The sequence below is a fragment of the Opisthocomus hoazin genome, unplaced genomic scaffold (assembly GCF_030867145.1).
Source record: "Opisthocomus hoazin isolate bOpiHoa1 unplaced genomic scaffold, bOpiHoa1.hap1 HAP1_SCAFFOLD_144, whole genome shotgun sequence".
Taxonomy (NCBI): Eukaryota; Metazoa; Chordata; class Aves; order Opisthocomiformes; family Opisthocomidae; genus Opisthocomus; species Opisthocomus hoazin.
Window position 1 is genome coordinate 1 of NW_027448923.1, and position 69,542 is coordinate 69,542.

Consider the following 69,542-nt stretch of genomic DNA (forward strand, 5'->3'; position numbering starts at 1 on the left):
TGGTTCTTCAAGGGGAGGCTGATTGTGGACGGGCAGGAGTTGCCGCAGTCGCTCTTTGAGAGCATCATGGGAACCCAGAAGTCCACCAACCCCAACAACATCATCAAGTTCTCTGACAACAGCAGGTGGGGCCCATGGGTGCCCCACGGCATCAAGGCCGGGGGTCCCCGGGGTGGCTGGTACCCAGGGGTGACCGTGGAATGGAGTTTGGGGGTCCCATCACCCACGGGTGATCAGAAAGTGATGGTTCAGCAGTTCCATCACCCATGGGTGAAGAGGACGTGGAGGTTGGGCAGTCCATCACCCATGGGTGATCATGGCATGGAGGTTGGGCAGTCCATCACCCATGGGTAATCATGGCATGGAGGTTGGGCAGTCCCATCACCCATGGGTGATCATGGCATGGAGGTTGGGCAGTTCCATCACCCATGGGTGATCATGGCATGGAGGTTGGGCAGTCCCATCACCCATGGGTGATCATGGCATGGAGGTTGGGCAGTCCCATCACCCATGGGTGATCATGGCATGGAGGTTGGGCGGTCCCATCACCCATGGGTGATGATGGCTTCAAGATTGGGGAGTCCCATCACCCATGGGTGACTATGACATAGATGTTGGACAGTTTCGTCACCCGTGGGTGATGATGGTATGGAGACTGGGGGAACCCATCATCCATGGGTGATGGCGGTGTGGAGACTGGAAGACCTCATCACCCATGGGTGATGATGATATGAAGGTTGGGCCAGTGTCATCACTCATGGGTGATGACGGCTTCAGGGTTGAGGAGTCCCATCACCCGTGCTGACCACGACATGGAGTTTGGACAGTTCCGTCACCCATGGTGATGATGGCGTGGAGACTGGAGGACCTCATCACCAGTGGGTGATGATGACATGGAAGCTGGGTGCTTCCATCACCCATGGATGATGATGGCGTGGAGGCTGAGCAGTCCCATCACCCATGGGTGACCATGACACGGAAGTTGGGTGGTTCTGTCACCCATGGATGATGATCACATGGAGTTTGGGTGGTCTCATCACCCATGGGTGATGATGACATGGAAGCTGGGCGGTTCCATCACCCATGGATGACGATGGCTTCAAGGTTGAGGATTCCCGTCACCCATGGATGATGATACCATGGAGGCTGGGTGATTCCATCACCCATGGGGTGAACATTGCATGGATCCTGGGTGGTTCCATCACCCATGGGTGATGATGACATGGAGATTGAAGGACCCTATCACCCATGGGTGATGATGATCACATGGAGGTTGGGTGGTTCCATCACCCATGGGTGATCATGACATAGAGATTGGGTGGTTCCATCAGCCATAGGTGATCATGGCATGGATCCTGGGTGGTTCCAACAACCATAGATGATGATAGCATGGAGGTTGGGTGGTTCCACCACCCATGGGTGACCATGACATGGAGGTTGGGCAGTTCATCACCCATGGGTGACCATGGCATGGATCCTGGTGGTTCCATCACCCATGAATGATGATAGCATGGAGGTTGGGTGGTTCCATCACCCATAAATGATGATAACATGGAGGTTGGGTGGTTCCATCACCCACGGGTGACCATAGCATGAATCCTGGATGTTTCCATCACCCATGGGTGACCATAGCATGGAGGCTGGGCGGTTCCATCACCCATGGGTGACCATGGCATGGATCCTGGGTGGTTCCATCACCCATGGATGATGATACCATGGAGGTTGGGCCGGTTCCATCACCCATGGATGACGATACCATGAAAGCTGGGTGGTTCCATCACCCACGGGTGACCATAACATGGATCCTGGGTGGTTCCATCACCCATAAATGATGATAACATGGAGGGTGGGTGGTTCCATCACCCATGGGTGACCATGGCATGGAGGCTGAAGCCCCCCCCACCCCTGGGTGCCCCCCCCCGCAGCGCCATCCGGGGCGTGCCGGTGACGGCGCTGTGGCCGCGGGACCCGGCCGAGCCCAGCCCCTTGGAGACGAGGACCACCATCCGCCACGTCATCTTCACCGCCGAGACCCACAACTTCCCCACCGGTCGGTGCGGGGGGCGGGGGCTGAGGGGGGTGTGGCTTGAGGAGTGGGCGGGTCCTAACCTGGCCCCGCCCCCCCGCAGCGGTGGCCCCCTTCAGCGGGGCCACGACGGGGACCGGGGGCCGCATCCGGGACGTCCAGTGCACCGGGCGCGGCGCCCACGTCATCGCCGGCACCGCCGGGTACAGCTTCGGCAACCTGCTCCTCCCGGTGAGGACCCCTGGGACCCCCCAGCCGCCCCGGGGACCCCCAGATCCCCCGGGGGCCCCCCACATCCCCCGGGACCCCCTGAGACCACTTGGGACCCCCCAGCACCCCTGGGACCCCCTCAAACCCCTCCCAGGACCCCCAATACCCCTGGGACCCCCTGAGACCACCTGGGACCCCCCAGCACCCCTGGGACCCCTCAAACCCCTCCCAGGACCCCCGATACCCCTGGGACCCCCTGAGACCACCTGGGACCACCCCAGCACCCTGGGACCCCCCCAAGCCCCTCCCAGGACCCCCGATACCCCTGGGACCCCCCCCAACACCCCTGGGACCCCCTGAGACCACCGGGGACCCCCCAACACCCCTGGGACCCCCTGAGACCACCTGGGACCCTCCAACACCCCTGGGACCCCCCAAACCCCTCCCAGGACCCCCAATACCCCTGGGACCCCCCCAGCACCCCCGGGACCCCCTGAGACCACCTGAGACCACCCAACACCTGTAGGACCCCCCCATTCCCCCGGGACCCCCTGAAACCACCTGGGACCCCCCCAACCCCTCCCAGGAACCCCCAATATCCTGGGACCACCTGGGAGCCCCCAATACCCCTGGGACCCCCAAACCCCTCCCAGGACCCCCAATATACCTGGGACCCCCCCAAACCCTGCCCAGGACCCCCCGATACCCTGGGACCCCCCAATACCCCAGGACCCCCAATAGCCCTGGGAGTGCCTGAAAAACCCTGGGACCCCCCAATACCCCTGGGACCCCCCAAACCCTGCCCAGCACCCCTGGGATCCCTTGAGACCACCTGGGACCCCCCCAACACCCCTGGGACCCCCTGAAACCTTCTGGGACCCCCCCAACGCCCCTGGGACCCCCCCCCAGCACCCCTGGGACCCCCAAACCCTGCCCAGGACCCCCAATACCCCTGGGACCCCCTGAGACCACCTGGGACCCCCCAACACCCCCGGGACCCCCCAAATACCCTGGGACCCCCTGAAACCACCTGGATCCCCCCCAACCCCCCCTGGACCCCCAGGACCCCTCCAGGACCCCCAGTACCCCTGGGAACCCCCCAATACCCCCGGGACCCCCCAGCGCCCCTGGGACCCCCCAAACCCTGCCCAGCACCCCTGGGAACCCCTAAGACCACCTGGGACCCCCCAAACCCTACCCAGGCCCCCCTAGCACCCCTGGGACCCCCAGTACCCCGGACCCCCCCAACCCCCGCGTGCCCCCCGACGCCCCCTGCAGGCTACGAGCTGCCATGGGAGGACGGGGCGCAGCCGTACCCCAACTCCTTCGCGCGCCCCCTGGAGGTCGCCCTCCGGGCCAGCGACGGCGCCAGCGACTACGGCAACAAATTCGGGGAGCCCCTGCTGGCCGGTGAGCGGGGGACCCCTGGGGACGGGTGGGACCCCCGGGGAGCCCCCACGGCCTTGGGGACACCTTGGGGACACTCAAAGATCTCCATGGTCTTGGGGACCCTTGGGGACACCGTAGGGCCTTGGGGACCCCAAGAACATTTGGGGACCTTCTGATGACACCCAAAGATCTCCATGGTCTTGGGGACCCCTGGGGTCACCCCATGGCCTTGGGGACCCTGGGACCCCTTGGGGACACCTTGGGGACACTCAAAGTCCTCCATGGCCTTGGGGACACCTGGGACACCGTAGGGCCTTGGGTACCCCAAGAACGTTTGGGGACCTTCTGATGACACCCAAAGATCTCCATGGTCTTGGGGACCCCTGGGGTCACCCCATGGCCTTGGGGACCCCCTGGGGACATTTGGGGACCCCTGAGGACACTCAAAGTTCTCCATGGTCTTGGGGAACCTTGGGGACACCCTATGGCCTTGTGGACTCCAAGAACATTTGGGGACCTTCCGATGACACCCAAAGATCTCCATGGTCTTGGGGACCCCCTGGGGTCACCCCATGGCCTTGGGGACCTGGGACCCCTTGGGGACACCTTGGGGACACTCAAAGTCCTCCATGGCCTTGGGGACACCTGGGGGACACCGTAGGGCCTTGGGTACCCCAAGAACGTTTGGGGACCTTCTGATGACACCCAAAGATCTCCACGGTCTTGGGGACCCCTGGGGTCACCCCATGGCCTTGGGGACCCCTCGGGGACATTTGGGGACCCCTGAGGACACTCAAAGTCCTCCATGGTCTTGGGACCCTTGGGGACACCCTATGGCCTTGTGGACCCCAAGAACATTTGGGGACCTCCGATGACACCCAAAGATCTCCATGGTCTTGGGGACCCCTGGGGTCACCCCATGGCCTTGGGACCCTGGGACCCCTTGGGGACACCTTGGGGACACTCAAAAGTCCTCCATGGCCTTGGGGACACCTGGGGACACCGTAGGGCCTTGGGTACCCCAAGAACGTTTGGGGACCTTCTGATGACACCCAAAGATCTCCACGGTCTTGGGGACCCCTGGGGTCACCCCATGGCCTTGGGGACCCCCTGGGGACATTTGGGGACCCCTGAGGGACACTCAAAGTTCTCCATGGTCTTGGGGACCCTTGGGGACACCCTATGCCTTGTGGACTCCAAGAACATTTGGGGACCTTCCGATGACACCCAAAGATCTCCATGGTCTTGGGACCCCCTGGGGTCACCCCATGGCCTTGGGGACCCTGGGACCCTTGGGGACACCTTGGGGACACTCAAAGTCCTCCATGGCCTTGGGGACACCTGGGACACCGTAGGGCCTTGGGCACCCCAATAACGTTTGGGGACCTTCTGATGACACCCAAAGATCTCCATGGTCTTGGGGACCCCTGGGGTCACCCCATGGCCTTGGGGACCCCTCGGGGACATTTGGGGACCCTGAGGACACTCAAAGTCCTCCATGGCCTTGGGGACCCTTGAGTACACCCTATGGCCTTGGGGACCCCAAGAACATTTGGGGACCTTCCGATGACACCCAAAGATCTCCATGGTCTTGGGGACCCCCTGGGTCACCCCATGGCCTTGGGGACCCTGGGACCCCTTGGGGACACCTTGGGGACACTCAAAGTCCTCCATGGCCTTGGGGACACCTGGGGACACCGTAGGGCCTTGGGCACCCCAATAACGTTTGGGGACCTTCTGATGACACCCAAAGATCTCCACGGTCTTGGGGACCCCTGGGGTCACCCCATGGCCTTGGGGACCCCTCGGGGACATTTGGGGACCCCTGAGGACACTCAAAGTCCTCCATGGTCTTGGGGACCCTTGGGGACACCCTATGGCCTTGTGGACCCCAAGAACATTTGGGGACCTTCCGATGACACCCAAGATCTCCATGGTCTTGGGGACCCCTGGGGTCACCCCATGGCCTTGGGGACCCTGGGACCCCTTGGGGACACCTTGGGGACACTCAAAGTCCTCCATGGCCTTGGGGACACCTGGGGACACCGTAGGGCCTTGGGTACCCCAAGAACGTTTGGGGACCTTCTGATGACACCCAAAGATCTCCACGGTCTTGGGGACCCCTGGGGTCACCCCATGGCCTTGGGGACCCCCTGGGGACATTTGGGGACCCCTGACTGAGGACACTCAAGTTCTCCATGGTCTTGGGGACCCTTGGGGACACCTATGGCCTTGTGGACTCCAAGAACATTTGGGGACCTTCCGATGACACCCAAAGATCTCCATGGTCTTGGGGACCCCCTGGGGTCACCCCATGGCCTTGGGGACCCTGGGACCCCTTGGGGACACCTTGGGGACACTCAAGTCCTCCATGGCCTTGGGGACACCTGGGGACACCGTAGGGCCTTGGGCACCCCAATAACGTTTGGGGACCTTCTGATGACACCCAAAGATCTCCATGGTCTTGGGGACCCCTGGGGTCACCCATGGCCTTGGGGACCCCTCGGGGACATTTGGGGACCCCTGAGGACACTCAAAGTCCTCCATGGCCTTGGGGACCCTTGAGTACACCCTATGGCCTTGGGGACCCCAAGAACATTTGGGGACCTTCCGATGACACCCAAAGATCTCCATGGTCTTGGGGACCCCCTGGGGTCACCCCATGGCCTTGGGGACCCTGGGACCCCTTGGGGACACCTTGGGGACACTCAAAGTCCTCCATGGCCTTGGGGACACCTGGGGACACCGTAGGGCCTTGGGCACCCCAATAACGTTTGGGGACCTTCTGATGACACCCAAAGATCTCCATGGTCTTGGGGACCCCTGGGGTCACCCCATGGCCTTGGGGACCCCTCGGGGACATTTGGGGACCCCTGAGGACACTCAAAGTCCTCCATGGCCTTGGGGACCCTTGAGTACACCCTATGGCCTTGGGGACCCCAAGAACATTTGGGGACCTTCCGATGACACCCAAAGATCTCCATGGTCTTGGGGACCCCTGGGGTCACCCCATGGTCTTGGGGAACCCTTGGGGACATTTGGGGACCTTCAAAGTCCTGCAAGGTCTTGGGGACACCCTACAGCCCTGGGCACCCCAAGAACATTTGGGTCCCTGATGACACCCGGGGCTCTGCATGGCCTCGGGGACCCCACCGGGGGGTGGCACTGCGGGGTGGCCACGGGGTGATGCCGTGGGGTGACCACGGGGTGGCGCTGTGAGGTGATGCCATGGGGTGACCACGGGGTGGCGCTGTGGGGTGGCCGCGGGGTGGCGCTGTGGGGTGATGCCATGGGGTGACCACGGGGTGGCGCTGTGGGGTGGTGCCATGGGGTGACCACGGGGTGGCGCTGTGGGGTGATGCCATGGGGTGACCACGGGGTGGCGCTGTGGGGTGGCGCTGTGAGGTGATGCCATGGGGTGACCACGGGGTGGCGCTGTGGGGTGGCGCTGTGGGGTGATGCCATGGGGTGGCCGCGGGGTGGCGCTGTGGGGTGATGCCATGGGGTGGCCGCGGGGTGCGCCGTGGGGTGATGCCATGGGGTGACCACGGGGTGGCGCTGTGGGGTGATGCCATGGGGTGGCCGCGGGGTGGCGCTGTGGGGTGATGCCATGGGGTGACCACGGGGTGGCGCTGTGGGGTGGTGCCATGGGGTGACCACGGGTGGCGCTGTGGGGTGATGCCATGGGGTGACCACGGGGTGGCGCTGTGGGGTGGCGCTGTGAGGTGATGCCATGGGGTGACCACGGGGTGGCGCTGTGGGGTGGCGCTGTGGGGTGATGCCATGGGGTGGCCGCGGGGTGGCGCTGTGGGGTGATGCCATGGGGTGACCACGGGGTGGCGCTGTGGGGTGATGCCGCGGGGTGGCGCTGTGGGGTGGCGCTGTGGGGTGATGCCATGGGGTGACCACGGGGTGGCGCTGTGGGGTGATGCCATGGGGTGGCCGCGGGGTGGCGCTGTGGGGTGACGCCCTGGGGTGCCCCCAGGCTTCGCCCGCTCCTTCGGGCAGGTGCTGCCGGGGGGCAGCGGCGCGAGTGGCTCAAACCCATCATGTTCAGCGGGGGCATCGGCGCCATCGAGGACGACCACGTCCGCAAGGAGCCCCCCGAGCCCGGTGAGACCCCCGGGACCCCACGTCCCCATGGGACCCCCGACCCCCCCCGGCACCACCCAAACCCACCCCAGCCCCCCCCAAATCCCCATGGGACCCCCCAAATCCCCATGGGAACCCCAACCCCCCCGGCACCCCCAAACCCACCACAGCCCCCCCAAATCCCCATGGGACCCCCAAAATCCCCGTGGGAACCCCAACCCCCCCTCGGGACCCCCAAACCCACCCCAGGCCCCCCAAATCCCCATGGGACCCCCCAAATCCCCATGGGACCCCCAAAGCCTCCCTGGGACTCCAAATCCCCATGGGACCCCCAACCCCCCCCCCCGGCACCCCCAAACCCACCCCAGCCCCCCCAGATCCCCATGGGACCACCCCAAATCCCCATGGGAACCCCAACCCCCCTCGGGACCCCCCAAACCCACCCCAGGCCCCCCAAATCCCCATGGACCCCCCAAATCCCCATGGGACCCCCAAAGCCTCCTGGGACTGCAAATCCCCATGGGACCCCCAACCCCCCCCCCCCGGGACCCCCAAACCCACCCCAGCCCCCCCAGATCCCCATGGGACCCCCAACAACCCCCCCGGGACCCCCAAACCCACCCCAGGCCGCCCAAGTCCCCATGGGACCCCCCAAATCCCCATGGGAACCCCAACCCCCCCGGGACCCCCAAACCCACCCCAGGCCCCCAAATCCCCATGGGACCCCCAAAATCCCCGTGGGAACCCCAACCCCCCCGGGACCCCCAAACCCACCCCAGGCCCCCAAATCCCCATGGGACCCCCCAAAGCCTCCTGGGACTGCAAATCCCCATGGGAACCCCCAACCCCCCCCCCCCGGGACCCCAAACCCACCCCAGGCCCCCAAATCCCCATGGGACCCCCAAAACCCCCCAGGACCCCCAAACGCACCCCAGGACCCCAAATCCCCATGGGACCCCCAGCCCCCCCCCAGGACCCCCAAACCCACCCCAACCCCCCCAAATACCCATGGGATCCCCAAAATCCCAGTGGGACCCCCAAATCCCCCCCCGGGACCCCCAAATCCCCCTGGAACCCCCAACCCCTCCCAGCCCCCCCCAAATCCCCCCCAGCCCCCTCTGTCCCCCCTGGGACCCCCAAATTCCCCTCCCAGCCCCCCCTACCCCCCCAAATCGCCCCCCATGCCCCTCCACCACCCTTGGGACCCCCAAATTCCCCTCCCAGCCCCCCCCCACCCCCCAATCCCCCCCCCAGCCCCCCTCTCTCCCTCCTGGGACCCCCAAATTCCCCTCCCAGCCCCCCCCAATCCCCCCAGCCCCCCCTCTATCACTCCTGGGACCCCCAAATTCCCCTCCAGCCCCCCCCAATCCCCCCCAGCCCCCCTCTATCACTCCTGGGACCCCAAATTCCCCTCCAGCCCCCCTACCCCCCCCAAATCCCCCCCCCCCAGCCCCCCTCTATCACTCCTGGGACCCCCAAATTCCCCTCCAGCCCCCCCCCAATCCCCCCCAGCCCCCCTCTATCACCCCTGGGACCCCAAATTCCCCCCAAGGGCCCCCCAAATCTCCCCCAAACCCCCCCCCCGGGCCCCGCTGTCACCCCAGCCCCCCCAATTCCCCCCTCCCCAAGACCCTCAGGCTCCCTGGGGGGGGGGTGTCTGGGGGGGGGTCTGACCCCATCTCCCCCCCTCCCCCCCCCAGGGATGCTGGTGGTGAAAGTGGGGGGCCCCGTGTACCGCATCGGCGTGGGGGGAGGGGCCGCCTCCTCCATCCAGGTACGGGCGGGGGGGGGGTTCTTTGGGGTGGGGGGTGCGCGGAGGGGGGGTCCCACGCTGTGCCCTCCCCCCCCCCCAGGTGCAGGGGGACAACGCGGAGGAGCGGGACGCGGGGGCGTGCAGCGGGGGGACCCCGAGATGGAGCAGAAGCTGAACCGGGTGCTGCGGGGGGTGCGTGGAGAGCGGGGGGGGGAACCCCGTCTGCAGCCTGCACGACCAGGGGGCCGGCGGCAACGGTGAGGGGGGGCCCGGGGGGGGCATGGGGGGGATGGGGGGGGATGGGGGGGATGGGGGATGGGGGGGGTGGGGGAGGGGGGGGGATGGGGGATATGGGGGGGGGGGGACACCCCGTCTGCAGCCTGCACGACCAGGGGGGCCGGCGGCAACGGTGAGGGGGGGCCCGGGGGGGGCATGGGGGGGGCGTGGGGGGATGGGGGGGATGGGGGGATGGGGGATATGGGGGGGGGGACACCCCATCTGCAGCCTGCACGACCGGGGGGCCAGCGGCAACGGTGAGGGGGGGGCCGGGGGGGGGGCATGGGGGGGATGGGGGGGATGGGGGGGGATGGGGGAGGGGGGGGGGATGTGGGGGGGTGAGGGGACAGGGGGACATGGGTGGGGATGGGACATGGGGGGGGGATGGGGGACATGGGGGGATGGGGGACATGGGGGGACGTGGGGGGGTGAGGGGATGGGGATATGGGGGGGGTGGGGGATATGGGGGGGAATGAGGGGACATGGGGATGGGGGGGACATGGGGGGACAGGGGGACATGGGGGGGGATGGGGGACACGGGGGGATGTGGGGGGGTGAGGGGACAGGGGATATGGGGGGGGACATGGGGGGGGACATGGGGGATGTGGGGGGACACGGGGGGACCTGGGGCCAATGGGGATGTGAGGAGGATGGGGGGGCTGTGGGGACACTGGGGGACGAGGGGATGTGGGGGGGGCAGGGGGGGACACGGGGGGATGTGGGGGGATATGGGGACGGGGGGACAAGGGGACAAGGGGGGGGACATGGGGGGGACATGGGGGGACGTGGGGACAGGGGGGGGACAGGGGGACATGGGAATGGGGGGGACATGGGGACAAGGGGGACATGGGGGGACATGGAGGGGGACAGGGGGACATGGGGATGGGGGGACACAGGGGGGACATGGGGACATGGGGGGGGACATGGGGGGGACGGGGGGACACGGGGGGATGTGGGGACATGGGGGGACACGGGGGGGGACACGGGGGGCCCATGGGGCTTTGGCGGGTCGGGGGGGGGGGGGGGCTCGGGGGGGTTTGGGGTTCCCTGGGGGTTTTGGGGGGTCCCAAAATGTCCCACGGGGGGGGACACGGAGGGGGGGAGGACACAGGGGGGGCAGGGGGCCGGGGGGGTCCCCAACGTCCCCCGTCCCCCCCCCCCCCTGTCCCCAGGGAACGTCCTGAAGGAGCTCAGCGAGCCGGCGGGGGGCCGTCATCTACGCCAGCCGCTTCCAGGTACCGGGACCCCCCACGGGACCCCCCCACGGGACCCCCCCCCCCCCCCACGGGACCCCCCCACGGGACCTCCCCACCCACGGGACCCCCCCCCAGCACCCCCCCCCCCACCCACGGGACCTCCCCACTGGACCCCCCCACGGGGACCCCCACCCACCCACGGGACCCCCCCACGGGACCCCCCCCCCACCCATGGGACCCCCCCCACCCACGGGACCCCCCCCCAGCACCCCCCACCCACCCACGGGACCCCCCCCACAGGACCCCCTTCCAGGAAAGCTGCCCTATGGGACCCCCCCCTCCCATGGGACCCCCCACCCATGCGACCCCCCCAGGACCTCCCCCCCATGAGAACCCCCCCCCCCCCCCATAAGACCCCCCTCCCACGGGACCCCCCCACCCATGTGACCCCCCCACCGGTCACCCACCCCCACGGTGCCCCCTATGTCCCTGATGTCCCCCAGTGCCCCAGCCCCCCGGTCCCCCCAGTGCCCCCAGTGCCCCCAGTGCTCCCAGTGCCCTCACTGTCCTCTACGCCCCCCCCCCTTTGCTGCCCCCGGTGTCCCCCCAGTGCCCCCCCAGTGTCCCCCCCCTGTGTCCCCCGTTGTCCCCTGTCCCCCCCTGGTGCCCCCCCCCTGTGTCCCCCCCCGTCCCCCCCCGGCGCCCCCCGGCGCCCCCTGGTGTCCCCTGTCCCCCCCCAGTGCCCCCTGGCGCCCCCTGGTGACGTGGGCGGGCGCAGCTGGGTGGTGTCCCCTGTCCCCCCCCGGTGCCCCCATGCCCCCCGTCCCCCCTGTGTCCCCCCCTGTCCCCCCCGAGCCCCCTGTGCCCCTGGCGCCACCTGCTGTCCCCTGTCCCCCCCCCGGTGCTCTCCGGCGCCCCCTGGTGACGCGGGCGGGCACAGCTGGGGGACCCGATGCTCAGCCTGCTGGAGCTGGGTGGTGTCCCCTGTCCCCACCGTCCCCCCCCTGGTGCCCCCTGTCCCCCTGTCCCCCTGTCCCCCCCCGTGCCCCCTGTCCCCCTGTCCCCCTGTCCCCCCCCTGTGCCCCCTGTCCCCCTGTCCCCCCCTGCTCTCCGGCGCCCCCCGGTGACGCGGGCGGGCCGCAGCTGGGGACCCGACGCTCAGCCTGCTGGAGCTGGGTGGTGTCCCCTGTCCCCCCCCGGTGCCCCCTGTCCCCCTGTCCCCCTGTCCCCCCCCGGTGCCCCCTGTCCCCCCTGTCCCCCCGGTGCCCCCTGGCACCCCCCCGGTGACGCGGGCGGGCGCAGCTGGGGGACCCGACGCTCAGCCTGCTGGAGCTGGGTGGTGCCCCCCTGTCCCCCTGTCCCCCCCCGGTGCCCCTGTCCCCCTGTCCCCCCGGCGCCCCCCGGCGCCCCCCGGTGACGCGGGCGGGCGCAGCTGGGGGACCCGACGCTCAGCCTGCTGGAGCTGGGTGGTGTCCCCTGTCCCCCTGTCCCCCCCCGGTGTCCCCTGTCCCCCTGTCCCCCCGGTGCCCCCCGGCGCCCCCCGGTGACGCGGGCGGGCGCAGCTGGGGGACCCGACGCTCAGCCTGCTGGAGCTGGGTGGTGTCCCCTGTCCCCCTGTCCCCCCCCCGGTGTCCCCTGTCCCCCTGTCCCCCGGTGCCCCCCGGCGCCCCCCGGTGACGCGGGCGGGCGCAGCTGGGGGACCCGATGCTCAGCCTGCTGGAGCTGGGTGGTGTCCCCTGTCCCCCTGTCCCCCCCCGGTGCCCCCTGTCCCCCTGTCCCCCCCCCGCTCTCCGGCGCCCCCTGGTGACGCGGGCGGCGCAGCTGGGGGACCCGACGCTCAGCCTGCTGGAGCTGGGTGGTGTCCCCTGTCCCCCCCGTCCCCCCCCTGGTGCCCCCTGTCCCCCTGTCCCCCTGTCCCCCCCGGTGTCCCCTGTCCCCCTGTCCCCCCCCGGTGCCCCCCCGGCGCCCCCCGGTGACGCGGGCGGGCGCAGCTGGGGGACCCGACGCTCAGCCTGCTGGAGCTGTGGGCGGCCGAGTACCAGGAGTCCAACGCCCTCCTGGTGCGGCGCCCCCTGCTGACGCTGCTGCGCCGCCTGGCCGCCCGCGAGCGCTGTCCCCCTCTGCGTGGTGGGGACCGTCACCGGCGACGGGCGGGTGAGGGGCGCCGCGGGGCAGGGGGGTGGGGCACGGGGGGGGCGGGGGACGGGGGATGGGGACAGGGGACATGGGGGGAGGTGGGACATGGGGACATGGTGGGGATGGGACATGGAGATGGGGACATGGGGACGTGGGGACGTGGGGAGATGGGATGTGGAGATGGGGACATGGGGACATGGGGACATGGGACATGGAGATGGGGACATGGGACGTGGAGATGGGACATGGGGAGATGGGACATGGAGATGGGGACATGGGGACATGGGGAGATGGGACATGGGACATGGGGACATGGGGACATGGGGACGTGGGGATGGGGGACGTGGGGACATGGAGATGGGGACATGGGGAGATGGGACATGGAAATGGGGACATGGGACGGGGGGACATGGGGGACGAGGGGACATAGGACATGGGAAGGTGGGGACATGGGGACGTGGGGACGTGGGGATGTGGGACATGGGGAGATGGGACGTGGGGACATGGGGATGGGGGACGTGGGACATGGGGACATGGGACATGGAGATGGGACATGGGGAGATGGGGACGTAGGCAGATGGTAGATGGGATGTAGGGACATGGGGACATGGGGACATGGGGATGGGGGACGTGGGGACATGGGGACATGGGACATGGAGATGGGGACATGGGACAGGGGGACATGGGGGACAGGGGGACGTAGGACATGGGGAGATGGGGACATGGGGTCATGGGGATGTGGGGAGATGGGGACGTGGGGAGATGGGACATGGAGATGGGGTCATGGGGACGTGGGACATGGGGAGATGATGGGGATGTGGGGACATGGGGACGTGGGACATGGTGATGGGGGGGACATGGTGACACACGGGGCCACGTGGGGACGCTGGGCCATGGGGCCACAAGGAGGTCCCGGAGGTGGCTTCTGGGGGTCCCTGGTGGCCAAGGGGAGATCTGGGGGGGTCCCTTTGGGGGTGCTCGGGGCCCAGGAAGGTTCCCGGTGGGGGTCGGGGGGTGCCCCGCCCCCCTGACCCCCCATCCCCCCCCAGATCGTGCTGGTGGATGACCGGAGGCGCCGGTGCCCGACGGGGGGTCCCACGAGGGGCTGCCCACCCCCGTCAACCTGGAGCTCAAGTGGGTGCTGGGCAAGATGCCCCGCAAGGTGAGGGCGGGGCCTGGGGGGGCGGGGCCCCTTGGAGGGGGGGGTGGACCTGAGGGACCACCCAATGGGGCTGGGGGCCCGCCAGTTGGGAATGGGGACACCCAATGGGGCTGAGGACCACCATGATGGTGGGGACCACCCAACGGGGACCACATGATGATGGAGACCACCCCATGGGGACACCCAATGGGTTTGGGGACCACCCAATGGGGCTGGGGACCCCCCAGTTGGGAAAGGGGACACCCAAGGGGGCTGAGGACCACCATGATGGTGGGGACCACCCAATGGGGACCCACCATGACGATGGGGACCCCCAGTGGGGACACCAATGGGGCTGGGGATCACCATGCTGGTGGGAACCACCCAATGGGGACCCACCATGACAATAGGGACCCCCAGTGGGGACACCCAATGGGGCTGGGGACCACCATGCTGGTGGGAACCACCCAATGGGGACCCACCATGACGATGGGGCCACCCAATGGTTTTGGGGACCACCCAGTGTGGCTGGGGACCTCCCAGTTGGGAAAGGGGACACCCAACGGGTCTGAGGACCAAACCATGATGGTGGGGACACCCAATGGGGACCCACCATGACGATGGGGCCACCCAATGGTTTTGGGGACCACCCAGTGTGGCTGGGGACCTCCCAGTTGGGAAAGGGGACACCCAACGGGTCTGAGGACCACCATGATGGTGGGGACACCCAACGGGGACACCCAATGGGGGTGGGGACCACCATGATGGTGGGGACCACCCAGTAGGGACCCACCATGATGATGGGGCCACCCAATGGTTTTGGGGACCACCCAGTGTGGCTGGGGACCTCCCAGTTGGGAAAGGGGACACCCAACGGGTCTGAGGACCACCATGATGGTGGGGACCACCCAGTAGGGACCCACCATGATGATGGGAACCCCCCAGTGAGGACACACAACGGGTTTGAGGAACCCCCAATGTGACTGGGGATCCTCCAGTTGGGAAAGGGGACACCCAACGGGTCTGAGGACCACCATGATGGTGGGGACCACCCAGTAGGGACCCACCATGATGATGGGGAGCCCCCAGTGGGGACACCCTACGTGTCTGAGGACCACCATGATGGTGGGGACCACCCAGTAGGGACCCACCATGATGATGGGGCCACCCAATGGTTTTGGGGACCACCCAGTGTGGCTGGGGACCTCCCAGTTGGGAAAGGGGACACTCAATGGGGATGATGACCACCGTGATGGTGGGGACCACCCAATGGGGACCCACCATGATGATGGGAACCCCCCAGTGGGGACACCCAACGGGTCTGAGGACCACCATGATGGTGGGGACCACCCAGTAGGGACCCACCATGATGATGGGAACCCCCCAGTGAGGACACACAACGGGTTTGAGGAACCCCCAATGTGACTGGGGACCCCCCAGTTGGGAAAGGGGACACCCAATGGGGCTGAGGACCACCGTGATGGTGGGGACCACCCAATGGGGACCCACCATGATGATGGGGACACCCAACGGGGACACCCAATGGGGGTGGGGACCACCATGATGGTGGGGACACCCAATGGGGACCCACCATGATGATGGGGACACCCAACGGGGACACCCAATGGGGGTGGGGACCACCATGCTGGTGGGAACCACCCAATGGGGACCCACCACGACGATGGGCACCCCCAATCGGGGACCCGCGGCGGTCTCGGGGCCCGCCCCGTGGTGACCCCCCGTCTCGCCGTGCCCCCCAGGAGTTCGTGCTGCAGCGGGTGCCCCCCACCCTGCGCCCGCTGGCGCTGCCCCCGGGGCTGACGGCGCGGCAGGCGCTGGAGCGGGTGCTGCGGCTCCCGGCCGTGGCCAGCAAGCGCTACCTCACCAACAAGGTCCTGGGGTCCCCCCCGTGTCACCTCGTGTCCCCTCGTGTCACCTCGTGTCCACCCGTGTCACCTTGTGTCACCTCGTGTCACCTCGTGTCCACCCGTGTCCCCAGCACCCACCGTGGGCCCACCTGGGCCACCCGGTCCTCCTATGGCTTCATCCCTGGTGTCCCTGGTCCCCTTCCCTGTCCCTCATCCTCCCCGTGTCCCCATCCCACTTGGTGGCCATGGTCACCTAAATGTCCCCAGTCTCCTCCGTGTCCCCAACCCACTTGGTGGCCATGGTCACCTCCATGTCCACCATCCCCCCCATGTCCCCAACCCACTTGGTGGCCATGGTCACCTCCATGTCCCCAATCCCCTCCGTGTCCCCAACCCACTTGGTGGCCATGGTCACCTCCCTGTCCCCAATCCCCTCCGTGTCCCCAACCCACTTGGTGGCCATGGTCACCTCCATGTCCCCAATCCCCTCCATGTCCCCATCCCACTTGGTGGCCATGGTCACCTGAATGTCCCCAGTCTCCTCCGTGTCCCTCATCACCTCCCTGTCCCCGATCCCCTCCGTGTCATCTCCTTGTCCCCAACCCTCTTGGTGGCTATGGCCAACTCCATGTCCCTGATCCCCTCCCTGTCCCCAGTCCCCTCAGTGTCCTCTCCCTGTCCCCAACCCACTTGGTGGCCATGGTCCCCTCCATGTCCCCAGTCCCCTCCATGTCCCTGGTCCCCTACCTGTCCCTGATCCCCTCCCTGTCCCCAACCCACTTGGTGGCCATGGCCAACTCCATGTCCCTGATCCCCTCTGTGTCCATTGTCCCCTCCCTGTCCCCGATCCCCTCCGTGTCATCTCCTTGTCCCCAACCCACTTGGTGGCCACAGTCCCCACCACGTCCCTGGTCCCCTCCCTGTCCCTGATCCCCTCCATGTCCCCAACCCACTTGGTGGCCACGGTCACCTCCATGTCCCCAGTCTCCTTGTGCCACCAGTCTCCTCCATGTCCCCAAGCCACTTGGTGGCCACGGTCCCCTCCTTCTCCCTGATGCCCTCTGTGTCCCTATCCCTGATCCCCTCCGTGTCATCTCCGTGTCCCCAACCCTCTTGGTGGCCATGGTCTCCTCCATGTCCCCAGTCCCCTCCATGTCCGTGGTCCCCTCCCTGTCCCAGATCCCCTCCATGTCATCTCCGTGTCCCCAACCCACTTGGTGGGTGTCCCCCACGTGTCCCAGCCCTGTCCCCACCAAAACGCGTCCCTGGTGGCCGTGTCCCCCGCTGACGCCGCCGTACCCTGGGCAGGTGGACCGCTCGGTGACGGGGCTGGTGGCCCAGCAGCAGTGCGTGGGGCCCCTGCACACGCCGCTGGCCGACGTGGCCGTGGTGGCCCTGTCCCACTTCGACACGGTGGGGGCGGCCACGGCGCTGGGCGAGCAGCCCATCAAGGGCCTCCTGGATCCGGCCGCCGGCGCCCGCCTGGCCCTCACCGAGGCCCTCACCAACCTGGTCTTCGCCCGTGTCACCGACCTCCGCGTGAGTACACGCCAAGACCACGGCAAGGCCATGGCATGGTGGTGGGGTGGCCGTGGTGCTGCCACGGCGAGGTCATGGGATGGTGATGGGATCAGTGACGTGGTCATGGGGTGGCCATGCCGTGGGGGACGTGCCAAGACCACGGCAAGGTCACGGGATGGTGATGGGACCAATGACGTGGTTATGGGGTGGCCATGCCGTGGGGGACGTGCCAAGACCACGGCAAGGTCACGGGATGGTGATGGGACCAATGACGTGGTCATGGGGTGGCTGTGGGATGGCCATGCCACCACCATGGCAAGGTCATGGGATGGTGATGGGACCAATGACGTGGTTATGGGGTGGCCATGCCGTGGGGGACGTGCCACGACCATGGCAAGGTCATGGGATGGTGATGGGACCGATGACGTGGTTATGGGGTGGCCATGCCGTGGGGGACGTGCCAAGACCACGGCAAGGTCACGGGATGGTGATGGGACCAATGACGTGGTCATGGGGTGGCTGTGGGATGGCCATGCCACCACCATGGCAAGGTCATGGGATGGTGATGGGACCAATGACGTGGTTATGGGGTGGCCATGCCGTGGGGGACGTGCCACGACCATGGCAAGGTCATGGGATGGTGATGGGACCGATGACGTGGTCATGGGGTGGCCATGCCGTGGGGGACGTGCCAAGACCATGGCAAGGTCACGGGATGGTGATGGGACCAATGACGTGGTCATGGGGTGGCCATGCCGTGGGGGACGTGCCAAGACCACAGCAAGGCCATGGGATGGTGATGGGACCAATGACGTGGTCATGGGGTGGCCATGCGGTGGGGGACATGCCAAGACAAAGGCAAGGTCACGGGATGGTGATGGGACCAATGACATGGTCATGGGGTGGCTGTGGGATGGCCATGCCACCACCATGGCAAGTTCATGGGATGGCGACGGGAGCGATGGCGTGGTCATGGGGTGGCTGTGGGATGGCCATGGTGGACATGCCAAGACCACGGCAAGGCCATGGGATGGCTGCAGGAGCAATGACGTGGTCTTCTCTGTGTCCCCATCTTCTCCATGTCCCCATCTTCTCCATGTCCCTGTGTCTACTATGTCCCCCGTGTCCCTATGTCCACATCTTCTCTGTGTCCCCATCTTCTCCATGTCCCTGTGTCTCCTATGTCCCCCGTGTCCCCATGTCCACATCCTCTCCGTGTCCCCATCTTCTCCTTGTCCCCATCTTCTCCATGTCCCTGCGTCCCCATCTTCTCCATGTCCTGGGGTCCACATCTTCTCCGTGTCCCCGTCTTCTCCATGTCCCCATCTTCCCCTTGTCCCCATGGCTCTGGTGTCCCCCATGTCACTGTGTCCCCATCTGCTCCGTGTCCCCATCTTCCTCTTGTCCCCATCTTCTCCATGTCCCCGTGTCCCCCATGTCCCTGTGTCCCCATCTTCTCCATGTCCCTGCATCTATGTCTTCTCCGTGTCCCCATCTTCTCCATGTCCCTGTGTCCCCCATGTTCCCGTGTCCCCATCTTCTCCATGTCCTGGTGTCCACATCTTTTCCATGTCCAAATCTTCTCCATGTTTCCATCTTCTCTGTGTTCTTGTGTCCCTCATGTCCCCCATGTCCCCATCTTCTCCATGTCCTGGTGTCCACATCTTCTCTGTGTCCCCATCTTCTCCGTGTCCTTGTGTCCCTTATGTCCCCCATGTCCCCATCTTCTCCATGTCCTGGGGTCCACATCTTCTCTATGTCCCCATCTTCTCCGTGTCCATGTGTCCCCGGTGTCCCCCATGTCCCTATCTTCTCTGTGTCCCGGTGTCCACATCTTCTCCTTGTCCCTGTCTTCTCTGTGTCCCCATGTCAACTGTGTCCCGTTTGTCCCTGTCTTCTGCATGTCCCCGTGTCCCCATCTTCTCCGTGTCCCCATCTTCTCCATGTCTCTATCTTCTCCATGTCTCTGTGTCTCTGCTGTCCCCATCTTCTCCATGTCCTGGTGTCTACATCTTCTCCATGTTCCCATCCTCCCCTTGTCCCCATCTTCTCTGTGTCCCCATGGATCTTGTGTCCCCCACGTCCCCTTGTCCTCATCTTCTCTGTGTCCCCATCTTCTTCTCGTCCCCACCTTCTCTGGTGTCCCCATGTCGCCGGTGTCCCCCATGTCCCCATCTTCTCCATGTCCCCATCTTCTCCGTATTCCCGTCTTCTCCTTGGCCCTGTCTTCTCATGTCCCTGTATCCCCCGTGTCCCCCTGTCCCCATCTTCTCCTTGTACCCATGTCCACATCTTCTCTGTGTCCCCATCTTCTTGTCCCCATCTTCTCCATGTCCTGGTGTCCACATCTTCTCCATGTCCCTGTGTCCCCATCTTCTCCCTGTCCCTGTGTCCACATCTTCTCCCTGTCCTGGTGTCCACATCTTCTCCCTGTTCTGTTGTCCACATCTTCTCCATGTCCCTGTGTCCACATCTTCTCCCTGTCCTGGTGTCCCCATCTTCTCCCTGTCCTGGTGTCCACATCTTCTCCCTGTCCTGGTGTCCACATCTTTTCCATGTCCTGGTGTCCACATCTTCTCCATGTTTTGGTGTCCCCATCTTCTCCATGTTTTGGTGTCCCCATCTTCTCCCTGTCCCTGTGTCCACATCTTCTCCATGTCCTGGTGTCCCCATCTTCTCCCTGTCCTGGTGTCCCCATCTTCTCCATGTCCCCATCTTCTCCGTGTCCCCGTGTGCCCGGTGTCCCCGTGTCCCCGTGTCCCCAGGACGTGAAGTGCTCGGGGAACTGGATGTGGGGGGCGAAGACGGGGGCGGAGGGCGGGGCGCTGGTGACGGCCTGCGAGGGGCTGGTGGGACTCCTGCACCGCCTGGGCGTGGCCATCGACGGGGGCAAGGACTCGCTCAGCATGGCCGCCCGCGTCGGCGCCGACACCGTCCTGGCGCCCGGTGAGTCCCGCGCCGTGTTCGGGGTGGGGGTGCTGTGGGCATGGCGCGGGGTCCCCCCCTGACCACGGCCACCACGGTGACAGAGGAACCCGGGGGTGTCACCTCCAGGAGGGTGGGGCGTGGTGGCACCGTGGTGATGATGGGTGATGGGCGCCGGTGTGATGGGAGCCATGGGTGCCACTACCATGATGATGGGTGCCCCAGCACCAGGACCCACCACCATGATCATGGGTGCCCCAGCAGTGGGACCCATGGGTGTCACCACCACAGTGATGGGTTGTGGGCGCCCAAGAAGTGGGACCCATGGGTGCCACCACCATGATGATGGGTGATGGGTGCCACGGCACCAGGACCCATGGGTGCCACCACCACAATGATGGATTGGGTGTGCCACAGCAATAGGACCCATGGGTGCCACCACCATGATGATGGGTGATGGGTGCCACAGCACTAAGACCCATGGGTTCCACCACTGCTATTATGAGTGATGGGTGCACTAGGACCAGGACCCATGGGTGCCACCACAGTGATGGGTTGGGGGTGCCCCAGCAGCAGGATCCATGGGTGCCACCAGCACGGTGATGGGTTGTGGGTGCCCAAGAAGTGGGACCCATGGGTGCCACCACCATGACGATGGGTTGTGGGTGCCACCTCTATGATGGGTACCCCAGGACCAGGACCCATGGGTGCCACCACCACGATGGTGATGGGTGATGGGTGCCACAGGACCCATGGGTGCCACCACCGTGATGATGGGTCGCGGATCCCACCACCGGGGTGCTGTGACCCATGGGTGCCACCACCCCTGCTCCTGGCCGTGGGTGCCCCACGGTGACCCCCCGTGACCCCGGTGACCCCCCGTGACCTCTTGACCCCTGCCAGGCACCGTGGTGGTCTCTGCCTACGCCGTCTGCCCTGACATCACGGCCACCGTCACCCCCGACCTCAAGTGTCCTGGTGGCAAAGGTCAGGGACCCCGGCGGGTTTTGGGGTGCGGTGACCCCCGGGGGGGGTTTTGGGGTGCCCTCAGGGGGCCAGGACCACCCCCATAGGGGTTTTGGGGTGCTGTGACCATCTGGGGGGGGGTTTGGGGTGCCCTTAAGGTCCCAGGACCACCCCCATAGGGGTTTTGGGGTGCTGTGACCATCTGGGGGGCTTTTGGGGTGCCCTTAAGGACCCAGGAGCACCCCCATGGAAGTTTTGGGGTGCCCTGGGGGTGCTGTGAATCCCAGGAGGGGTTTTGGGGTGCCCTCAGGGAGCCAGGACCACCCCCATAGGGGTTTTGGGGTGCTGTGACCCCCGGGAAGGGTTTTGGGGTGCCCTTAAGGACCCAGGAGCACCCCAATAAGGGTTTTGGGGTGCTGTGATGCCTTGGGGGGTTTTGGGGTGCCCTCAGGGGGCCAGGACCACCCCCATAGCAGTTTTGGGGTGCTGTGACTCCCGAGAGGGGTTTTGGGGTGCCCTTATGGAGCCAGGACCACCCCCATAGGGGTTTTGGGGTGCTGTGACCATCTGGGGGGCTTTTGGGGTGCCCTTAAGGACCCAGGAGCACCCCCATGGAAGTTTTGGGGTGCCCTGGGGGTGCTGTGAACCCTGAGGGGTTTTGGGGTCCCCCCAGGGGCCCTGCTGTGACCCCTGGGAATTTTGGGGTGCTGGGGCCCCTGGGAGGGGTTGGGGTGCCCTTGGGGGGGCACCTTGGGGCGCTGACCCCCCCCTCGGGTTTTGGGGTCCCCCCAGGGGCCCTGCTGTGACCCCTGGGAATTTTGGGGTTCTCACAGGGTGCTGTGTCCCCCCCGTGGATTTTGGGGTGCCCGTGGGAGTTGCAGGGTGGTCAAGGAGGGGGTGACCCCCTGGGGGCGTTTTGGGGGTGCTGGGGCCCCTGGGAGGTATTGGGGTGCCCTTGGGGGGACACCTTGGGGCGCTGACCCCCCCCCCCCGGTTTTGGGGTCCCCCCAGGGGCCCTGCTGTGACCCCTGGGAATTTTGGGGTGCTCAGGGGGCCTTGACACCCTCCGTAGATTTTTGGGGTGCCCGTGGGAGTTGCAGGGTGGTCAAGGAGGGGGTGACCCCCTGGGGGCGTTTTGGGGGTGCTGGGGCCCCTGGGAGGTATTGGGGTGCCCTTGGGGGGGCACCTTGGGGCGCTGACCCCCCCCCCGGTTTTGGGGTCCCCCCAGGGGCCCTGCTGTGGGTGCAGCTGAGCCCGGGGCGGCACCGCCTGGGGGGCAGCGCCCTGGCCCAGGTCTTCGCGCAGTTGGGGGACGCCTGCCCCGACCTGGAGCACCCCGAAACCCTGGCGGCCGCCTTCCGCGTCACCCAGAGCCTGCTGCGAGGTGGGGGAGGGGAGGGACCCCCCCCGGGGTGGGGGAGGGGAGGGACCCCCCGAGGGACCCCCCCCCGGGGGGGTGCGAAGGGTTTGGGGGAGAAGGGGAGACTGGGGGGGGGGCATTTGGGGTGCAGGGGGGTATTTGGGGTGCAGGGGGGGCAGATTTGGGGTGCGGGGGGGGTCGGGCAGGGGGTCCTGGGGCGATGCGGGGTGACCCCGAGTTGGGTGACCCCGGGGGTTGGGGTGCGGGTGGGGGGGTGACACGGGGTGACCTGGGGTGACACGAGGTGACACGGGGTGACACGGGGTGACCTGGGGGGACTCGGGGTGACACGGGGTGACCTGGGGGGACTCGGGGTGACCTGGGGGGACTCGGGGTGCTGGGGGTGACGCCGGGTGCCCCCCTCCCCCCAGAGCGGGCGCTGAGCGCGGGCCACGACGTCAGCGACGGGGGGCTGCTGGGCTGCCTGCTGGAGATGGCCTTCGCCGGCAACTGCGGCCTCCAGGCGGAGGTGGCCACCGAGCCCCCCGACGCCTCCCGTGAGTCACCGTCACCCCCCCCAGGGACCCCCCCAGGGACCCCCCCAGGGACCCCCCCCAGGGACCCCCCCAGGGAACCCCCTGCCAGGAGCTTCCCGTCTTGGGGGACCCCCAGGAACCCCCAGGAACCCCTGGAGAACCCCTGGAGAACCCCTGGAGAACCCCCAGGAACCCCTGGGGAACCCCTGGAGAACCCCTGGAGAACCCCTGGGGAACCCCTGGGGAACCCCTGGAGAACCCCTGGAGAACCCCCAGGAACCCCTGGAGAACCCCTGGGGAACCCCTGGAGAACCCCTGGAGAACCCCCAGGAACCCCTGGAGAACCCCTGGGGAACCCCTGGAGAACCCCTGGAGAACCCCTGGGGAACCCCTGGAGAACCCCCAGGAACCCCCAGGAACCCCTGGAGAACCCCTGGAGAACCCCTGGGGAACCCCTGGGGAACCCCCAGGAACCCCCAGGAACCCCTGGAGAACCCCTGGGGAACCCCTGGAGAACCCCTGGAGAACCCCCAGGAACCCCTGGAGAACCCCTGGAGAACCCCTGGGGAACCCCTGGAGAACCCCCAGGAACCCCTGGGGAACCCCTGGGGAACCCCTGGAGAACCCCCAGGAACCCCTGGAGAACCCCTGGGGAACCCCTGGAGAACCCCTGGAGATCCCCTGGGGAACCCCTGGAGAACCCCCAGGAACCCCTGGGGAACCCCTGGAGAACCCCTGGAGAACCCCCAGGAACCCCTGGGGAACCCCTGGAGAACCCCTGGGGAACCCCTGGGGAACCCCTGGAGAACCCCTGGAGATCCCCTGGGGAACCCCTGGAGAACCCCCAGGAACCCCCAGGAACCCCTGGAGAACCACTGGGGAACCCCCAGGAACCCCTGGAGATCCCTCACCTCCACGTCCCACCAGCCACGCCCCCACGGCTCCCGCCCCGCATCCTCCTGTCCCCCACGTCCAGATGTCCCACGTCCCCTGGCCCCACGTCCCCGTGTCCCCATGTCCCCACATGCCCCGTCCCCATGTCCTCATGTCCTCATGTCTCCATGTCCCTATGTCCCCGTGTCTCCACGTGCTCTGTCCCCATGTCCCATGTCCTCATGTCCCTCTGTCCCCGTTATCTCATGTCCTGTGTCCTCATGTCCCCGATGTCCCATTTCCCCTTTGTCCAATGTCCCCATGTCCCCATTTTCCCAAGTCTTCATGTCTCCATGACCCCAGTGTCCCTTGTTCCCATGTCCCCATGTCCCCATGTCCTCAATGTCCCCATTGTCCCCATGTCCCCATTGTCCCCATGTCCCCAATGTCCCCATGTCCCCAAGTCCCCATTGTCCTCATGTCCCCATTGTCCCCATGTCCTCAATGTCCCATGTCCCCATTTTCCTGTTATCCCGTGTCCCCATGTCATGTGTCCCCATGTCCTCATGTCCCCATCTCTGTCCTCATGTCCCACGTCCTCATGTCCCCATGTCCCCGTTTTCTCATGTCCCTTGTCCCCATGTCCCCAGTATCTCGTGTCTCCATGTCCCCATGTCCCCAATGTCCCCATGTCCTCATGTCCCCATGTCCCCATGTCCCCATGTCCCCATGTCCCGTGTCCCCACGTCCCCATGTCCCCATTGTCCCCATGTCCCTATTGTCCCCATTGTCCCCACGTCCCCATGTCCCCATTGTCCCCATGTCCCCATGTCCCCAATGTCCCCATGTCCCCATGTCCCCAAGTCCCCATGTCCCATGTCCCCATGGCCCCATGGCCCCATGTCCCCATTGTCCCCATGTCCCCATGTCCCATGTCCCCAATGTCCCCATGTCCCCATGTCCCCATTGTCCCCATGTCCCCAATGTCCCCATGGCCCCATGTCCCCATTGTCCCCATGTCCCCATTGTCCCCATGTCCCCATGTCCCATGTCCCCAATGTCCCATGTCCCCAATGTCCCCATGTCCCATGTCCCATGTCCCCAATGTCCCCATGTCCCCATGTCCCCATTGTCCCCATGTCCCCAATGTCCCCATGGCCCCATGTCCCCATTGTCCCCATGTCCCCATTGTCCCCATGTCCCCATGTCCCATGTCCCCAATGTCCCATGTCCCCAATGTCCCCATGTCCCATGTCCCATGTCCCCACGTCCCCGTTATCCCATTGTCCCCGATGTCCCCATGTCCCGTGTCCCCACGTCCTCGTTATCTCATGTCCCATGTCCCCATGTCCCCATGTCCCCATGTCCCCATGTCCCCATTGTCCCCATGTCCCATGTCCCCATGTCCCCATGTCCCCATGTCCCCATGTCCCCATGTCCCGTGTCCCCATGTCCCCAGCGTCCCATCTCCCCGTTATCCCATGGTCCCCCTGTCCCCAGTCGCCATGTCGGATGTCCCATGTCCCCCTCTGCCACCCCCGTGTCCCTCGTCCCCTCAGCGCTGGCCGTGCTGTTTGCGGAGGAGCCGGGCTTGCTGCTGGAGGTGCCGGTGGCCACCAGCGTGGACATCTGTCGCCGCTACCGGGAGGCCGGCGTGAGCTGCGTCCCCATTGGCCACAGCGGCCCCTACGGGCCCGACGCCATGGTGAGGGGACATGGGGACACGGGGTGGCAGGGGGATGTGGACCGGAGGGCGTGTGCCCATGGCGTTGTGGTGGGACAGGAGGTGGCCATGGCCCTGTCCCCATGGTGGTGTGGTGGGACAGGAGGTGGCCATGGCCGTGTCCCCATGGTGGTGTGGTGGGACAGGAGGTGGCCATGGCCCTGTCCCCATGGTGGTGTGGTGGGACAGGAGGTGGCCATGGCTGTGTCCCCATGGTGGTGTGGTGGGACAGGAGATGGCCATGGCCATGTCTCCATGGCTGCGTCCACATGGAGTTGTGGTGGGACAGGAGGTGGCCATGACCGTGTCCCTGTGTCCGTGTCTCCATGGTGTTGTGGTGGGACAGGAGGTGGCCATGGCCGCGTCCCCATGGTGGTTTGGTGGGACAGGAGGTGGCCATGGCCACATCCCCATGGTGGTTTGGTGGGACAGGAGATGGCCATGGCCACGTCTCCATGGCCATGACCCCATAGTGGTGTTGTGGGACAGGAGGTGGCCATGGCCGTGTCCCCGTGGCTGTGTCCCCATGGTTTTGTGGTGGGACAGGAGATGGCCATGGCCATGTCTCCATGGCCGTGTTCCCATAGTGGTGTTGTGGGACAGGAGATGGCCATGGCCGTGTCCCCGTGGTGTTGTGGTGGGATAGGAGATGGCCATGGCCGGGTCCCTGTGGCTGTGTCCCCATGGTGGTTTGGTGGGACAGGAGATGGCCATGGCCATGTCTCCATGGCCGTGTCCCCATAGTGGTGCTGTGGGACAGGAGATGGCCATGGTCGTGTCCCCACGGTGGTGTGGTGGGACAGGAGATGGCAATGGCCGTGTCCCCACGGTGGTGTGGTGGGACAGGAGATGGCCATGGCCATGTCCCCATGGCTGCGTCCACATGGAGTTGTGGTGGGACAGGAGGTGGCCATGGCCGTGTCCCCACGGTGGTGTGGTGGGACAGGAGATGGCCATGGCTGTGTCCCTGTGTCCGTGTCCCCACGGTGGTGTGGTGGGACAGGAGATGGCCATGGCCATGTCTCCATGGCTGCGTCCACATGGAGTTGTGGTGGGACAGGAGGTGGCCATGGCTGTGTCCCTGTGGCTGTGTCGCCATGGTGTTGTGGTGGGACAGGAGATGGTCATGGCCATGTTCCTGTGTCCCTCACCATGCCTATGTCCCTGTGTCCTGATGAAGGTGTTGGTGGCAGTGACCATGACTGTGGCCATGTCTCCACATCCCTCACCATCCCCACATCCCCATGGCAGGTTCAGGTGGTGGTGGCCATGTCCCCACGTCCCTCACCATCCCCATGTCCCCATGGCAGGTTCAGGTGGTGGTGGCCATGTCCCCACGTCCCTCACCATCCCCATGTCCCCATGGCAGGTTCAGGTGGTGGTGGCCATGTCCCCACGTCCCTCACCATCCCCATGTCCCCATGGCAGGTTCAGGTGGTGGTGGCCATGTCCCCACGTCCCTCACCATCCCCATGTCCCCATGGCAGGTTCAGGTGGTGGTGGCCATGTCCCCACGTCCCTCACCATCCCCATGTCCCCATGGCAGGTTCAGGTGGTGGTGGCCATGTCCCCACGTCCCTCACCATCCCCATGTCCCCATGGCAGGTTCAGGTGGTGGTGGCCATGTCCCCACGTCCCTCACCATCCCCATGTCCCCATGGCAGGTTCAGGTGGTGGTGGCCATGTCCCCACGTCCCTCACCATCCCCATGTCCCCATGGCAGGTTCAGGTGGTGGTGGCCATGTCCCCACGTCCCTCACCATCCCCATGTCCCCATGGCAGGTTCAGGTGGTGGTGGCCATGTCCCCACGTCCCTCACCATCCCCATGTCCCCATGGCAGGTTCAGGTGGTGGTGGCCATGTCCCCACGTCCCTCACCATCCCCATGTCCCCATGGCAGGTTCAGGTGGTGGTGGCCATGTCCCCACGTCCCTCACCATCCCCATGTCCCCATGGCAGGTTCAGGTGGTGGTGGCCATGTCCCCACGTCCCTCACCATCCCCATGTCCCCATGGCAGGTTCAGGTGGTGGTGGCCATGTCCCCACGTCCCTCACCATCCCCATGTCCCCATGGCAGGTTCAGGTGGTGGTGGCCATGTCCCCACGTCCCTCACCATCCCCATGTGCCCATGGTGTAGTCAGGTGGTGGTGGCCATGGTGGTGGCCATGTCCCTCACCATCCCCATGTCCCCATGGCAGGTTCAGGTGGTGGTGGCCATGTCCCCACGTCCCTCACCATCCCCATGTCCCCATGGCAGGTTCAGGTGGTGGTGGCCATGTCCCCACGTCCCTCACCATCCCCATGTCCCCATGGCAGGTTCAGGTGGTGGTGGCCATGTCCCCACGTCCCTCACCATCCCCATGTCCCCATGGCAGGTTCAGGTGGTGGTGGCCATGTCCCCACGTCCCTCACCATCCCCATGTCCCCATGGCAGGTTCAGGTGGTGGTGGCCATGTCCCCACGTCCCTCACCATCCCCATGTGCCCATGGTGTAGTCAGGTGGTGGTGGCCATGGTGGTGGCCACGTCCCTCACCATCCCCATGTCCCCATGGCAGGTTCAGGTGGTGGTGGCCATGTCCCCACGTCCCTCACCATCCCCATGTCCCCATGGCAGGTTCAGGTGGTGGTGGCCATGTCCCCACGTCCCTCACCATCCCCATGTCCCCATGGCAGGTTCAGGTGGTGGTGGCCATGTCCCCACGTCCCTCACCATCCCCATGTCCCCATGGCAGGTTCAGGTGGTGGTGGCCATGTCCCCACGTCCCTCACCATCCCCATGTCCCCATGGCAGGTTCAGGTGGTGGTGGCCATGTCCCCACGTCCCTCACCATCCCCATGTCCCCATGGCAGGTTCAGGTGGTGGTGGCCATGTCCCCACGTCCCTCACCATCCCCATGTGCCCATGGTGTAGTCAGGTGGTGGTGGCCATGGTGGTGGCCACGTCCCTCACCATCCCCATGTCCCCATGGCAGGTTCAGGTGGTGGTGGCCATGGTGGTCGCGATGTCCCTGACCATCCCAGTGTCCCCATGGCAGGATCAGGTGGTGGCAGCCATGGTAGTGACCATGTCCCTCACCATCCCCATGTCCCCATGGCAGGTTCAGGTGGTGGTGGCCATGTCCCCACGTCCCTCACCATCCCCATGTGCCCATGGTGTAGTCAGGTGGTGGTGGCCATGGTGGTGGCCACGTCCCTCACCATCCCCATGTCCCCATGGCAGGTTCAGGTGGTGGTGGCCATGGTGGTCGCCATGTCCCTGACCATCCCAGTGTCCCCATGGCAGGATCAGGTGGTGGCAGCCGTGGTAGTGACCATGTCCCTCACCATCCCCATGTCCCCATGGCAGGTTCAGGTGGTGGTGGCCATGTCCCCACGTCCCTCACCATCCCCATGTCCCCATGGCAGGTTCAGGTGGTGGTGGCCATGTCCCCACGTCCCTCACCATCCCCATGTCCCCATGGCAGGTTCAGGTGGTGGTGGCCATGTCCCCACGTCCCTCACCATCCTCATGTCCCCATGGCAGGTTCAGGTGGTGGTTGCCATGTCCCCACGTCCCTCACCATCCCCATGTCCCCACGGCAGGTTCAGGTGGTGGTGGCAGGCGCGTCCGTGGTGTCCGAGCCCGTGGGGGACCTGCGGGCGGTCTGGGAGGAGACCAGCTTCCGGCTGGAGCGGGAGCAGGCGACCGTGGAGTGCGTGGCCCAGGAGGAGGCCGGGCTGCGCCGGCGCCAGGGACCCACCTTCACCCTCACCTTCAACCCCCATGAGGAGCTCCCTCTGCTCCAGCACATGGGTGAGGGGATGGGGGGACATGGGGGGCTGGCAGGTCATGGAGGGACATGAGGTCATGGGGGTCCTGGATGTCTGGGTGGTCACGGGAGTCTGGGAGGTCATGGGGGGGGCTGGGAAGGACATGGGGATCTGGGGGGGCATGAGGGTCTGGAGAGCCATGGGGGTCTGAGGGATTATGGGAGTCTTGAGGGTCATGGAGGTCTGGGAGACATGGGGGTCTGAGAGATCTTGGAGGTCTTAGGAGTTGTGGGGTTGTGGGGAGACATGGGGGTCTGGGGGAGCAGGGACGTCCAGGGGATCTTGGGGGTCTTGGAGGTCTTGGGGGTCTGGGAAGTCTGGAGAGCACTGGGAATTTGAGGCATCATGGGGGTCTTGGGAGTCGTAGGGGACTGGAGACCCATGGGAGGGTCTGAGGGATCTTGGAGGTCTTGGGAGTCATGGGGTTGTGGGGAGACATGGGGGTCTGGGAGGTCATGGGGATCTGGGGGACCATGGGGTCTGAGGGATCGTGAGAGTCTTGGGTGTCATGGGGTTCTGGGGGACCATGGTGGTCTGGGGGAACACGGTGGTCTGAGGGATCTTGGAGGTCTTAGGAGTCATGGGGTTATGGGAAGACATGGGGGTCTGGGGGGTCATGGAAGTCTGGAGAGCCATGGGTGGGTCTGGGGGATCATGGGGATCTGGGAGAACATGGAGCTCATGGTGGTCTGCAGGACCTCAGGGCCGTGGGGCTGGGGGGAGTTCACGGGGGCTGTGGGTGGGCCATGGGTCTCTGGGGGAGGTCGTGGGGGTCTGTGGGGGGGGTCTCTGGGGGGTTCTTGGTGTCATGGGGGTTCTTGGGGATCATGAGGGTCTTGAGGGTCATGGTGGTTTTGGAGAACACAGAGCTCATGGTGGTCTGCAGGACCCCAGGGCCGTGGGTGGGCCGTGGGCCTTGGGGGGGTTGATGGGGGCCACGGGTGGGCTGTGGGTCTCTGGGTAGGGTCATGGGGGCCTGCGCGGGGGGTCTTGGCATCATGGGGGTCTTGGGGATCATGGGGGTCTTGAGGGTCATGGGGGTCTTGGAGAACATGGAGGTCATGGTGGTCTGCAGGACCCCAGGGCCATGGGGCTGGGGGGAGTTGATGAGGGCCATGGGTGGGCCATGGGTCTCTGGGGGGGTGGTCATGGGGGTCGTGGGGGGTCTTGGGGATCATGAGGGTCTTGAGGGTCATGGAGGACTGGAGAACAAGGAGGTCATGGTGGTCTGCAGGACCCCAGGGCTGTGGGTGGGCCACGGGGCTTGGGGGAGGTTGATGTGGGCCATGGGTGACCCGTGGGTCTCTGGGTGGGGTCGTGAGGCTCTGGGGGGGTCCTGGGGGTCTTGGGGAACCCCCCGAGGTGACCCCCCCGGCCCCCAGAGCTGCCGGGCCCACGGGTGGCCGGTGCTACGAGAAGAAGGCAGCAACGGCGACCGGGAGATGGCCGCCGCCTTCCTGATGGCCGGCTTCCAGGTGAGCGAGACCCCCATTTCCCGGGCCAGGGGGGGTGGGGGGAGCACCCATGGGTGGGGGGTCCCAGCAATGTCGGGGTGTCCCCTCCCCCCAGGTGTGGGACGTGACCACGGGCGACCTCTGCTCGGGCGCCGCCACCCTCGACGGCTTCCGCGGCCTCGTCTTCGTCGGCGGCTTCAGCTACGGCGACGTCCTCGGCTCCGCCAAGGGTCAGGAGTTGGGGGGGACCCCCCCCCCCAGCACCCCGAAATCTGGACCCCACCCCGCACCCCCAAACCGGACCCCGGACCCCCCCAGGATCGCACCCGGGGCGGATGGGGTGGGAGGGGCGATGGCGGGGTGCTGCTGGGGGTTTGGGGTGTCCTGGTCTTGGGGTCACCCTGTTTTGGGGGTGATCCTGGTTTTGGGGTACCCCAGGATTTTGGGGTGCCCCTGTTTGGGGGTGTCCTCGGTTTTGGGGTGCCCCAGGCTTTTGGGTGCCCTTGCTTCTGAGTGACCCCGGTTTTGGGGTGCCCCTGGTTTGGGGGTACCCCTGGTTTTGGGGTGCCCCAGGCTTTTGGGTGCCCTTGCTTCTGAGGGACCTTGGTTTTGGGGTGCCCTGGTTTTGGGGGACCCCTGATTCAGAGGTCTCTGGTTTAGGGTGTCCCTGGATTTGGGGTACCCCAGGTTTTGGGGTGCCCCTGTTTCTGAATGACCTCTGTTTTGGGTGCCCCTGGCTTGGGGGTGTCCTCGGTTTTGGGGTACCCCCAGGCTTTTGGGTGCCCTTGCTTCTGAGTGACCCCGGTTTTGGGGTACCCCTGGTTTTGGGGTGCCCAGGTTTTGGGGGGTCCCTTGTTTCTGAGTGACCCCAGTTTTGGGGTGCCCCTGGTTTGGGGGTACCCCTGGTTTTGGGGTGCCCCTGGTTCAGAGGCCCCCTGGGTTGGGGTGTCCCTGGTTTGGGGGTGCGCCTGGGTTTGGGGTAATCCTGGTTTTGGGGTACCCCAGGCTTTTGGGTGCCTGAGGGACCCTGGTTTTGGGGTTCCCCTGGTTTGGGTGTGCCCTTGGTTTGGGGGTACCCCCGGTTTGGGGGTTCCTGGCTTTGGGGGGGGTCCCCAGTTTGGGGGTGCCGGCTGTGGATGTGTGGGGTTTGGGGGTGCTGGGTGAGAGGATCCCCATTTTTGGGGTGCCCTGACCCCCCCTTTCCTCTCCCCCCCCCAGTCTGGGTGCTGGCTTTTGGGTCCCCATTTTTGGGGTGCCCCTGATTTGGGGGTGCTGGGTTGTAGGGGGTGCTGGGTGCTGGGGATACTGGGGTGCCCGATGGGGGGGTCCCCATTTTTGGGGTCCCGGGTGGGGGGGTCCCCATTTTTGGGGTGCCCTGACCCCCCCTTTCCTCTCCCCCCCCCCCCCCCCCCCCCAGTCTGGGTGCTGGCTTTTGGGTCCCCACTTTGGGGGTGCTCCGTGTGGGATTTGTGGGTGCTGGGTGGGGGGGGGTCCCCCATTTTTTGGGGTGCCCTGACCCCCCCCTTTCCCCTCTGCCCCCCCAGGCTGGGCGGGGGCCGTGGGGGTCCCCCCCCGGGTCCGGGGCACCCTGGAGCGCTTCCGCCGGCGCCCCGACACCTTCAGCCTGGGGGTCTGCAATGGGTGCCAGCTGCTGGCCCTGCTCGGCTGGGTCGGGCCCCCCCGCGGTGGGTGCTGGGGGGGGGGCACCCATGGGTGGGGGGGGGGCACGACCCGTGGGGGGGGGCACCCATGATGGGGGGGGGGCGCCCATGGGGGAGTTATCCAGTGGGGGGGGGGTATCACCCATGGGGGGGGGGCTGGGGGGGCACCCATGGCGGGGGGGGGGTGTCCGTGGGAGGGGTCCCATGGTAAGGGTGCCTGGGGGGGGGGGTGGGGGGGTGGTGTCCCTGGGGGTGGGAGTTCCCTGAGGGTAGGGGTTCCCCCGGGGGGGGGGGGTCCCTGGGGGGTTCCCCAGGGGGGTGGTTCCCTGGAGGGGGTCCCTGGGGGGGGGGGTTTTCCCAGGGGGTGTCCCTGAGGGGGGGGGGGTCACTGGAGGGGTCCCTGGGGCGGGGGGGGTTCCTGGAAGTTGGGGGTTCCCTGGGGGGGGTTTCCCTGAGGGTGGGGGTTCCCTGGGGGGGGGGGGGGTTCACAGAGGATGGGGGTTCCCTGGGGGGGTTCCCCAGGGATGGGGTTCCCTGGGGGGTTCCCCGGGGGTGGGGGTTCCCTGGGAGGGGGGATTCCCTGAGGGTGGGGGTTCCCTGGGGTGGGGTTCCCTGGGGGGGGGTCCATGGGGTGGGGTTCCCTGGGGGGGGGGGGTCCATGGGGAGATTCCCTGAGGATGGGGGTTCCCTGGGGGGGATTCCCTGAGGGTGGGGGTTCCCTGGGGGGGTGTTTCCTGGGGGGTTCCCCGGGGATGGGGATTCCCTGGGGTGGGGTTCCCCGGGGGGGGGGGGGGGTCCGTTGGGAGGGGGGGTTCCCTGGGGATGGGGGTCCCTGGGGGGGTTCCACGGGGGGGGGTCCCTGGGAGGGGGGGGTTCCCTGGGGATGGGGGTCCCTGGGGGGGTTTCCCTGAGGGTGGGGGTCCCGGGGGGGGGGGGGGGGGGGTCCCTGGGCGTATCCCTGGGAGGGTCACTGGGGGGGGGTCATGGGGGGGGGGGTTCCCTGGGGGGGGCGGTCCATGAGGGAGATTCCCTGAGGGTGGGGGTTCCCTGGGGTTGGGGGTTCCCTGGGGGGGGGGTCACTGGGGATGGGGGTTCCCTGGGGGGGGTTCCCCGGGGGTGGGGGTTCCCTGGGGGGGGGGGGGAGATTCCCTGAGGATGGGGGTTCCCCAGGGATGGGGGTTCCCTGGCGGGGGTTCCCTGAGGGTGGGGGTTCCCTGGGGGGGTTCCCCGGGGATGGGGTTTCCCTGGGGGGGTTTCCCTGGGGTTCCCCCGGGGTATCCCCCGCCGGGTGCCTGACCGGGGGGGGGGGTGCAGAGGAGGGGGCCCCCCCCGGCGTGGCGCTGGCCCCCAACACCTCCGGGCGCTTCGAGTCGCGCTTCGTGGCCGTGCGGGTGGAGCCCGGCCCTGCCCTGATGCTGCGCGGGATGGAGGGCGCCTGCCTGGGCGTCTGGGTGGCCCACGGAGAGGGTGGGTGCGGGGGGCACTGGAGCACTGGAGGGCGCTGAGGGCACTGGGAAATGCTGGGAGAGCCCTGGGAGGACAGTGGGAGCAGACTGGGAGGGCACTGGGAGCACTGGGAGGACACTGGGAGGACACTGGGATGGTGCTGGGAGCACTGGGAGCACTGGAGGACACTGGAGGGCACTGGGAGGGCATTGGGGGCTCTGGGAGAGCACTGGGAGGACACTGGGATGGTGCTGGGAGCACTGGGAGGGCACTGGGTGGGCACTGGGAGCACTGGGAGGGCGCTGGGAGGGCACTGGGAGGGCACTGGGAAGCACTAGGGGCAATGGGAGCACTGGGAGGACACTGGGAGGGCACTGGGAGTGCTGGGAGAGCCTGGGAGGACAGTGGGAGCAGACTGGGAGGGCACTGGGAGCACTGGGAGGACACTGGGAGGACACTGGGATGGTGCTGGGAGCACTGGGAGCACTGGGAGGGGCGCTGGGTGGGCACTGGGAGCACTGGGAGGACACTGGGAGGGCACTGGGAGGCATTGGGGGCTCTGGGAGAGCACTGGGAAGGACACTGGGATGGTGCTGGGAGCACTGGGAGAGCACTGGGTGGGCACTGGGAGCACTGGGAGGGCGCTGGGAGGGCGCTGGGAGGGCACTGGGAAGGCACTAGGGGCAATGGGAGCACTGGGAGGACACTGGGAGGGCACTGGGAGTGCTGGGAGAGCCCTGGGAGGACAGTGGGAGCAGACTGGGAGGGCACTGGAGCACTGGGAGGACACTGGGAGGACACTGGGATGGTGCTGGGAGCACTGGGAGCACTGGGAGGGCGCTGGGTGGGCACTGGGAGCACTGGGAGGACACTGGGAGGGCACTGGGAGGGCACTGGGAGGGCATTGGGGGCTCTGGGAGAGCACTGGGAGGACACTGGATGGTGCTGGGAGCACTGGGAGAGCACTGGGTGGGCACTGGGAGCACTGGGAGGGCGCTGGGAGGGCACTGGTGAGGGCACTGGGAAGGCACTGGGGGCAATGGGGAGCACTGGGAGGACACTGGGAGGACACTGGGAGGGCACTGGGATGGTGCTGGGAGCACTGGGAGCACTGGAGGGCACTGGGTGGGCACTGGGAGCACTGGGAGGGCGCTGGGAGGGCACTGGGAAGGCACTAGGGCAATGGAGCACTGGGAGGACACTGGGAGGGCACTGGGAGTGCTGGGAGAGCCCTGGGAGGACAGTGGGAGCAGACTGGGAGGGCACTGGGAGCACTGGGAGGACACTGGGAGGACACTGGGATGGTGCTGGGAGCACTGGGAGCACTGGGAGGGCGCTGGGTGGGCACTGGGAGCACTGGGAGGACACTGGGAGGGCACTGGGAGGGCACTGGGAGGGCATTGGGGGCTCTGGAGAGCACTGGGAGGACACTGGGAGGGCACTGGGATGGTGCTGGGAGCACTGGTAGGTGTTGGACCGGAGCACTGGGAGGGCACTGGGTGGGCACTGGGAGCACTGGGAGGACACTGGGAGGGCACCTGGGAGGGCACTGGGAGGGCATTGGGGGCTCTGGGAGAGCACTGGGAGGACACTGGGATGGTGCTGGGAGCACTGGGAGAGCACTGGGTGGGCACTGGGAGCACTGGGAGGGCGCTGGGAGGGCGCTGGGAGGGCACTGGGAAGGCACTGGGGGCAATGGGAGCACTGGGAGGACACTGGGAGGACACTGGGAGGGCACTGGGATGGTGCTGGGAGCACTGGGAGCACTGGGAGGGCACTGGGTGGGCACTGGGAGCACTGGGAGGGCGCTGGGAGGGCACTGGGAAGGCACTAGGGGCAATGGGAGCACTGGGAGGACACTGGGAGGGCACTGGGAGTGCTGGGAGAGCCCTGGGAGGACAGTGGGAGCAGACTGGGAGGGCACTGGGAGCACTGGAGGACACTGGGAGGACACTGGGATGGTGCTGGGAGCACTGGGAGCACTGGAGGGCGCTGGGTGGGCACTGGGAGCACTGGGAGGACACTGGGAGGGCACTGGGAGGGCACTGGGAGGGCATTGGGGGCTCTGGGAGAGCACTGGGAGGACACTGGGAGGGCACTGGGATGGTGCTGGGAGCACTGGGAGCACTGGGAGGGCACTGGGTGGGCACTGGAGCACTGGGAGGACACTGGGAGGGCACTGGGAGGGCACTGGGAGGGCATTGGGGCTCTGGGAGAGCACTGGGAGGACACTGGGATGGTGCTGGGAGCACTGGGAGAGCACTGGGTGGCACTGGGAGCACTGGGAGGGCGCTGGGAGGGCGCTGGGAGGGCACTGGGAAGGCACTGGGGGCAATGGGAGCACTGGGAGGACACTGGAGGACACTGGGGAGGGCACTGGGATGGTGCTGGGAGCACTGGGAGCACTGGAGGGCACTGGGTGGGCACTGGGAGCACTGGGAGGGCGCTGGGAGGGCACTGGAAGGCACTAGGGGCAATGGGAGCACTGGGAGGACACTGGGAGGGCACTGGGAGTGCTGGGAGAGCCCTGGGAGGACAGTGGGAGCAGACTGGGAGGGCACTGGGAGCACTGGGAGGACACTGGGAGGACACTGGGATGGTGCTGGGAGCACTGGGAGCACTGGGAGGCGCTGGGTGGGCACTGGGAGCACTGGGAGGACACTGGGAGGGCACTGGGAGGGCATTGGGGGCTCTGGGAGAGCACTGGGAGGACACTGGGATGGTGCTGGGAGCACTGGGAGAGCACTGGGTGGGCACTGGGAGCACTGGGAGGGCGCTGGAGGGTGCTGGGAGGGCACTGGGAAGGCACTGGGGCAATGGGAGCACTGGAGGACACTGGGAGGGCACTGGGAGTGCTGGGAGAGCCCTGGGAGGACAGTGGGAGCAGACTGGGAGGGCACTGGGAGCACTGGGAGGGTGCTGGGAGGGCACTGGGATGGTGCTGGGAGCACTGGGAGCACTGGGAGGGCACTGGGTGGGCACTGGCAGCACTGGGAGGACATGGGAGGGCACTGGGAGGGCACTGGGATGGTGCTGGGAGCACTGGGAGCACTGGGAGGGCACTGGGTGGGCACTGGCAGCACTGGAGGACAATGGGATGGTGCTGGGAGCACTGGGAATGCTGGGAGAGCCCTGGGATGACAGTGGGAGCAGACTGGGTGGGCACTGGGAGCACTGGGAGGACACTGGGAGGGCACTGGGATGGTGCTGGGAGCACTGGGAGCACTGGGAGGGCACTGGGTGGGCACTGAGAGCACTGGGAGGACACTGGGAGCACTGGAGGACACTGGGAGGACACTGGGAGGGCACTGGGAGGGCACTGGGGGCACTGGGAGGACACTGGGAGGACACTGGGATGGTACTGGGGGCACTGGGAGCACTGGAGGGCACTGGTGGGCACTGGGAGCACTGGGAGGACACTGGGAGGGCACTGGGAGGGCACTGGGGGCTCTGGGAGAGCACTGGGAGGACACTGGGATGGTACTGGGAGCACTGGGAGGGCACTGGGAGGACACTGGGAGGGCACTGGGAGGGCATTGGGGGCTCTGAGAGAGCACTGGGAGGACACTGGATGGTGCTGGGAGCACTGGGAGCACTGGGAGGGCACTGGGAGGACACTGGGAGGGCACTGGGAGGGCACTGGGATGGTGCTGGGAGCACTGGGAGAGCACTGGGTGGGCACTGGGAGCAGTGGGAGGACACTGGAAGGGCACTGGGAGGGCACTGGGGGCTCTGGGAGAACACTGGGAGGGCACTGGGATGGTGCTGGGAGCACTGGGAGGGCACTGGGAGGACATTGGGAGGGCACTGGGAGGGCACTGGGATGGTGCTGGGAGCACTGGGAGAGCACTGGGTGGGCACTGGGAGCAGTGGGAGGACACTGGGAGGGCACTGGAAGGGCACTGGGGGCTCTGGGAGAGCACTGGGAGGGCACTGGGATGGTGCTGGGAGCACTGGGAGGGCACTGGGAGGACATTGGGAGGGCACTGGGAGGGCACTGGGATGGTGCTGGGAGCACTGGGAGAGCACTGGGTGGGCACTGGGAGCACTGGGAGGACACTGGAAGGGCACTGGGAGGGCACTGGGGGCTCTGGGAGAGCACTGGGATGGCACTGGGATGGTGCTGGGAGCACTGGGAGCACTGGAGGGCACTGGGAGGGCACTGGGGGGAACTGGGAGGACACTGGGAGGGCACTGGGATGGCACTGGGAGCACTGGGAGGACACTGGGAGGGCACTGGGAGCACTGGAAGGGCACTGCGATGGCACTGGGAGGGCACTGGGAGCACTGGGAGGACACTGGGAGGACACTGGGAGCACTGGGAGGGCACTGCGATGGCACTGGGAGGGCACTGGGAGCACTGGGAGGACACTGGGAGGGCACTGGGAGGGCACTGGTGGCACTGGGAGGGCACTGGTGGCACTGGGAGGACACTGGGAGGACACTGGGAGCACTGGGAGGGCACTGCGATGGCACTGGGAGGGCACTGGGAGCACTGGGAGGACACTGGGATGGTACTGGGGGCACTGGGTGGGCACTGGTGGCACTGGGAGCCGGGGGTGGGGTCACCCCTGCCCCCCACCCACGGCTGCCCCCCCCCCCCCCCCCAGGTCACTTCCGGTTCCGCTCCCCCACGGCCCTGCAGGCGGCGCTGGGGCAGGGCCTGGTGCCGTTGCGCTACGCGGACGACAGGGGGCGCCCCACGACCGCCTACCCGCAGAACCCCAACGGCTCGCCAGGGGGCGCCGCCGCGCTCTGCTCCCCCTGCGGGCGCCACCTGGCGGCCATGCCGCACCCCGAGCGCGGCGTCCGGCCCTGGCAGTGGGGCTGGTGGCCGCCGGCGTGGGGCAGCCCCACGGCGGGGGGCGGGGCGGGGGGCGGGGCCGCCCCGTGGCTCCGCATGTTCCGCAACGCCTGCGAGTGGTGCCTGCTCTGGCCCCACGGCCAGGTCTGAGGGGTGTCCGCCCCCCCCCCCCCCCCCCGCCGCCGCCCGACCCATGGACTGACCCACGGATGGACCCACGGATTGACCCACGGATGGACGTGACCAATGGGCTGCCCCACGGCTGCCCCATAGAAAGACTTGACCCACAGACGGACCCATGGATGGAACCATGGATGGACCCATGTATGGACATGACCAATGGGCTGCCCCACAGCTGCCCCACAGATAGACCTGACCCATGGACTGACCCACAGATGGACCCATGGATGGACCCACGGATGGACATGAACAATGGGCTGCCTCACGGCTGACCCATAGAAAGAGTTGACCCACAGATGGACCCATAGATAGAACCATGGATGGACCCATGGATGGACGTGACCAATGGGCTGCCCCACGGCTGCCCCATAGAAAGACTTGACCCATGGACTGACCCACAGATGGACCCATGGTTGGACATGACCAACAAGCAGCCCCACGGCTGCCCCATAGATCTGAGCCATGGACTGACCCACAGATGGACCCGTGGATGGACCCATGATTGGATATGACCAATGGGCTGCCCCACGGCTGCCCCATAGAAAGACCTGACCCATGGATGGACCCATGGTTGGATCCATGGATGGACATGACCAAGGAGCAACCCCACGCTGACCCATAGATCTGAGCCACGGACTGACCCATGGATGGACCCATAGATGGACATGACCAATGGGCTGCCCCACGGCTGACCCATAGAAAGACTTGACCCACAGATGGACCCATAGATGGAACCACATATGGACCCACGGATGGATGTGACCCACGGGCTGCCCCATGGACTGACCCACAGACTGACCCATGGATGGACCCATGGTTGGACGTGACCAATGAGCAGACCCATGGCTGCCCCATAGACTGACCCATGGACTGACCCATGGATGGACCCATGGTTGGACATGACCAAGAAGAAGCCCCACAGCTGCCCCACAGATAGACCTGACCCACGGACTGACCCACAGGTAGACCCACGGATGGACCCACGGACGGACGTGACCCATGGGCTGCCCCACGGCTGCCCCATAGATCTGACCCACGGATTGACCCACGGACGGACGTGAGCCATGGGCTGCCCCATAGTGACCCCCGCCCCATGGAGAGACCCAAGCCCCCCACCCGACCCACAGAGACCCCCTGACCCCACCTCCCCCCAGCACTGACCAATGGCAGCCGACCCTCCCCCCTCTCCAACAATAGGAAGCCCCCGGGGGCGAGGCCTGCAATAAAGTGCTCTGGATGCTGCCACGTGTGGGGGAGGGGCAAGGAGTTTTTTTTGGGGGGGGGGGGAGAGGGCTGGGGCCCCCCGAGGGGGGTGGGTGGGCACCCTGGGCGGGGAGGGGCAGCAACCTAGGGGGGAGGGGGTGGGGGAGCACACTGGGGGGGGAGGGGAGGGGGAGGCCGCCCAACACCCCACCCCCTCCAGCCCCCCTCCCCCCCGGCCCCACCCCCCCGCGAAATGACCCCACCCCCTCCAGCCCCCCTCCCCCCCGGCCCCACCCCCCCGCGAAATGAGCCAGAAAGGTGTGGGGGGGGGGGGGAGGGAGTAAGCCCCCCAGTGCTCCCCCTCCAGTCCTCCCAGCTGCCCCCAGTGCTCCCTCCCCAGTGCTCCCAGTATCGATCCAGTGCTCCCCCCAGTTCTCCCACTGCTCCCAGTGCCTGCCGCCAGTGCTCCCAGTATACCCCCAGTGCTCCCTCCCAGTATCCCCCCAGTGCTCCCCCCCAGTGCTCCCAGTATCCCTCCAGTGCTCCCAGTTCCCCCCAGTATCCCCCCAGTGCTCTCTCCCAGTATCCCCCCAGTGCTCCCCCCCAGTGCTCCCAGTATCCCTGCAGTGCTCCCAGTTCCCCCCAGTATCCCCCCAGTGCTCTCTCCCAGTATCCCCCCAGTGCTCCCCCCCAGTGCTCCCAGTATCCCTCCAGTGCTCCCAGTTCCCCCCAGTATCCCCCCAGTGCTCTCTCCCAGTATCCCCCCAGTGCTGCCCCCAAGTGCTCCCAGTATCCCTCCAGTTCTCCCAGTTCCCCCCAGTATCCCCCCAGTGCTCTCTCCCAGTATCCCCTCAGTGCTCCCCCCAATGATCCCAGTATCCGTCCAGTGCTCCCAGTATCCCCGCATTGCTCCACCCCAGTGCCCCCAGTATCCCCCCAGTGCTCCCTTCCAGTATCCCACCAGTGTTCCCCCCCCAGTGCTCCCAGTATCCCTCCAGTGGTCCCAGTTCCCCCCAGTATACTCCGAGTGCTCCCTCCCAGTATCCCCCCACTGCAAGCAAGCAGCTCTTGCTCAGCCTCATCTGCCCATGGCACTGCTCGCACAGAGGCACAGAGACTGGGGCTGCGTGCTTGTCTTGCCCCCTCAAACTTCAAACGTAGCTTAGGTGGTCTGTGCCGGGCGCCTCCGGCAGCGCTGCTCTGAAAATGCGAACGTCTGCAGATAGCTGGCAGGCAGAAAGAGCTAGCCTGGAAAGCTGTTGCTCAGCCTCATCTGCCCATGGCACTGCTCGCACAGACGCACAGAGACTGGGGCTGCTTGCTTGTCTTGCCCCCTCAAACTTCAAACGTAGCTTAGGTGGTCTGTGCCGGGCGCCTTCGGCAGCGCTGCTCCAAAAATGCGAACGTCTGCAGATAGATGGCAGGCAGAAAGAGCTAGCCTGGAAAGCTGTTGCTCAGCCTCATCTGCCCATGGCACTGCTCGCACAGAGGCACAGAGACTGGGGCTGCGTGCTTGTCTTGCCCCCTCAAACTTCAAACGTAGCTTAGGTGGTCTGTGCCGGGCGCCTCCGGCAGCGCTGCTCCGAAAATGCGAACGTCTGCAGATAGCTGGCAGGCAGAAAGAGCTAGCCTGGAAAGCTGTTGCTCAGCCTCATCTGCCCATGGCACTGCTCGCACAGAGGCACAGAGACTGGGGCTGCTTGCTTGTCTTGTCCGCTCAAACTTCAAACGTAGCTTAGGTGGTCTGTGCCGGGTGCCTCCGGCAGCCCTGCTCCGAAAATGCGAACGTCTGCAGATAGCTGGCAGGCAGAAAGAGCTAGCCTGGAAAACTGTTGCTCAGCCTCATCTGCCCATGGCACTGCTCGCACAGAGGTACAGAGACTGGGGCTGCGTGCTTGTCTTGCCCCCTGAAACTTCAAACGTAGCTTAGGTGGTCTGTGCCGGGCGCCTTCGGCAGCGCTGCTCCAAAAATGCGAACGTCTGCAGATAGCTGGCAGGCAGAAAGAGCTAGCCTGGAAAGCTGTTGCTCAGCCTCATCTGCCCATGGCACTGCTCGCACAGAGGCACAGAGACTGGGGCTGCTTGCTTGTCTTGTTCCCTCAAACTTCAAACGTAGCTTAGGTGGTCTGTGCCGGGCGCCTCCGGCAGCGCTGCTCTGAAAATGCGAACGTCTGCAGATAGCTGGCAGGCAGAAAGAGCTAGCCTGGAAAGCTGTTGCTCAGCCTCATCTGCCCATGGCACTGCTCGCACAGACGCACAGAGACTGGGGCTGCTTGCTTGTCTTGCGCCCTGAAACTTCAAACGTAGCTTAGGTGGTCTGTGCCGGGCGCCTTCGGCAGCGCTGCTCCAAAAATGCGAACGTCTGCAGATAGATGGCAGGCAGAAAGAGCTAGCCTGGAAAGCTGTTGCTCAGCCTCATCTGCCCATGGCACTGCTCGCACAGAGGCACAGAGACTGGGGCTGCGTGCTTGTCTTGCCCCCTCAAACTTCAAACGTAGCTTAGGTGGTCTGTGCCGGGTGCCTCTGGCAGCCCTGCTCCGAAAATGCGAATGTCTGCAGATAGCTGGCAGGCAGAAAGAGCTAGCCTGGAAAGCTGTTGCTCAGCCTCATCTGCCCATGGCACTGCTCGCACAGAGGCACAGAGACTGGGGCTGCGTGCTTGTCTTGCCCCCTGAAACTTCAAACGTAGCTTAGGTGGTCTGTGCCGGGCGCCTCCGGCAGCGCTGCTCTGAAAATGCGAACGTCTGCAGATAGCTGGCAGGCAGAAAGAGCTAGCCTGGAAAGCTGTTGCTCAGCCTCATCTGCCCATGGCACTGCTCGCACAGAGGCACAGAGACTGGGGCTGCGTGCTTGTCTTGCCCCCTGAAACTTCAAACGTAGCTTAGGTGGTCTGTGCCGGGCGCCTCCGGCAGCGCTGCTCCGAAAATGCGAACGTCTGCAGATAGCTGGCAGGCAGAAAGAGCTAGCCTGGAAAGCTGTTGCTCAGCCTCATCTGCCCATGGCACTGCTAGCACAGAGGCACAGAGACTGGGGCTGCTTGCTTGTCTTGCCCCCTGAAACTTCAAACGTAGCTTAGGTGGTCTGTGCCGGGCGCCTCCGGCAGCGCTGCTCCGAAAATGCGAACCTCTGCAGATAGCTGGCAGGCAGAAAGAGCTAGCCTGGAAAGCTGTTGCTCAGCCTCATCTGCCCATGGCACTGCTCGCACAGAGGCACAGAGACTGGGGCTGCATGCTTGTCTTGCCCCCTCAAACTTCAAACGTAGCTTAGGTGGTCTGTGCCGGGCGCCTCCGGCAGCGCTGCTCCGAAAATGCGAACGTCTGCAGATAGCTGGCAGGCAGAAAGAGCTAGCCTGGAAAGCTGGTGCTCATCCTCATCTGCCCATGGCACTGCTCGCACAGAGGCACAGAGACTGGGGCTGCTTGCTGGTCTTGCCCCCTCAAACTTCAAACGTAGTTTAGGTGGTCTGTGCCGGGCGCCTCCGGCAGCGCTGCTCCGAAAATGCGAACGTCTGCAGATAGCTGGCAGGCAGAAAGAGCTAGCCTGGAAAGCTGTTGCTCAGCCTCATCTGCCCATGGCACTGCTCGCACAGAGGCACAGAGACTGGGGCTGCGTGCTTGTCTTGCCCCCTGAAACTTCAAACGTAGCTTAGGTGGTCTGTGCCGGGCGCCTCCGGCAGCGCTGCTCTGAAAATGCAAACGTCTGCAGATAGCTGGCAGGCAGAAAGAGCTAGCCTGGAAAGCTGTTGCTCAGCCTCATCTGCCCATGGCACTGGTCGCACAGAGGCACAAAGACTGGGGCTGCGTGCTTGTCTTGCCCCCTGAAACTTCAAACGTAACTTAGGTGGTCTGTGCCGGGCGCCTCCGGCAGCGCTGCTCTGAAAATGCGAACGTCTGCAGATAGCTGGCAGGCAGAAAGAGCTAGCCTGGAAAGCTGTTGCTCAGCCTCATCTGCCCATGGCACTGCTCGCACAGAGGCACAGAGACTGGGGCTGCGTGCTTGTCTTGCCCCCTCAAACTTCAAACGTAGCTTAGGTGGTCTGTGCCGGGCGCCTCCGGCAGCGCTGCTCCGAAAATGCGAACGTCTGCAGATAGATGGCAGGCAGAAAGAGCTAGCCTGGAAAGCTGTTGCTCAGCCTCATCTGCCCATGGCACTGCTCGCACAGAGGCACAGAGACTGGGGCTGCGTGCTTGTCTTGCCCCCTCAAACTTCAAACGTAGCTTAGGTGGTCTGTGCCGGGCGCCTTCGGCAGCGCTGCTCCGAAAATGCGAAAGTCTGCAGATAGCTGGCAGGCAGAAAGAGCTAGCCTGGAAAGCTGTTGCTCAGCCTCATCTGCCCATGGCACTGCTCGCACAGAGGCACAGAGACTGGGGCTGCGTGCTTGTCTTGCCCCCTCAAACTTCAAACGTAGCTTAGGCGGTCTGTGCCGGGCGCCTCCGGCAGCCCTGCTCTGAAAATGTGAACGTCTGCAGATAGATGGCAGGCAGAAAGAGCTAGCCTGGAAAGCTGTTGCTCAGCCTCATCTGCCCATGGCACTGCTCGCACAGAGGCACAGAGACTGGGGCTGCTTGCTTGTCTTGCCCCCTCAAACTTCAAACGTAGCTTAGGTGGTCTGTGCCGGGCGCCTCCGGCAGCGCTGCTCTGAAAATGCGAACGTCTGCAGATAGCTGGCAGGCAGAAAGAGCTAGCCTGGAAAGCTGTTGCTCAGCCTCATCTGCCCATGGCACTGCTCGCACAGAGGCACAGAGACTGGGGCTGCGTGCTTGTCTTGCCCCCTCAAACTTCAAACGTAGCTTAGGTGGTCTGTGCCGGGCGCCTCCGGCAGCGCTGCTCCGAAAATGCGAACATCTGCAGATAGCTGGCAGGCAGAAAGAGCTAGCCTGGAAAGCTGTTGCTCAGCCTCATCTGCCCATGGCACTGCTCGCACAGAGGCACAGAGACTGGGGCTGCTTGCTTGTCTTGTCCGCTCAAACTTCAAACGTAGCTTAGGTGGTCTGTGCCGGGTGCCTCCGGCAGCCCTGCTCCGAAAATGCGAACGTCTGCAGATAGCTGGCAGGCAGAAAGAGCTAGCCTGGAAAGCTGTTGCTCAGCCTCATCTGCCCATGGCACTGGTCGCACAGAGGCACAGAGACTGGGGCTGCGTGCTTGTCTTGCCCCCTGAAACTTCAAACGTAGCTTAGGTGGTCTGTGCCGGGCGCCTCCGGCAGCGCTGCTCTGAAAATGCGAACGTCTGCAGATAGCTGGCAGGCAGAAAGAGCTAGCCTGGAAAGCTGTTGCTCAGCCTCATCTGCCCATGGCACTGCTCGCACAGAGGCACAGAGACTGGGGCTGCTTGCTTGTCTTGTCCGCTCAAACTTCAAACGTAGCTTAGGTGGTCTGTGCCGGGTGCCTCCGGCAGCCCTGCTCCGAAAATGCGAACGTCTGCAGATAGCTGGCAGGCAGAAAGAGCTAGCCTGGAAAGCTGTTGCTCAGCCTCATCTGCCCATGGCACTGCTAGCACAGAGGCACAGAGACTGGGGCTGCGTGCTTGTCTTGCCCCCTGAAACTTCAAACGTAGCTTAGGTGGTCTGTGCCGGGCGCCTCCGGCAGCGCTGCTCCGAAAATGCGAACCTCTGCAGATAGCTGGCAGGCAGAAAGAGCTAGCCTGGAAAGCTGTTGCTCAGCCTCATCTGCCCATGGCACTGCTCGCACAGAGGCACAGAGACTGGGGCTGCATGCTTGTCTTGCCCCCTCAAACTTCAAACGTAGCTTAGGTGGTCTGTGCCGGGCGCCTCCGGCAGCGCTGCTCCGAAAATGCGAACGTCTGCAGATAGCTGGCAGGCAGAAAGAGCTAGCCTGGAAAGCTGGTGCTCAGCCTCATCTGCCCATGGCACTGCTCGCACAGAGGCACAGAGACTGGGGCTGCTTGCTGGTCTTGCCCCCTCAAACTTCAAACGTAGCTTAGGTGGTCTGTGCCGGGCGCCTCCGGCAGCGCTGCTCTGAAAATGCGAACGTCTGCAGATAGCTGGCAGGCAGAAAGAGCTAGCCTGGAAAGCTGTTGCTCAGCCTCATCTGCCCATGGCACTGCTCGCACAGAGGCACAGAGACTGGGGCTGCTTGCTTGTCTTGCCCCCTGAAACTTCAAACGTAACTTAGGTGGTCTGTGCCGGGCGCCTCCGGCAGCGCTGCTCTGAAAATGCGAACGTCTGCAGATAGCTGGCAGGCAGAAAGAGCTAGCCTGGAAAGCTGTTGCTCAGCCTCATCTGCCCATGGCACTGCTCGCACAGAGGCACAGAGACTGGGGCTGCGTGCTTGTCTTGCCCCCTGAAACTTCAAACGTAGCTTAGGTGGTCTGTGCCGGGCGCCTCCGGCAGCGCTGCTCTGAAAATGCGAACGTCTGCAGATAGCTGGCAGGCAGAAAGAGCTAGCCTGGAAAACTGTTGCTCAGCCTCATCTGCCCATGGCACTGCTCGCACAGAGGCACAGAGACTGGGGCTGCGTGCTTGTCTTGCCCCCTGAAACTTCAAAAGTAGCTTAGGTGGTCTGTGCCGGGCGCCTCCGGCAGCGCTGCTCCGAAAATGCGAACGTCTGCAGATAGCTGGCAGGCAGAAAGAGCTAGCCTGGAAAGCTGTTGCTCAGCCTCATCTGCCCATGGCACTGCTCGCACAGAGGCACAGAGACTGGGGCTGCGTGCTTGTCTTGCCCCCTCAAACTTCAAACGTAGCTTAGGTGGTCTGTGCCGGGCGCCTCCGGCAGCGCTGCTCTGAAAATGCGAACGTCTGCAGATAGCTGGCAGGCAGAAAGAGCTAGCCTGGAAAGCTGTTGCTCAGCCTCATCTGCCCATGGCACTGCTCGCACAGAGGCACAGAGACTGGGGCTGCGTGCTTGTCTTGCCCCCTCAAACTTCAAACGTAGCTTAGGTGGTCTGTGCCTTGCGCCTCCGGCAGCGCTGCTCTGAAAATGCGAACGTCTGCAGATAGATGGCAGGCAGAAAGAGCTAGCCTGGAAAGCTGTTGCTCAGCCTCATCTGCCCATGGCACTGCTCGCACAGAGGCACAGAGACTGGGGCTGCTTGCTTGTCTTGCCCCCTCAAACTTCAAACGTAGCTTAGGTGGTCTGTGCCGGGCGCCTCCGGCAGCGCTGCTCCGAAAATGCGAACGTCTGCAGATAGATGGCAGGCAGAAAGAGCTAGCCTGGAAAGCTGTTGCTCAGCCTCATCTGCCCATGGCACTGCTCGCACAGAGGCACAGAGACTGGGGCTGCTTGCTTGTCTTGTCCCCTCAAACTTCAAACGTAGCTTAGGTGGTCTGTGCCGGGCGCCTCCGGCAGCGCTGCTCTGAAAATGCGAACGTCTGCAGATAGCTGGCAGCCAGAAAGAGCTAGCCTGGAAAGCTGTTGCTCAGCCTCATCTGCCCATGGCACTGCTCGCACAGAGGCACAGAGACTGGGGCTGCCTGCTTGTCTTGTCCCCTCAAACTTCAAACGTATCTTAGGTGGTCTGTGCCGGGCGCCTCCGGCAGCGCTGCTCTGAAAATGCGAACGTCTGCAGATAGCTGGCAGGCAGAAAGAGCTAGCCTGGAAAGCTGTTGCTCAGCGTCATCTGCCCATGGCACTGCTCGCACAGAGGCACAGAGACTGGGGCTGCGTGCTTGTCTTGCCCCCTGAAACTTCAAACGTAGCTTAGGTGGTCTGTGCCGGGCGCCTCCGGCAGCGCTGCTCTGAAAATGCGAACGTCTGCAGATAGCTGGCAGGCAGAAAGAGCTGGCCTGGAAAGCTGTTGCTCAGCCTCATCTGCCCATGACACTGCTCGCACAGAGGCACAGAGACTGGGGCTGCGTGCTTGTCTTGCCCCCTCAAACTTCAAACGTAGCTTAGGTGGTCTGTGCCGGGCGCCTCTGGCAGCGCTGCTCCGAAAATGCGAACGTCTGCAGATAGCTGGCAGGCAGAAAGAGCTAGCCTGGAAAGCTGTTGCTCAGCCTCATCTGCCCATGGCACTGCTCGCACAGAGGCACAGAGACTGGGGCTGCTTGCTTGTCTTGTTCCCTCAAACTTCAAACGTAGCTTAGGTGTTCTGTGCCGGGCGCCTCCGGCAGCGCTGCTCTGAAAATGCGAACGTCTGCAGATAGCTGGCAGGCAGAAAGAGCTAGCCTGGAAAGCTGTTGCTCAGCCTCATCTGCCCATGGCACTGCTCGCACAGAGGCACAGAGACTGGGGCTGCGTGCTTGTCTTGCCCCCTGAAACTTCAAACGTAGCTTAGGTGGTCTGTGCCGGGCGCCTCCGGCAGCGCTGCTCTGAAAATGCAAACGTCTGCAGATAGATGGCAGGCAGAAAGAGCTAGCCTGGAAAGCTGTTGCTCAGCCTCATCTGCCCATGGCACTGGTCGCACAGAGGCACAAAGACTGGGGCTGCGTGCTTGTCTTGCCCCCTCAAACTTCAAACGTAGCTTAGGTGGTCTGTGCCGGGCGCCTCCGGCAGCGCTGCTCTGAAAATGCGAACGTCTGCAGATAGCTGGCAGGCAGAAAGAGCTAGCCTGGAAAGCTGTTGCTCAGCCTCATCTGCCCATGGCACTGCTCGTACAGAGGCACAGAGACTGGGGCTGCGTGCTTGTCTTGCCCCCTCAAACTTCAAACGTAGCTTAGGTGGTCTGTGCCGGGCGCCTCCGGCAGCGCTGCTCCGAAAATGCGAACGTCTGCAGATAGCTGGCAGGCAGAAAGAGCTAGCCTGGAAAGCTGTTGCTCAGCCTCATCTGCCCATGGCACTGCTCGCACAGAGGCACAGAGACTGGGGCTGCGTGCTTGTCTTGCCCCCTGAAACTTCAAACGTAGCTTAGGTGGTCTGTGCCGGGCGCCTCCGGCAGCGCTGCTCTGAAAATGCGAACGTCTGCAGATAGCTGGCAGGCAGAAAGAGCTAGCCTGGAAAGCTGTTGCTCAGCCTCATCTGCCCATGGCACTGCTCGCACAGAGGCACAGAGACTGGGGCTGCGTGCTTGTCTTGCCCCCTCAAACTTCAAACGTAGCTTAGGTGGTCTGTGCCGGGCGCCTCCGGCAGCGCTGCTCCGAAAATGAGAACGTCTGCAGATAGCTGGCAGGCAGAAAGAGCTAGCCTGGAAAGCTGTTGCTCAGCCTCATCTGCCCATGGCACTGCTCGCACAGAGGCACAGAGACTGGGGCTGCGTGCTTGTCTTGCCCCCTCAAACTTCAAACGTAGCTTAGGTGGTCTGTGCCGGGCGCCTCCGGCAGCATTGCTCCGAAAATGCGAAAGTCTGCAGATAGCTGGCAGGCAGAAAGAGCTAGCCTGGAAAGCTGTTGCTCAGCCTCATCTGCCCATGGCACTGGTCGCACAGAGGCACAGAGACTGGGGCTGCTTGCTTGTCTTGTCCGCTCAAACTTCAAACGTAGCTTAGGTGGTCTGTGCCGGGTGCCTCTGGCAGCCCTGCTCCGAAAATGCGAACGTCTGCAGATAGCTGGCAGGCAGAAAGAGCTAGCCTGGAAAGCTGTTGCTCAGCCTCATCTGCCCATGGCACTGCTCGCACAGAGGCACAGAGACTGGGGCTGCGTGCTTGTCTTGCCCCCTGAAACTTCAAACGTAGCTTAGGTGGTCTGTGCCGGGCGCCTCCGGCAGCGCTGCTCCGAAAATGCGAACGTCTGCAGATAGATGGCAGGCAGAAAGAGCTAGCCTGGAAAGCTGTTGCTCAGCCTCATCTGCCCATGGCACTGCTCGCACAGTGGCACAGAGACTGGGGCTGCTTGCTTGTCTTGCCCCCTCAAACTTCAAACGTAGCTTAGGTGGTCTGTGCCGGGCGCCTCCGGCAGCGCTGCTCTGAAAATGCGAACGTCTGCAGATAGCTGGCAGGCAGAAAGAGCTAGCCTGGAAAGCTGTTGCTCAGCCTCATCTGCCCATGGCACTGCTCGCACAGAGGCACAGAGACTGGGGCTGCTTGCTTGTCTTGCCCCCTCAAACTTCAAACGTAGCTTAGGTGGTCTGTGCCGGGCGCCTTTGGCAGCGCTGCCCCGAAAATGCGAGCGTCTGCAGATAGCTGGCAGGCAGAAAGAGCTAGCCTGGAAAGCTGTTGCTCAGCCTCATCTGCCCATGGCACTGGTCGCACAGAGGCACAGAGACTGGGGCTGCGTGCTTGTCTTGCCCCCTGAAACTTCAAACGTAGCTTAGGTGGTCTGTGCCGGGCGCCTCCGGCAGCGCTGCTCCGAAAATGCGAAAGTCTGCAGATAGATGGCAGGCAGAAAGAGCTAGCCTGGAAAGCTGTTGCTCAGCCTCATCTGCCCATGGCACTGGTCGCACAGAGGCACAGAGACTGGGGCTGCTTGCTTGTCTTGTCCCCTCAAACTTCAAACGTAGCTTAGGTGGTCTGTGCCGGGCGCCTCCGGCAGCGCTGCTCTGAAAATGCGAACGTCTGCAGATAGCTGGCAGGCAGAAAGAGCTAGCCTGGAAAGCTGTTGCTCAGCCTCATCTGCCCATGGCACTGCTCGCACAGAGGCACAGAGACTGGGGCTGCCTGCTTGTCTTGTCCCCTCAAACTTCAAACGTATCTTAGGTGGTCTGTGCCGGGCGCCTCCGGCAGCGCTGCTCTGAAAATGCGAACGTCTGCAGATAGCTGGCAGGCAGAAAGAGCTAGCCTGGAAAGCTGTTGCTCAGCCTCATCTGCCCATGGCACTGCTCGCACAGAGGCACAGAGACTGGGGCTGCTTGCTTGTCTTGCCCCCTGAAACTTCAAACGTAGCTTAGGTGGTCTGTGCCGGGCGCCTCCGGCAGCGCTGCTCTGAAAATGCGAACGTCTGCAGATAGCTGGCAGGCAGAAAGAGCTAGCCTGGAAAGCTGTTGCTCAGCCTCATCTGCCCATGGCACTGCTCGCACAGAGGCACAGAGACTGGGGCTGCTTGCTTGTCTTGCCCCCTGAAACTTCAAACGTAGCTTAGGTGGTCTGTGCCGGGCGCCTCCGGCAGCGCTGCTCTGAAAATGCGAACGTCTGCAGATAGCTGGCAGGCAGAAAGAGCTAGCCTGGAAAGCTGTTGCTCAGCCTCATCTGCCCATGGCACTGGTCGCACAGAGGCACAGAGACTGGGGCTGCTTGCTTGTCTTGCCCCCTGAAACTTCAAACGTAGCTTAGGTGGTCTGTGCCGGGCGCCTCCCGCAGCGCTGCTCCGAAAATGCGAAAGTCTGCAGATAGATGGCAGGCAGAAAGAGCTAGCCTGGAAAGCTGTTGCTCAGCCTCATCTGCCCATGGCACTGCTCGCACAGAGGCACAGAGACTGGGGCTGCTTGCTTGTCTTGTCCCCTCAAACTTCAAACGTAGCTTAGGTGGTCTGTGCCGGGCGCCTCCGGCAGCGCTGCTCTGAAAATGCGAACGTCTGCAGATAGCTGGCAGGCAGAAAGAGCTAGCCTGGAAAACTGTTGCTCAGCCTCATCTGCCCATGGCACTGCTCGCACAGAGGCACAGAGACTGGGGCTGCTTGCTTGTCTTGCCCCCTCAAACTTCAAACGTAGCTTAGGTGGTCTGTGCCGGGCGCCTCCGGCAGCGCTGCTCTGAAAATGCGAACGTCTGCAGATAGCTGGCAGGCAGAAAGAGCTAGCCTGGAAAGCTGTTGCTCAGCCTCATCTGCCCATGGCACTGCTCGCACAGAGGCACAGAGACTGGGGCTGCGTGCTTGTCTTGCCCCCTCAAACTTCAAACGTAGCTTAGGTGGTCTGTGCCGGGCGCCTCCGGCAGCGCTGCTCTGAAAATGCGAACGTCTGCAGATAGCTGGCAGGCAGAAAGAGCTAGCCTGGAAAACTGTTGCTCAGCCTCATCTGCCCATGGCACTGCTCGCACAGAGGCACAGAGACTGGGGCTGCGTGCTTGTCTTGCCCCCTCAAACTTCAAACGTAGCTTAGGTGGTCTGTGCCGGGCGCCTCCGGCAGCGCTGCTCTGAAAATGCGAACGTCTGCAGATAGCTGGCAGGCAGAAAGAGCTAGCCTGGAAAGCTGTTGCTCAGCCTCATCTGCCCATGGCACTGCTCGCACAGAGGCACAGAGACTGAGGCTGCGTGCTTGTCTTGCCCCCTGAAACTTCAAACGTAGCTTAGGTGGTCTGTGCCGGGCGCCTCCGGCAGTGCTGCTCTGAAAATGCGAACGTCTGCAGATAGCTGGCAGGCAGAAAGAGCTAGCCTGGAAAGCTGTTGCTCAGCCTCATCTGCCCATGGCACTGCTCGCACAGAGGCACAGAGACTGGGGCTGCGTGTTTGTCTTGCCCCCTCAAACTTCAAACGTAGCTTAGGTGGTCTGTGCCGGGCGCCTCCGGCAGCGCTGCTCCGAAAATGCGAACGTCTGCAGATAGCTGGCAGGCAGAAAGAGCTAGCCTGGAAAGCTGTTGCTCAGCCTCATCTGCCCATGGCACTGCTCGCACAGAGGCACAGAGACTGGGGCTGCTTGCTTGTCTTGCCCCCTCAAACTTCAAACGTAGCTTAGGTGGTCTGTGCCGGGCGCCTCCGGCAGCGCTGCTCTGAAAATGCGAACGTCTGCAGATAGCTGGCAGGCAGAAAGAGCTAGCCTGGAAAGCTGTTGCTCAGCCTCATCTGCCCATGGCACTGCTCGCACAGAGGCACAGAGAGTGGGGCTGCTTGCTTGTCTTGCCCCCTGAAACTTCAAACGTAGCTTAGGTGGTCTGTGCCGGGCGCCTCCGGCAGCGCTGCTCCGAAAATGCGAACGTCTGCAGATAGCTGGCAGGCAGAAAGAGCTAGCCTGGAAAGCTGTTGCTCAGCCTCATCTGCCCATGGCACTGGTTGCACAGAGGCACAGAGACTGGGGCTGCTTGCTTGTCTTGCCCCCTCAAACTTCAAACGTAGCTTAGGTGGTCTGTGCCGGGCGCCTCCGGCAGCGCTGCTCCGAAAATGCGAACGTCTGCAGATAGCTGGCAGGCAGAAAGAGCTAGCCTGGAAAGCTGTTGCTCAGCCTCATCTGCCCATGGCACTGCTCGCACAGAGGCACAGAGACTGGGGCTGCTTGCTTGTCTTGCCCCCTGAAACTTCAAACGTAGCTTAGGTGTTCTGTGCCGGGCGCCTCCGGCAGCGCTGCTCTGAAAATGCGAACGTCTGCAGATAGCTGGCAGGCAGAAAGAGCTAGCCTGGAAAGCTGTTGCTCAGCCTCATCTGCCCATGGCACTGCTCGCACAGAGGCACAGAGACTGGGGCTGCTTGCTTGTCTTGCCCCCTCAAACTTCAAACGTAGCTTAGGTGGTCTGTGCCGGGCGCCTCCGGCAGCGCTGCTCCGAAAATGCGAACGTCTGCAGATAGCTGGCAGGCAGAAAGAGCTAGCCTGGAAAGCTGTTGCTCAGCCTCATCTGCCCATGGCACTGGTCGCACAGAGGCACAGAGACTGGGGCTGCGTGCTTGTCTTGCCCCCTCAAACTTCAAACGTAGTTTAGGTGGTCTGTGCCGGGCGCCTCCGGCAGCGCTGCTCTGAAAATGCGAACGTCTGCAGATAGCTGGCAGGCAGAAAGAGCTAGCCTGGAAAGCTGTTGCTCAGCCTCATCTGCCCATGGCACTGCTCACACAGAGGCACAGAGACTGGGGCTGCGTGCTTGTCTTGCCCCCTGAAACTTCAAACGTAGCTTAGGTGGTCTGTGCCGGGCGCCTCCGGCAGCGCTGCTCTGAAAATGCGAACGTCTGCAGATAGCTGGCAGGCAGAAAGAGCTAGCCTGGAAAGCTGTTGCTCAGCCTCATCTGCCCATGGCACTGCTCGCACAGAGGCACAGAGACTGGGGCTGCTTGCTTGTCTTGCCCCCTCAAACTTCAAACGTAGCTTAGGTGGTCTGTGCCGGGCGCCTCCGGCAGCGCTCCTCCGAAAATGCGAACGTCTGCAGATAGATGGCAGGCAGAAAGAGCTAGCCTGGAAAGCTGTTGCTCAGCCTCATCTGCCCATGGCACTGCTCGCACAGAGGCACAGAGACTGGGGCTGCTTGCTTGTCTTGTCCCCTCAAACTTCAAACGTAGCTTAGGTGGTCTGTGCCGGGCGCCTCCGGCAGCGCTGCTCTGAAAATGCGAACGTCTGCAGATAGCTGGCAGGCAGAAAGAGCTAGCCTGGAAAGCTGTTGCTCAGCCTCATCTGCCCATGGCACTGCTCGCACAGAGGCACAGAGACTGGGGCTGCCTGCTTGTCTTGTCCCCTCAAACTTCAAACGTATCTTAGGTGGTCTGTGCCGGGCGCCTCCGGCAGCGCTGCTCTGAAAATGCGAACGTCTGCAGATAGCTGGCAGGCAGAAAGAGCTAGCCTGGAAAGCTGTTGCTCAGCGTCATCTGCCCATGGCACTGCTCGCACAGAGGCACAGAGACTGGGGCTGCGTGCTTGTCTTGCCCCCTGAAACTTCAAACGTAGCTTAGGTGGTCTGTGCCGGGCGCCTCCGGCAGCGCTGCTCTGAAAATGCGAACGTCTGCAGATAGCTGGCAGGCAGAAAGAGCTGGCCTGGAAAGCTGTTGCTCAGCCTCATCTGCCCATGACACTGCTCGCACAGAGGCACAGAGACTGGGGCTGCGTGCTTGTCTTGCCCCCTCAAACTTCAAACGTAGCTTAGGTGGTCTGTGCCGGGCGCCTCTGGCAGCGCTGCTCCGAAAATGCGAACGTCTGCAGATAGCTGGCAGGCAGAAAGAGCTAGCCTGGAAAGCTGTTGCTCAGCCTCATCTGCCCATGGCACTGCTCGCACAGAGGCACAGAGACTGGGGCTGCTTGCTTGTCTTGTTCCCTCAAACTTCAAACGTAGCTTAGGTGTTCTGTGCCGGGCGCCTCCGGCAGCGCTGCTCTGAAAATGCGAACGTCTGCAGATAGCTGGCAGGCAGAAAGAGCTAGCCTGGAAAGCTGTTGCTCAGCCTCATCTGCCCATGGCACTGCTCGCACAGAGGCACAGAGACTGGGGCTGCGTGCTTGTCTTGCCCCCTGAAACTTCAAACGTAGCTTAGGTGGTCTGTGCCGGGCGCCTCCGGCAGCGCTGCTCTGAAAATGCAAACGTCTGCAGATAGATGGCAGGCAGAAAGAGCTAGCCTGGAAAGCTGTTGCTCAGCCTCATCTGCCCATGGCACTGGTCGCACAGAGGCACAAAGACTGGGGCTGCGTGCTTGTCTTGCCCCCTCAAACTTCAAACGTAGCTTAGGTGGTCTGTGCCGGGCGCCTCCGGCAGCGCTGCTCTGAAAATGCGAACGTCTGCAGATAGCTGGCAGGCAGAAAGAGCTAGCCTGGAAAGCTGTTGCTCAGCCTCATCTGCCCATGGCACTGCTCGTACAGAGGCACAGAGACTGGGGCTGCGTGCTTGTCTTGCCCCCTCAAACTTCAAACGTAGCTTAGGTGGTCTGTGCCGGGCGCCTCCGGCAGCGCTGCTCCGAAAATGCGAACGTCTGCAGATAGCTGGCAGGCAGAAAGAGCTAGCCTGGAAAGCTGTTGCTCAGCCTCATCTGCCCATGGCACTGCTCGCACAGAGGCACAGAGACTGGGGCTGCGTGCTTGTCTTGCCCCCTGAAACTTCAAACGTAGCTTAGGTGGTCTGTGCCGGGCGCCTCCGGCAGCGCTGCTCTGAAAATGCGAACGTCTGCAGATAGCTGGCAGGCAGAAAGAGCTAGCCTGGAAAGCTGTTGCTCAGCCTCATCTGCCCATGGCACTGCTCGCACAGAGGCACAGAGACTGGGGCTGCGTGCTTGTCTTGCCCCCTCAAACTTCAAACGTAGCTTAGGTGGTCTGTGCCGGGCGCCTCCGGCAGCGCTGCTCCGAAAATGAGAACGTCTGCAGATAGCTGGCAGGCAGAAAGAGCTAGCCTGGAAAGCTGTTGCTCAGCCTCATCTGCCCATGGCACTGCTCGCACAGAGGCACAGAGACTGGGGCTGCGTGCTTGTCTTGCCCCCTCAAACTTCAAACGTAGCTTAGGTGGTCTGTGCCGGGCGCCTCCGGCAGCGCTGCTCTGAAAATGCGAACGTCTGCAGATAGCTGGCAGGCAGAAAGAGCTAGCCTGGAAAACTGTTGCTCAGCCTCATCTGCCCATGGCACTGCTCGCACAGAGGCACAGAGACTGGGGCTGCGTGCTTGTCTTGCCCCCTCAAACTTCAAACGTAGCTTAGGTGGTCTGTGCCGGGCGCCTCCGGCAGCGCTGCTCTGAAAATGCGAACGTCTGCAGATAGCTGGCAGGCAGAAAGAGCTAGCCTGGAAAGCTGTTGCTCAGCCTCATCTGCCCATGGCACTGCTCGCACAGAGGCACAGAGACTGGGGCTGCGTGCTTGTCTTGCCCCCTCAAACTTCAAACGTAGCTTAGGTGGTCTGTGCCGGGCGCCTCCGGCAGCGCTGCTCTGAAAATGCGAACGTCTGCAGATAGCTGGCAGGCAGAAAGAGCTAGCCTGGAAAACTGTTGCTCAGCCTCATCTGCCCATGGCACTGCTCGCACAGAGGCACAGAGACTGGGGCTGCGTGCTTGTCTTGCCCCCTCAAACTTCAAACGTAGCTTAGGTGGTCTGTGCCGGGCGCCTCCGGCAGCATTGCTCCGAAAATGCGAAAGTCTGCAGATAGCTGGCAGGCAGAAAGAGCTAGCCTGGAAAGCTGTTGCTCAGCCTCATCTGCCCATGGCACTGGTCGCACAGAGGCACAGAGACTGGGGCTGCTTGCTTGTCTTGTCCGCTCAAACTTCAAACGTAGCTTAGGTGGTCTGTGCCGGGTGCCTCTGGCAGCCCTGCTCCGAAAATGCGAACGTCTGCAGATAGCTGGCAGGCAGAAAGAGCTAGCCTGGAAAGCTGTTGCTCAGCCTCATCTGCCCATGGCACTGCTCGCACAGAGGCACAGAGACTGGGGCTGCTTGCTTGTCTTGCCCCCTCAAACTTCAAACGTAGCTTAGGTGGTCTGTGCCGGGCGCCTTTGGCAGCGCTGCCCCGAAAATGCGAGCGTCTGCAGATAGCTGGCAGGCAGAAAGAGCTAGCCTGGAAAGCTGTTGCTCAGCCTCATCTGCCCATGGCACTGGTCGCACAGAGGCACAGAGACTGGGGCTGCGTGCTTGTCTTGCCCCCTGAAACTTCAAACGTAGCTTAGGTGGTCTGTGCCGGGCGCCTCCGGCAGCGCTGCTCCGAAAATGCGAAAGTCTGCAGATAGATGGCAGGCAGAAAGAGCTAGCCTGGAAAGCTGTTGCTCAGCCTCATCTGCCCATGGCACTGGTCGCACAGAGGCACAGAGACTGGGGCTGCTTGCTTGTCTTGTCCCCTCAAACTTCAAACGTAGCTTAGGTGGTCTGTGCCGGGCGCCTCCGGCAGCGCTGCTCTGAAAATGCGAACGTCTGCAGATAACTGGCAGCCAGAAAGAGCTAGCCTGGAAAGCTGTTGCTCAGCCTCATCTGCCCATGGCACTGCTCGCACAGAGGCACAGAGACTGGGGCTGCCTGCTTGTCTTGTCCCCTCAAACTTCAAACGTATCTTAGGTGGTCTGTGCCGGGCGCCTCCGGCAGCGCTGCTCTGAAAATGCGAACGTCTGCAGATAGCTGGCAGGCAGAAAGAGCTAGCCTGGAAAGCTGTTGCTCAGCCTCATCTGCCCATGGCACTGCTCGCACAGAGGCACAGAGACTGGGGCTGCGTGTTTGTCTTGCCCCCTCAAACTTCAAACGTAGCTTAGGTGGTCTGTGCCGGGCGCCTCCGGCAGCGCTGCTCTGAAAATGCGAACGTCTGCAGATAGCTGGCAGGCAGAAAGAGCTAGCCTGGAAAGCTGTTGCTCAGCCTCATCTGCCCATGGCACTGCTCGCACAGAGGCACAGAGACTGGGGCTGCTTGCTTGTCTTGCCCCCTCAAACTTCAAACGTAGCTTAGGTGGTCTGTGCCGGGCGCCTCCGGCAGCGCTGCTCCGAAAATGCGAAAGTCTGCAGATAGATGGCAGGCAGAAAGAGCTAGCCTGGAAAGCTGTTGCTCAGCCTCATCTGCCCATGGCACTGGTCGCACAGAGGCACAGAGACTGGGGCTGCTTGCTTGTCTTGTCCCCTCAAACTTCAAACGTAGCTTAGGTGGTCTGTGCCGGGCGCCTCCGGCAGCGCTGCTCTGAAAATGCGAACGTCTGCAGATAGCTGGCAGGCAGAAAGAGCTAGCCTGGAAAACTGTTGCTCAGCCTCATCTGCCCATGGCACTGCTCGCACAGAGGCACAGAGACTGGGGCTGCTTGCTTGTCTTGCCCCCTCAAACTTCAAACGTATCTTAGGTGGTCTGTGCCGGGCGCCTCCGGCAGCGCTGCTCTGAAAATGCGAACGTCTGCAGATAGCTGGCAGGCAGAAAGAGCTAGCCTGGAAAGCTGTTGCTCAGCCTCATCTGCCCATGGCACTGCTCGCACAGAGGCACAGAGACTGGGGCTGCGTGCTTGTCTTGCCCCCTCAAACTTCAAACGTAGCTTAGGTGGTCTGTGCCGGGCGCCTCCGGCAGCGCTGCTCTGAAAATGCGAACGTCTGCAGATAGCTGGCAGGCAGAAAGAGCTAGCCTGGAAAACTGTTGCTCAGCCTCATCTGCCCATGGCACTGCTCGCACAGAGGCACAGAGACTGGGGCTGCGTGCTTGTCTTGCCCCCTGAAACTTCAAACGTAGCTTAGGTGGTCTGTGCCGGGCGCCTCCGGCAGCGCTGCTCTGAAAATGCGAACGTCTGCAGATAGCTGGCAGGCAGAAAGAGCTAGCCTGGAAAGCTGTTGCTCAGCCTCATCTGCCCATGGCACTGCTCGCACAGAGGCACAGAGACTGGGGCTGCGTGCTTGTCTTGCCCCCTGAAACTTCAAACGTAGCTTAGGTGGTCTGTGCCGGGCGCCTCCGGCAGCGCTGCTCCGAAAATGCGAACGTCTGCAGATAGCTGGCAGGCAGAAAGAGCTAGCCTGGAAAGCTGTTGCTCAGCCTCATCTGCCCATGGCACTGCTCGCACAGAGGCACAGAGACTGGGGCTGCTTGCTTGTCTTGTTCCCTCAAACTTCAAACGTAGCTTAGGTGGTCTGTGCCGGGCGCCTCCGGCAGCGCTGCTCTGAAAATGCGAACGTCTGCAGATAGCTGGCAGGCAGAAAGAGCTAGCCTGGAAAGCTGTTGCTCAGCCTCATCTGCCCATGGCACTGCTCGCACAGAGGCACAGAGACTGGGGCTGCGTGCTTGTCTTGCCCCCTCAAACTTCAAACGTAGCTTAGGTGGTCTGTGCCGGGCGCCTCCGGCAGCGCTGCTCCAAAAATGCGAACGTCTGCAGATAGATGGCAGGCAGAAAGAGCTAGCCTGGAAAGCTGTTGCTCAGCCTCATCTGCCCATGGCACTGCTCGCACAGAGTCACAGAGACTGGGGCTGCTTGCTTGTCTTGTTCCCTCAAACTTCAAACGTAGCTTAGGTGGTCTGTGCCGGGCGCCTCCGGCAGCGCTGCTCTGAAAATGCGAACGTCTGCAGATAGCTGGCAGGCAGAAAGAGCTAGCCTGGAAAGCTGTTGCTCAGCCTCATCTGCCCATGGCACTGCTCGCACAGAGGCACAGAGACTGGGGCTGCGTGCTTGTCTTGCCCCCTGAAACTTCAAACGTAGCTTAGGTGGTCTGTGCCGGGCGCCTCCGGCAGCGCTGCTCCGAAAATGCGAACGTCTGCAGATAGCTGGCAGGCAGAAAGAGCTAGCCTGGAAAGCTGTTGCTCAGCCTCATCTGCCCATGGCACTGCTCGCACAGAGGCACAGAGACTGGGGCTGCTTGCTTGTCTTGCCCCCTGAAACTTCAAACGTAGCTTAGGTGGTCTGTGCCGGGCGCCTCCGGCAGCGCTGCTCTGAAAATGCGAACGTCTACAGATAGCTGGCAGGCAGAAAGAGCTAGCCTGGAAAGCTGTTGCTCAGCCTCATCTGCCCATGGCACTGCTCGCACAGAGGCACAGAGACTGGGGCTGCTTGCTTGTCTTGCCCCCTCAAACTTCAAACGTAGCTTAGGTGGTCTGTGCCGGGCGCCTTCGGCAGCGCTGCTCCGAAAATGCGAAAGTCTGCAGATAGCTGGCAGGCAGAAAGAGCTAGCCTGGAAAGCTGTTGCTCAGCCTCATCTGCCCATGGCACTGCTCGCACAGAGGCACAGAGACTGGGGCTGCTTGCTTGTCTTGCCCCCTGAAACTTCAAACGTAGCTTAGGTGGTCTGTGCCAGGCGCCTCCGGCAGCGCTGCTCTGAAAATGCGAACGTCTGCAGATAGCTGGCAGGCAGAAAGAGCTAGCCTGGAAAGCTGTTGCTCAGCCTCATCTGCCCATGGCACTGCTCGCACAGAGGCACAGAGACTGGGGCTGCTTGCTTGTCTTGCCCCCTCAAACTTCAAACGTAGCTTAGGTGGTCTGTGCTGGGCGCCTCCGGCAGCGCTGCTCCGAAAATGCGAATGTCTGCAGATAGATGGCAGGCAGAAAGAGCTAGCCTGGAAAGCTGTTGCTCAGCCTCATCTGCCCATTGCACTGGTCGCACAGAGGCACAGAGACTGGGGCTGCTTGCTTGTCTTGCCCCCTCAAACTTCAAACGTAGTTTAGGTGGTCTGTGCCGGGCGCCTCCGGCAGTGCTGCTCTGAAAATGCGAACGTCTGCAGATAGCTGGCAGGCAGAAAGAGCTAGCCTGGAAAGCTGTTGCTCAGCCTCATCTGCCCATGGCACTGCTCGCACAGAGGCACAGAGACTGGGGCTGCGTGCTTGTCTTGCCCCCTGAAACTTCAAACGTAGCTTAGGTGGTCTGTGCCGGGCGCCTCCGGCAGCGCTGCTCTGAAAATGCGAACATCTGCAGATAGCTGGCAGGCAGAAAGAGCTAGCCTGGAAAGCTGTTGCTCAGCCTCATCTGCCCATGGCACTGCTCGCACAGAGGCACAGAGACTGGGGCTGCGTGCTTGTCTTGCCCCCTGAAACTTCAAACGTAGCTTAGGTGGTCTGTGCCGGGCGCCTCCGGCAGCGCTGCTCCGAAAATGCGAACGTCTGCAGATAGCTGGCAGGCAGAAAGAGCTAGCCTGGAAAGCTGTTGCTCAGCCTCATCTGCCCATGGCACTGGTCGCACAGAGGCACAGAGACTGGGGCTGCTTGCTTGTCTTGTCCCCTCAAACTTCAAACGTAGCTTAGGTGGTCTGTGCCGGGCGCCTCCGGCAGCGCTGCTCTGAAAATGCGAACGTCTGCAGATAGCTGGCAGGCAGAAAGAGCTAGCCTGGAAAGCTGTTGCTCAGCCTCATCTGCCCATGGCACTGCTCGCACAGAGGCACAGAGACTGGGGCTGCGTGCTTGTCTTGCCCCCTCAAACTTCAAACGTAGCTTAGGTGGTCTGTGCCGGGCGCCTCCGGCAGCGCTGCTCCGAAAATGCGAACGTCTGCAGATAGCTGGCAGGCAGAAAGAGCTAGCCTGGAAAGCTGTTGCTCAGCCTCATCTGCCCATGGCACTGCTCGCACAGAGGCACAGAGACTGGGGCTGCGTGCTTGTCTTGCCCCCTCAAACTTCAAACGTAGCTTAGGTGGTCTGTGCCGGGCGCCTCCGGCAGCGCTGCTCTGAAAATGCGAACGTCTGCAGATAGCTGGCAGGCAGAAAGAGCTAGCCTGGAAAACTGTTGCTCAGCCTCATCTGCCCATGGCACTGCTCGCACAGAGGCACAGAGACTGGGGCTGCGTGCTTGTCTTGCCCCCTCAAACTTCAACCGTAGCTTAGGTGGTCTGTGCCGGGCGCCTCCGGCAGCGCTGCTCCGAAAATGCGAACGTCTGCAGATAGCTGGCAGGCAGAAAGAGCTAGCCTGGAAAGCTGTTGCTCAGCCTCATCTGCCCATGGCACTGCTCGCACAGAGGCACAGAGACTGGGGCTGCGTGCTTGTCTTGCCCCCTGAAACTTCAAACGTAGCTTAGGTGGTCTGTGCCGGGCGCCTCCGGCAGCGCTGCTCCGAAAATGCGAACGTCTGCAGATAGCTGGCAGGCAGAAAGAGCTAGCCTGGAAAGCTGTTGCTCAGCCTCATCTGCCCATGGCACTGCTCGCACAGAGGCACAGAGACTGGGGCTGCGTGCTTGTCTTGCCCCCTGAAACTTCAAACGTAGCTTAGGTGGTCTGTGCCGGGCGCCTCCGGCAGCGCTGCTCTGAAAATGCGAACGTCTGCAGATAGCTGGCAGGCAGAAAGAGCTAGCCTGGAAAGCTGTTGCTCAGCCTCATCTGCCCATGGCACTGCTCGCACAGAGGCACAGAGACTGGGGCTGCGTGCTTGTCTTGCCCCTTCAAACTTCAAACGTAGCTTAGGTGGTCTGTGCCGGGCGCCTCCGGCAGCGCTGCTCCGAAAATGCGAACGTCTGCAGATAGCTGGCAGGCAGAAAGAGCTAGCCTGGAAAGCTGTTGCTCAGCCTCATCTGCCCATGGCACTGCTCGCACAGAGGCACAGAGACTGGGGCTGCGTGCTTGTCTTGCCCCCTCAAACTTCAAACGTAGCTTAGGTGGTCTGTGCCGGGCGCCTCCGGCAGCGCTGCTCTGAAAATTCGAACGTCTGCAGATAGCTGGCAGGCAGAAAGAGCTAGCCTGGAAAGCTGTTGCTCAGCCTCATCTGCCCATGGCACTGCTCGCACAGAGGCACAGAGACTGGGGCTGCGTGCTTGTCTTGCCCCCTCAAACTTCAACCGTAGCTTAGGTGGTCTGTGCCGGGCGCCTCCGGCAGCGCTGCTCCGAAAATGAGAACGTCTGCAGATAGCTGGCAGGCAGAAAGAGCTAGCCTGGAAAGCTGTTGCTCAGCCTCATCTGCCCATGGCACTGCTCGCACAGAGGCACAGAGACTGGGGCTGCGTGCTTGTCTTGCCCCCTGAAACTTCAAACGTAGCTTAGGTGGTCTGTGCCGGGCGCCTCCGGCAGCGCTGCTCTGAAAATGCGAACGTCTGCAGATAGCTGGCAGGCAGAAAGAGCTAGCCTGGAAAGCTGTTGCTCAGCCTCATCTGCCCATGGCACTGCTCGCACAGAGGCACAGAGACTGGGGCTGCGTGCTTGTCTTGTCCGCTCAAACTTCAAACGTAGCTTAGGTGGTCTGTGCCGGGTGCCTCTGGCAGCCCTGCTCCGAAAATGCGAACGTCTGCAGATAGCTGGCAGGCAGAAAGAGCTAGCCTGGAAAGCTGTTGCTCAGCCTCATCTGCCCATGGCACTGCTCGCACAGAGGCACAGAGACTGGGGCTGCGTGCTTGTCTTGCCCCCTCAAACTTCAAACGTAGCTTAGGTGGTCTGTGCCGGGCGCCTCCGGCAGCGCTGCTCCGAAAATGCGAACGTCTGCAGATAGCTGGCAGGCAGAAAGAGCTAGCCTGGAAAGCTGTTGCTCAGCCTCATCTGCCCATGGCACTGCTCGCACAGAGGCACAGAGACTGGGGCTGCTTGCTTGTCTTGCCCCCTGAAACTTCAAACGTAGCTTAGGTGGTCTGTGCCGGGCGCCTCCGGCAGCGCTGCTCTGAAAATGCGAACGTCTACAGATAGCTGGCAGGCAGAAAGAGCTAGCCTGGAAAGCTGTTGCTCAGCCTCATCTGCCCATGGCACTGCTCGCACAGAGGCACAGAGACTGGGGCTGCTTGCTTGTCTTGCCCCCTCAAACTTCAAACGTAGCTTAGGTGGTCTGTGCCGGGCGCCTTCGGCAGCGCTGCTCCGAAAATGCGAAAGTCTGCAGATAGCTGGCAGGCAGAAAGAGCTAGCCTGGAAAGCTGTTGCTCAGCCTCATCTGCCCATGGCACTGCTCGCACAGAGGCACAGAGACTGGGGCTGCTTGCTTGTCTTGCCCCCTGAAACTTCAAACGTAGCTTAGGTGGTCTGTGCCAGGCGCCTCCGGCAGCGCTGCTCTGAAAATGCGAACGTCTGCAGATAGCTGGCAGGCAGAAAGAGCTAGCCTGGAAAGCTGTTGCTCAGCCTCATCTGCCCATGGCACTGCTCGCACAGAGGCACAGAGACTGGGGCTGCGTGCTTGTCTTGCCCCCTCAAACTTCAAACGTAGCTTAGGTGGTCTGTGCCGGGCGCCTCCGGCAGCGCTGCTCCGAAAATGCGAATGTCTGCAGATAGATGGCAGGCAGAAAGAGCTAGCCTGGAAAGCTGTTGCTCAGCCTCATCTGCCCATTGCACTGGTCGCACAGAGGCACAGAGACTGGGGCTGCTTGCTTGTCTTGCCCCCTCAAACTTCAAACATAGTTTAGGTGGTCTGTGCCGGGCGCCTCCGGCAGTGCTGCTCTGAAAATGCGAACGTCTGCAGATAGCTGGCAGGCAGAAAGAGCTAGCCTGGAAAGCTGTTGCTCAGCCTCATCTGCCCATGGCACTGCTCGCACAGAGGCACAGAGACTGGGGCTGCGTGCTTGTCTTGCCCCCTGAAACTTCAAACGTAGCTTAGGTGGTCTGTGCCGGGCGCCTCCGGCAGCGCTGCTCTGAAAATGCGAACGTCTGCAGATAGCTGGCAGGCAGAAAGAGCTAGCCTGGAAAGCTGTTGCTCAGCCTCATCTGCCCATGGCACTGCTCGCACAGAGGCACAGAGACTGGGGCTGCGTGCTTGTCTTGCCCCCTGAAACTTCAAACGTAGCTTAGGTGGTCTGTGCCGGGCGCCTCCGGCAGCGCTGCTCCGAAAATGCGAACGTCTGCAGATAGCTGGCAGGCAGAAAGAGCTAGCCTGGAAAGCTGTTGCTCAGCCTCATCTGCCCATGGCACTGCTCGCACAGAGGCACAGAGACTGGGGCTGCGTGCTTGTCTTGCCCCCTGAAACTTCAAACGTAGCTTAGGTGGTCTGTGCCGGGCGCCTCCGGCAGCGCTGCTCTGAAAATGCGAACGTCTGCAGATAGCTGGCAGGCAGAAAGAGCTAGCCTGGAAAGCTGTTGCTCAGCCTCATCTGCCCATGGCACTGCTCGTACAGAGGCACAGAGACTGGGGCTGCGTGCTTGTCTTGCCCCCTCAAACTTCAAACGTAGCTTAGGTGGTCTGTGCCGGGCGCCTCCGGCAGCGCTGCTCCGAAAATGCGAACGTCTGCAGATAGCTGGCAGGCAGAAAGAGCTAGCCTGGAAAGCTGTTGCTCAGCCTCATCTGCCCATGGCACTGCTCGCACAGAGGCACAGAGACTGGGGCTGCGTGCTTGTCTTGCCCCCTCAAACTTCAAACGTAGCTTAGGTGGTCTGTGCCGGGCGCCTCCGGCAGCGCTGCTCTGAAAATGCGAACGTCTGCAGATAGCTGGCAGGCAGAAAGAGCTAGCCTGGAAAGCTGTTGCTCAGCCTCATCTGCCCATGGCACTGCTCGCACAGAGGCACAGAGACTGGGGCTGCGTGCTTGTCTTGCCCCCTCAAACTTCAAACGTAGCTTAGGTGGTCTGTGCCGGGCGCCTCCGGCAGCGCTGCTCCGAAAATGAGAACGTCTGCAGATAGCTGGCAGGCAGAAAGAGCTAGCCTGGAAAGCTGTTGCTCAGCCTCATCTGCCCATGGCACTGCTCGCACAGAGGCACAGAGACTGGGGCTGCGTGCTTGTCTTGCCCCCTCAAACTTCAAACGTAGCTTAGGTGGTCTGTGCCGGGCGCCTCCGGCAGCGCTGCTCTGAAAATGCGAACGTCTGCAGATAGCTGGCAGGCAGAAAGAGCTAGCCTGGAAAACTGTTGCTCAGCCTCATCTGCCCATGGCACTGCTCGCACAGAGGCACAGAGACTGGGGCTGCGTGCTTGTCTTGCCCCCTCAAACTTCAAACGTAGCTTAGGTGGTCTGTGCCGGGCGCCTCCGGCAGCGCTGCTCTGAAAATGCGAACGTCTGCAGATAGCTGGCAGGCAGAAAGAGCTAGCCTGGAAAGCTGTTGCTCAGCCTCATCTGCCCATGGCACTGGTCGCACAGAGGCACAGAGACTGAGGCTGCGTGCTTGTCTTGCCCCCTGAAACTTCAAATGTAGCTTAGGTGGTCTGTGCCGGGCGCCTCCGGCAGCGCTGCTCTGAAAATGCGAACGTCTGCAGATAGCTGGCAGGCAGAAAGAGCTAGCCTGGAAAGCTGTTGCTCAGCCTCATCTGCCCATGGCACTGCTCGCACAGAGGCACAGAGACTGGGGCTGCGTGTTTGTCTTGCCCCCTCAAACTTCAAACGTAGCTTAGGTGGTCTGTGCCGGGCGCCTCCGGCAGCGCTGCTCCGAAAATGCGAACGTCTGCAGATAGCTGGCAGGCAGAAAGAGCTAGCCTGGAAAGCTGTTGCTCAGCCTCATCTGCCCATGGCACTGCTCGCACAGAGGCACAGAGACTGGGGCTGCGTGCTTGTCTTGCCCCCTCAAACTTCAAACGTAGCTTAGGTGGTCTGTGCCGGGCGCCTCCGGCAGCGCTGCTCCGAAAATGCGAACGTCTGCAGATAGATGGCAGGCAGAAAGAGCTAGCCTGGAAAACTATTGCTCAGCCTCATCTGCCCATGGCACTGCTCGCACAGAGGCACAGAGACTGGGGCTGCGTGCTTGTCTTGCCCCCTGAAACTTCAAACGTAGCTTAGGTGGTCTGTGCCGGGCGCCTCCGGCAGCGCTGCTCTGAAAATGCGAACGTCTGCAGATAGCTGGCAGGCAGAAAGAGCTAGCCTGGAAAGCTGTTGCTCAGCCTCATCTGCCCATGGCACTGCTCGCACAGAGGCACAGAGACTGGGGCTGCTTGCTTGTCTTGTCCGCTCAAACTTCAAACGTAGCTTAGGTGGTCTGTGCCGGGCGCCTCCGGCAGCGCTGCTCCGAAAATGCGAACGTCTGCAGATAGCTGGCAGGCAGAAAGAGCTAGCCTGGAAAGCTGTTGCTCAGCCTCATCTGCCCATGGCACTGCTCGCACAGAGGCACAGAGACTGGGGCTGCGTGCTTGTCTTGCCCCCTCAAACTTCAAACGTAGCTTAGGTGGTCTGTGCCGGGCGCCTCCGGCAGCGCTGCTCTGAAAATGCGAACGTCTGCAGATAGCTGGCAGGCAGAAAGAGCTAGCCTGGAAAGCTGTTGCTCAGCCTCATCTGCCCATGGCACTGCTCGCACAGAGGCACAGAGACTGGGGCTGCGTGCTTGTCTTGCCCCCTGAAACTTCAAACGTAGCTTAGGTGGTCTGTGCCGGGCGCCTCCGGCAGCGCTGCTCCGAAAATGCGAACGTCTGCAGATAGCTGGCAGGCAGAAAGAGCTAGCCTGGAAAGCTGTTGCTCAGCCTCATCTGCCCATGGCACTGCTCGCACAGAGGCACAGAGACTGGGGCTGCTTGCTTGTCTTGCCCCCTCAAACATCAAACGTAGCTTAGGTGGTCTGTGCCGGGAGCCTCCGGCAGCGCTGCTCTGAAAATGCGAACGTCTGCAGATAGCTGGCAGGCAGAAAGAGCTAGCCTGGAAAGATGTTGCTCAGCCTCATCTGCCCATGGCACTGCTCGCACAGAGGCACAGAGACTGGGGCTGCGTGTTTGTCTTGCCCCCTCAAACTTCAAACGTAGCTTAGGTGGTCTGTGCCGGGCGCCTCCGGCAGCGCTGCTCCGAAAATGCGAACGTCTGCAGATAGCTGGCAGGCAGAAAGAGCTAGCCTGGAAAGCTGTTGCTCAGCCTCATCTGCCCATGGCACTGCTCGCACAGAGGCACAGAGACTGGGGCTGCTTGCTTGTCTTGCCCCCTCAAACTTCAAACGTAGCTTAGGTGGTCTGTGCCGGGCGCCTCCGGCAGCCCTGCTCCGAAAATGCGAACGTCTGCAGATAGCTGTCAGGCAGAAAGAGCTAGCCTGGAAAGCTGTTGCTCAGCCTCATCTGCCCATGGCACTGCTCGCACAGAGGCACAGAGACTGGGGCTGCTTGCTTGTCTTGCCCCCTCAAACTTCAAACGTAGCTTAGGTGGTCTGTGCCGGGCGCCTCCGGCAGCGCTGCTCTGAAAATGCGAACGTCTGCAGATAGCTGGCAGGCAGAAAGAGCTAGCCTGGAAAGCTGTTGCTCAGCCTCATCTGCCCATGGCACTGCTCGTACAGAGGCACAGAGACTGGGGCTGCGTGCTTGTCTTGCCCCCTCAAACTTCAAACGTAGCTTAGGTGGTCTGTGCCGGGCGCCTCCGGCAGCGCTGCTCCGAAAATGCGAACGTCTGCAGATAGCTGGCAGGCAGAAAGAGCTAGCCTGGAAAGCTGTTGCTCAGCCTCATCTGCCCATGGCACTGCTCGCACAGAGGCACAGAGACTGGGGCTGCGTGCTTGTCTTGCCCCCTGAAACTTCAAACGTAGCTTAGGTGGTCTGTGCCGGGCGCCTCCGGCAGCGCTGCTCTGAAAATGCGAACGTCTGCAGATAGCTGGCAGGCAGAAAGAGCTAGCCTGGAAAGCTGTTGCTCAGCCTCATCTGCCCATGGCACTGCTCGCACAGAGGCACAGAGACTGGGGCTGTGTGCTTGTCTTGCCCCCTCAAACTTCAAACGTAGCTTAGGTGGTCTGTGCCGGGCGCCTCCGGCAGCGCTGCTCCGAAAATGCGAACGTCTGCAGATAGCTGGCAGGCAGAAAGAGCTAGCCTGGAAAGCTGTTGCTCAGCCTCATCTGCCCATGGCACTGCTCGCACAGAGGCACAGAGACTGGGGCTGCGTGCTTGTCTTGCCCCCTCAAACTTCAAACGTAGCTTAGGTGGTCTGTGCCGGGTGCCTCCGGCAGCGCTGCTCCGAAAATGCGAACGTCTGCAGATAGATGGCAGGCAGAAAGAGCTAGCCTGGAAAACTGTTGCTCAGCCTCATCTGCCCATGGCACTGCTCGCACAGAGGCACAGAGACTGGGGCTGCGTGCTTGTCTTGACCCCTGAAACTTCAAACGTAGCTTAGGTGGTCTGTGCCGGGCGCCTCCGGCAGCGCTGCTCTGAAAATGCGAACGTCTGCAGATAGCTGGCAGGCAGAAAGAGCTAGCCTGGAAAGCTGTTGCTCAGCCTCATCTGCCCATGGCACTGCTCGCACAGAGGCACAGAGACTGGGGCTGCGTGTTTGTCGTGCCCCCTCAAACTTCAAACGTAGCTTAGGTGGTCTGTGCTGGGCGCCTCCGGCAGCGCTGCTCCGAAAATGCGAACGTCTGCAGATAGATGGCAGGCAGAAAGAGCTAGCCTGGAAAACTGTTGCTCAGCCTCATCTGCCCATGGCACTGCTCGCACA

The 69,542-nt window shown here is 63.5% G+C and overlaps 1 protein-coding gene across 1 annotated transcript; it reads left to right on the top strand.

Moving 5' to 3' along the window:
• Nucleotides 1-3: 3 nt before the first annotated feature.
• On the top strand, nucleotides 4-39,413 carry LOC142359758 (phosphoribosylformylglycinamidine synthase-like; the record flags this gene model as incomplete). Its single annotated transcript, XM_075412173.1, is given in 30 exon segments — nucleotides 4-125; nucleotides 1,926-2,050; nucleotides 2,130-2,255; nucleotides 3,512-3,646; nucleotides 7,611-7,646; nucleotides 7,649-7,738; nucleotides 9,418-9,491; nucleotides 9,571-9,604; nucleotides 9,607-9,659; nucleotides 9,661-9,727; nucleotides 10,919-10,950; nucleotides 10,952-10,981; nucleotides 12,934-13,056; nucleotides 13,058-13,096; nucleotides 14,128-14,143; nucleotides 14,146-14,240; nucleotides 15,980-16,111; nucleotides 17,396-17,626; nucleotides 20,374-20,554; nucleotides 21,437-21,520; nucleotides 22,728-22,883; nucleotides 23,291-23,416; nucleotides 25,828-25,973; nucleotides 29,576-29,786; nucleotides 31,186-31,208; nucleotides 31,210-31,278; nucleotides 31,373-31,487; nucleotides 32,802-32,942; nucleotides 34,233-34,385; nucleotides 38,975-39,413. Coding segments are annotated over 30 exon segments (3,309 nt in total), but the record flags the coding sequence as incomplete, so codon positions are not given.
• Between the last annotated feature and the right edge of the window lie 30,129 nt (nucleotides 39,414-69,542).